Source organism: Salvelinus alpinus, chromosome 10, assembly GCF_045679555.1.
Source record: "Salvelinus alpinus chromosome 10, SLU_Salpinus.1, whole genome shotgun sequence".
NCBI lineage: Eukaryota > Metazoa > Chordata > Actinopteri > Salmoniformes > Salmonidae > Salvelinus > Salvelinus alpinus.
The window spans coordinates 51,396,550-51,457,497 of NC_092095.1; the positions used below are offsets into that span (position 1 = coordinate 51,396,550).

A 60,948-nucleotide genomic window follows, 5' to 3' on the forward strand; every position below is an offset into this window, starting at 1 on the left:
AACAAAGTGAAGGTATTGGAGTGGCCATCACAAAGCCCTGACCTCAATCCCATAGAAAATGTGTGGGCAGAACTGAAAAAGCACGTGCGAGCAAGGAGGCCTACTAACCTGACCCAGTTACACCAGCTCTGTCAGGAGAAATGGGCAAAAATTCACCCAACTTATTGTGGGAAGCTTGTGGAAGGCTACCCGAAACGTTTGACCCAAGTTAAACAATTAAAGGCAATGCTACCAAGTACTAATTGAGTGTATGTAAACTTCTGACCCACTGGGAATGTGATGAAAGAAATAAAAGCTGAAATAAATCATTCTCTCTACTATTATTCTGACATTTCACATTCTTAAAATAAAGTGGTGATCCTAACTGACCTAAGACAGGGAATTTGTTCTAGGATTAAATGTCAGGAATTGTGAAAAATTGAGTTTAAATGTATTTGGCTAAGGTATATGTAAACTTCCGACTTCAACTGTATTAACTTCTGTATTATGGGGGATAGTAGATTGACATAGGCTAGCACTTTTTCTGTTAGGACTACTTCGGCCTACTTATCTTGTTGGCTGACGAAAAGTCAATATGGGCCTTGGAATTCGATAAGAGGGACGGGTGTAGTTGCGTCCCCGATGTGTCTGTCTTCACTTGTAGCCTACCTCTTAGCTGAGATTCCTGTGAGAAGGACCCGATCACGTGACAGGCATTGGCTAATAAGAATTTAGATATCTGATAGAGTCGGTTGAATGAGAGGTGCTTCGGAAGCGTGGCAGCCGGGAGAAGGAAATCATAATTGTTATATTCAACCCAAGGGCACAACAGCCACTTTGGCCACAAAAGGCATGGATTTTTTAGGGGGGCATTATGGCTACACAAGGGGGATGCCGCAGGGAAATTTGAGACCTGGTGAGAATATTATCAAGTGCTTGTGAATGAGAGACTGATGAAGTGGGTGCAGCCTTCACAAGAAACAAATCAGAACTCATGCCTTTCATACAACTTTTTTCAAATCATCATCAGAGTTGCTTCATGCAGCCTTGGAATGTATTGAAAATCAAAACATATAGCCCAACATTTGTATCACGACTAAAGTTGCATAACTAACACTAAATTAAGCATATAGGAGGACCTGTTTCTTTGTTAACCGCTCAACACAAAATAGCCACGTGCACACTACCATGGAACTTGTCTGCTAAATGAAGTAGTGTAGCCCACAGCCATATGGCATAGCCAGATCAGGGCCTAACATTAGGACAACTCAGAGTATGCCATTCTGTTCATCTGAAATAGACTACATTTTCTTCACACTTGTCTAAAATAAATAATAGATTTATTGTGATGGTGTAGACTATATTAAATATATTTACTAGACAATTTAAAATGTAGATGTTCCAAAGGTCTGCATCAGTGGCTTGTAGGCTATTCGTGGAAGACAGGAGATGCTAAACGGTTTATGTTAATTAACGGTAAATTACCTAGAGACTAGCAGTTGTTTGCTTGACAATCACCGGCTGACAAATTTTCATGACCGCCACAGCCCTACACATGGATGTAAAATAAAAAGCAGCACCCACGGGGAAACCCACCCAGAAGACCCTCTCTGTAGGTTAGCTGTAGGATTCATATATTGTTCATTAATTGGCATGCTGTAATCACTGTTTAAATGTCCTGGACCACAGGCAATAGAAGTTCAGTGCTCAGAAATAATAGTAATATTGTTCCTTGTACCCAAACATGAGGGGTGTCCGTGTCATTGTCTTACGCTGAGGGTAGCGTCATAGCCTTAGGCATATCTGAATAATGTGCCATTCATGGGGTTGGGTTTGATGGGCTTATAGAATAAGTCTTTAGCTTCCTTGGCAGTGGGAAACGTGTGTGTTGTGATCTGGAAGGTAAAGATTGGTTTTGCCGGGTGGATGAAACCGCATCTCAGGTTTAGCGTAGCTGGGATCTCACCTCGTTGTAGGTCTCCCTCTGTTTTAGCAGTTCAGCACTCAGGTCTGGGTAGATGTTGATCCTCCTCCCTGCATAGGTCAGACCAGTGGTGGAAAAAGTCTCCAATTGTTATACTTGAGTAAAAGTAAAGATACCTTAAAAGACAATGACTCAAGTAAACGTGAAAGTCACCCAGTAAAATACTACTTGAGTAAAGCCTAAAAGTATTTGGCTTTAAGTAAATGTAATTGCTAGAATTAAGTATCAAAAGTAACAGTATAAATTATTTCAAAATCCTTATATTAAGCAAACCAGACAGCACCCCTTTCTAGTTTTTTAAATTGATTTACTGATAGCCAGGGGATAACTCCAACGCAGACATCATTTACAAATGAAGCATGTCTTTTCAGTCCGCCAGATCCGAGGCAGGAGAGATGCATCTTGATAATTGCATGAATTGGACCAATTTCCTGTCCTGCTAAGAATTCAAAATGTAACGAGTACTTTTCGGTGTCATGGAAATTGTATGGAGTAAAAAGTACATCATTTTCTTTGGGAATGTAGTAAAAAGTTAAAATTGTCAAAAATAGAAATAAAGTAAAGATACCCCCCAAAACTACTTCATTTACTGCAGTGGCCTAAATCAGGGCCACACAGAGTGATTATTTGTAGTCTTAAACAAATCTACTTTGAAACAAAAATATACGGTTATGGGCTTAAAAAAAAACACACCTGTACAATGTCAGATATATAGAGTTGGAAATTATTCCTGAGTACCCCTCCCCCCAAAAGGATGAGTCATGCATTATGGTGCCAGCCTCACAGAGGGTATTCAACCCTAAGAGCAAATCCAAGGTCATCTCAATATCTTTACAGTAGAAGCTAACGAAACACACCCAAACTCACATGGTGCACACTGATCAGTAAAGTATAGGGAGGCTAACATTCCAGAACGATACCTTTCTTCTGCACACTTCTCTCACAGTGAGAAACAATAGCATGTTACTCTTTCTTCATTTACTCCAATTCACTGTTACCACTTTCATAAAATGAGAATTAAACGATGAAGTGACTTTAATCTTAGCAGGTCAGAGAACTGATGATGCTTCTCTCCTGTGTGTATCTGTTGGTGTGTTTTTAAGCTGCTCTGTTGAGATAAACTCTTCCCATAGTCAGAGCAGTAGTGAGGCTTCTCTCCTGTGTGTATACTTGATGTGCTTTTAAATGGCTCAAGAGAAACTCTTTCCACAGTCAGAGCATTGGTAAGGCTTCTCTCCTGTGTGTGTTTTCTGATGAACTTTTAGCTCAGCTGATGTTGTGAAGCATTTTCCACAGTCAGAGCAGAAGTAAGGCTTCAATCCTGTGTGTATACTCTTGTGTTTTTTTAAGTCGCCCTGTTGAGAGAAACTCTTCCCACAGTCAGAGCAAGAGTATGGCTTTTCGCCTGTGCGCACTCTCTGATGAACTGTCAGAGCATTTGATGTTTTGAAGCTCTTCCCACAGTCAGTGCAGGAGTACGTCCTCTTTCCTGTGTGTATATGCTGGTATGTTTTAAAGTTGAAAGGTTTAGAGAAACTCTGCCCATAGTCAGAGCAGGGGTATGCTTTTTCTCCAGTGTGCATGCACTCTCTGATGAACTGTCAGAGATTGTGATGGTGTGAAGCTCTTCCCACAGTCAGTGCAGGAATACATATTCTCTTCTGTGTGTATTTTTAGGTGTATTTTTACATAGCTTTGATAGAAATGGGGGCAGTGGTGGGACCTCTTTGCTCTGTGATTTTCCTGCTGTTGATCTCTGGATTTTGAGTTTCAACACTGTGTGAAAAACAGAGGAAAAAGTAGGTTTGTGTGATATACATATATACATATACTTCATATTAGTAGGTTGTACAATACAACAGTGGAATAAAACGATTATAAAAAGTGAGTAAGGCAAAATAAGCATAAAAAACCATGAGCCCATACCAGGATTGTGGCCAATTCCATTTAAATTCCAGTAAAATATTTTTTTTACCCAATTCCAAATGTTCCTAGTTGAAAAGTATTGGGAGGAACTTTTCATGCACAGTGAGAAGTTGCAATGAACAACAAGCTTTGCTGTGCAGTCTGGAGTTCATCAAGGATATGCAATGTCAGAACTACAGATTTCATCCTAGCAATAGACTGGGTCATAACTTATGGAGGTCTAACTTGTGAAGATAACAGATAGATTGAAACATCTGTCAATCATGGTTCAATCTCCCCCTCCTCTTCTTCATCTTGAATGTTGACATTCAGCTCCAGTGTTTGACTGCGTTCTTCCAGCTTCACTGATGCCATCTCTGGATCCTACGGTGCAAACTGCACTCCACTGTCACAATCAGGACACAGTGACTTTAGGTTTGGACTCTGTGTGGAAGGATCCCACTCATTAATAGAATCTGAGATCAACCTCCTGGTCCACTTCTGTGCATGTTACACCCCCTCCCTTTGTCCTGAACACATTTTGAACAATGGCTGCCTTAAATGCTGTGGTGCTTACTAACACACTAGGAAAGGCTGTGGTAGACATGAGCCACCACAGGTGAGTTCACAGCTCTTTCACTCTGAGCATGCATATCAATGAGTCAACCTCAAATTGACCGTCAATACCAGTTCTACAAGACTATTAGCATAATCAACTGGGCATTTCAACAGGGTCTGTTGAAATGAATACTGTAGTGGTGTGAGAAAGGTTACACAAGCTTCCTCTCTGGTTCCATTCCCTATTGGTTAGTAGATCATTCCCGAATTACGGTGGTAATGCTGTCCCTGAACTTTGACACCATATAAAACCCTTTAAAAATGAGAAATAATATACATACAGTACCTGTCAAAAGTTAGGACACACCTACTCATTAGGGTTTTCTTTATTTGGACTATTTTCTACATTGTAGAATAATAGTGAAGACATCAAAACTATGAAATAACACATTTGTAATCATGTAGTTTACAACAAATTGTTTAGCAAATCAAAATATATTTTACATTTGAGATTCTTCAAAGTAGCCACCCTTTGCCTTGATGACAGCTTTGCACACTCATGGCATTCTCTCAACCAGTAGTCACCTGGAATTAATTTCAATTAACAGGTGTGCCTTGTTAAAAGTTAATTTGTGGAATTTCTTTCCTTCTTAATGTGTTTGAGACAATCAGTTGTGTTGTGACAAGGTAGGGTTGGTATACACAAGATAGCCCTATTTGGTACAATACCAAGTCCATATCATGGGAAGAACTGCTCAAATAATCAAAGAGAAACTACAGTACATTATTACTTTAAGACATGAAGGTCAGTCAATCCAGAAAATGTCAATAACTTTCAAAGTTTCTACAAGCGCAGTCGCAAAAACCATCAAGCGCTATGATGAAACCGGCTCTCACGAGGACCGCCACAGGGAAGGAAGACCCAGAGTTACCTCTGCTACAGAGGATTAGAGTTCATTAGAGTTACCAGCCTCAGAAGTTGCAGCCCAAATAAATGCTTCACAGAGTTCAAGTAACAGACACATCTCAACATCAGCTGTTCAGAGGAGACTGCGTCAATCAGGTCTTCATGGTCAAATTGCTGCAAAGAAACCACTACTAAAGGACACCAATGAGACGAATACTTGCTTGGGCCAAGAAACACAAGCAATGGACATTAGACCGGTGGAAATCTGTCCTTTGTCTGATGAGCCAAAATTCGAGATTATTGGTTCCAACCGCCGTGTCTTTGTGAGACGCAGAGCAGGTAAACGGATGATCTCCGCATGTCTGGTTCCCACCGTGAAGCATGGAGGAGGTGGTGTGATGGTGTGTGGGTGCTATGCTCGTGACACTGTCAGCGATTTATTTAGAATTCAAGGCACACTTAACCAGCATGGCTACCACAGCATTCTGCAGCGATACGCTATCCCATCTGGTTTGCGCTTAGTGGGACTATCATTTGTTTTTCAACAGGACAATGACCCAACACAGCTCCAGCCTGTGGAAGGGGTATTTGACCAAGGAGAGTGATGGAGTGCTGCATCAGATGACCTGGCCTCCACAATCACCCGACCTCAACCCAATTGAGGTGCTTCGGGATGAGTTTTTTTTCATTTAACCCTTATTTTACCAGGTAAGTGGACTGAGAACACATTCTCATTTACAGCAACGGCCTGGGGAATAGTTACAGAGGAGAGGAGGGGGATGAATGGGCCAATTGTAAGCTGGGGATGATTAGGTGACCGTGGTGGTATGAGGGCCAGATTTGGAATTTAGTCAGGACACCGGAGTTAATACTCCTACGATATGTGCCATGGGATCTTTAGTGCCCAGAGAGTCAGGACACACGTTTAATGTTCCATCCGAAATACAGAACCCGACCCACAGCAATGTCCCCAGTCACTGTCCCCTGGGGCATTGGGATATTTTTATTTTGACAAGAGGAAAGAGTGCCTCCTACCGGCCCGCCAACACCACTTCCAGCAGCATCTGGTCTCCCATTTAAGGACTGACCAGGAGCGCAGTGAAAGAAAAACAGCCAACAAGTGCTCAGCATATGTGGGAACTCCTTCAAGACTGTTGGAAAAGCATTCCAAGTGAAGCTGGTTGAGAGAATGCCAAGTGTGCAAAGCTGTCATCAAAGAAAAGGGTGGCTATATTGAAGAATCTCAAATATATTTTGATTTGCCCAGTTCCACCCAGGCAAGCATAATAGAACACCAGCTCACCAATTTGACGGCTCCAACGCAGTGCCAGTTCTGACACCACCAAAACATCCTCGATCTGATTGAATCTAAGCCTAAGACTGTCACACAGTCAACTCCTTACTGTGGACTTATTTACCAATGTTTCATCAAACATCAGAAACTGGTTGTTGATGGTGATTTATGAAGTAATTTATTAATCTAAGATTATCTTGCTGCACTGTAAAAGGTTTTGGCTTAAAAGTTATTTTTGTATTGTCATTAATTCACCCTCTGCCTCTTTAGCATTTTAGAAATGGGTCAAAGCTTAGAGGATTGTCAGCAGCAGTACAAATATTTACAAAACAGTCACCTTTGGCCTCTAATCTGACTGTTAAAAGTAAAGTATCTAACCCATTAAACCAAACAGGGAACATACGGACTTAAGGCAAACTTGTACAGAGGCAAATTTCATTTAAAGGGAACTTTGTCAGTTCGCTTTATTGCCATTTCTTTACATTAAGATGTACATTAGACAAAATGTTGACATCATTCCCCTAAAAAAGAAAAGAAAAGTGCCAACATACAGATCGCTCTCTGTCCAATTGAACACACCGTAACCTGGAAGTACAAGCAGTCACATCTTCCTTCATAGACCATAATGTATGTTATTCAAACACTTCATATATTTCCTATCATGCAGCACCTCATGTGTTTCAGGTGTAAACAAATATACAGGTAAATAACCAGTCCTTGCCAAAGGAATTATGGGGGAAAATGGAAGTAAATCTTGGAATGACCATACAAATTACAAACAAGCTGAATAAAGACAACCAAATACCAGGTTACAATCAAATGTTTAAAATAGCAATTCTTATGTACTGCATGTCCCATCAAACACTCAATTAATAGTTGTAACAAACTATATTCCCCAGACTAATAATTCTGCCCAGATTTGAGATATAAAAAAAGATTTTCAAAGAACATTGTGCCAATTTGCAACAGGGAAAATTACTTTTGGTAGACTTCAATGTCACTGTATAACCACTGTCTAACCATCACAATGCCACTACAACATGATCAGCCTCCAACTAGTTGAACAGCGACAGTTTCTTCAGGGTAGTGATTGCCTTGCAGGTAGTAACAAATACTGCATAATACTGTCATAAGTCTGTCTGCATGAAAGGAGCGCACCAAACAAACACATTAACAATATTGCTTCCTGGTAACAGCCATCATCTGATTTGAGGAACCCCAAACATGAATATTACATGAGCTATGTTGCAGGAAGAGATTTATAACAAAAAAGAAACAGTCTTCTACTGTGTGTTACCCATCAAATGTCAACATTTCATGTAGGTGGCCGAGTGTTCATTTGAATTACAGCTCTGGTGTAGAATAACAAAGTGACCTGAAAAAACCACCTTGTAGCATTATAAATACCATGCAAATAGAGTGGTTATAAATACAAATAACACCGTATGAATGGAAATGTTTTAAAAGGCTAGCAGATGAGGTGCACATTAGCTGGCTGTCATTTAACTGCATTACGTGAGAAACATTAGAGCGTCACCCAACCTCATATCGTCAAAAAAAGAAAGAAAAAGTAAACGAATACAGAGCTGTATATTTCAGATTTTTTCCCCAGAACAGTGAACACAACAATAACACCAAAACTGTACCGAATGTGCATTTTACATTTCAACTACAAAACAACTTCAACTGGTGTTGCTCCGAGTGAGCGCCGGCTAGCGCTCCGTACAAAGATCCTCAGATGTCACGGAGGTTCAATCCTTTTCGTGTTTTAAGTGGCATCAATGTGACGTGTTGCGTTGGTCCATTAAATAACATGTGCTTTTGAGGGCTGAGGTCCGATGGAAGCAACAGGTGGCCATCCGATGCGTACTCGTTGCCACCTCGTACTGTACATACCGGACGGTGTCTTGTTATTAGACAGGCTCCAAGTTCAGGGTGAGTCTCACTTGGATTGTAACGATTCAGTTTCTCTTCATAGACTTCCATTTCACTACCAGAGCTGGGTGACAAATGAGGCGGTTATCATCTCTGCCACTACTATAGTAGTGAATAGGAAATAGCCAGTCATATTCACAACAGTCCGCGATCAAGCTAAAACTCCACTGGCTCGGCGCACATCACAGTAAGCCCCTATTCCAGACGGCTCAAGGAGCAGGTTCCTTCATTCAGGGGCTAAAGAGTCACAAAGCCTATGGACAGATGCACTGGCCAAACTGCCAAAACAGTTTTACAGAGGTCAACCTGATCAATCAAGTAGGTGTACGAGCCTGATGACTTGGTCACCAAAAGGCAGTGGTTAGAGCGGGGAGCTGTGTAGTGTGTGTATTTACGTATGTGTGTGTAAGCGCATGCGTCAGTGTATGTGTGTATGTAAGGGGGAGGTGGTCCTGCTACGGGGGAACAGATGGACAGTCAGCAGCCTGTCTGTCAGTCATCGTGACCCTCCTGTGACGACCCTGACACAGCATCACTCCAAACCTCTCCAATCCCTGCCCTCTAATTGGCTGACTGCCACTTTACATAGAGCTGCTGCAGTGTACAGTACAGAGATTCTCTGTGGTTCTTATGTGGTCTTCTCATGCTGGATCTGATAGTAACACGCCTGACAGAGGGAAATAAAATGAATATATTACACAGAAAGTTAGATTCATTTATTCCCAATGAAGCAGTGTGTTTAAGCGTGCATCGATCACATTAATGTTATGAGTATCTGAAGAAGTTGAGTTTGAGTGCATGGTATCTGCCATAGAATGAATGCTGTGTGTGTGTGTGTGTGTGTATACCTTGAGTGTGGTGAACATGATGCCGTGTTCTCCGTGCTGTACACAGGGGTCCATCAGGTCCTCTATCAGACTCACCTCTGACCCCAGGTTCCTGATCCTGAAGAGAAACACAGCCTTGGTTACATAACACAACCAGTCAAAAGTTTGAACACCTACTCATTCAAGGGTTTTTCTTTATTTTTACTATTTTCTACATTGCAGAATAATAGTGAAGACATCAAATCTATGAAATAACACATATGGAATCATGTAGTAACCAACAAAGTGTTAAACAAATCAAAACATAAAATATGAGATTCTTCAAAGTAGCCACCCTTTGCCTTGATGACAGCTTTGCACACTCTTGGCATTCTCTCAACCAGCTTCACCTGGAATGTTTTTCCAACAGTCTTGAAGGACTTCTCACATAAGCTGAGCACTTGTTGGCTGCTTCTCCTTCACTCTGCCCTCCAATTCATCCCAAACCATCTCAATTGGGTTGAGGTTGGGTGATTGTGGAGGCCGGGTCATCTGATGCAGCATTCCATCACTCTCCTTCTTGGTCAAATACCCCTTACACAGCTGTGTTGGGTCATTGTCCTGTTGAAAAACAAATGATAATTCCACTAAGCCCCAACCAGATGGGATGGCGTATCGCTGCAAAATGCTGTGGTAGTCATGCTGGTTAAGTGTGCCTTGAATTCTAAATTATTCACAGACCGTGTCACCAGCAAAGCACCCTCACAACTCCTCCATGCTTCATAGTGGGAACCACACATGCGGAGATCATCCGTTCACCTACTCTGCGTCTCACAAAGACACGACGGTTGGAACCAAAAATCTCAAATTCGGACTCAGACCAAAGGACAGATTTCCACCAGTCTGATGTCCATTGCTTGTGTTTCTTGGCACAAGCAAGTCTCTTCTTATTGGTGTCCTTTAGTAGTGTTTTTTTCTTCAGCAATTCAACCATGAAGGCCTGATTCACACAGTCTCCTCTGAACAGTTGATATGTGTCTGTTACTTGAACTCTGTGAAGTATTTATTTGGGCTGAAATTTCTGAGGCTGGTTACTCTAATGAACTTGTCCTCTGCAGCAGAGGTAACTCTGGGTCTTCCTTTCCTGTGGTGGTCCTCATGAGAGCCAAGTGCGACTGCACTTGAAGAAACGTTCAAAGTGCTTTACATTTTCGGGATTGACTGACCATTATTTTAAGACATGAAGATGGACTGTCGTTTCTCTTTGCTTATTTGAGCTGTTCTTGCCATAATATGGACTTGGTATTGTACCAAATAGGGCTATCTTGCGTATACCAACCCTACCTTGTCACAACACAACGGATTGGCTCAAACGCATTAAGGAAAGAAATTCCACAAATTAACTTTTAACAAGGCACACCTGTTAATTGAAATGCATTCCAGGTGACTACCTCATGAAGCTGGTTGAGAGAATGCCAAGCATGTACAAAGCTGTCATCAAGGCAAAGGGTGGCTACTTTGAAGAATCTCAAGTATATTTTGATTTGTTTAACAATGTTTTGGTTACTACATGATTCCATGCGTGTTATTTCATAGTTTTGATGTCCTCACTATTATTCAACGATGTAGAAAATAGTAAAAATAAAGAAAAACCCTGGAATGAGTAGGTGTCCAAACTTTTGACTGGTACTGTAAATAGATTTGTAGTTCTGATTCTAATTGGATAAAAACCTGATTTCTCTGCATCTCTCAGGAACATAGTGTGGGCTGTGTGTTCTCATCGACTTACCGGGCGCGCAGCACCACGTAGAGGAACACAGGAAACAGGTCGTCCATGGACCACAGGAAGTTATCCTCCAGAGATGACATCACTTCCTTTGTGATCTCCTCGAATGTCAGCTGGATCACCTGCAGCTTGTCGGATGGGGTGAACGTTGTGCTGGGAAAAAAAATTGCGAAAACCCCCCCAGTCTTAACCAGGTTGAACTACAATATCATAAGAGTGCATGAGACTCATTAATTCATGATGATATAGTACGGCTCTGGATAAAGCGTACCTGATCTGCTGTAAGGTCTCCGTTGCTGAGGCAAAACAGGCGTCTTTTGTGCTGGACACAACCTAAAAAGAGGAGAGAGACTGTCAGTAAGGACAATCTAACATGTACTTGATGTAATGTGTTAATTCCCCCACAGGAGGGCAGTGTGATTCAGAATGTACTTAGTGTCATACCTCGGTCTTCTCCCCCAGCACTGGAACTGAAACCGAGTGAAACCGACTGAAACCGAAAAAAGAGATGCATTTTAACATGCTATAATTACAGTTTTTTCCAGGTCAGGACCGTCAGGTTACATGATAGAAAAAAATTAAAATGGGGTCCTTTTCATTTAGCCTCGTACGACTATCCTGACCTCGCAAGCTTACATTCTGTTTCGCTACACGGATTCAACAGAACGTAAGGTGGCGAGATCAGTAGAGGCTACTATTTATTCCCAACCTCATTGGTCAGTCCGAGAGACTCACTGTTGCACTCCGAGGAAGGCGAGCAGGGCCACGTCTGGCTGTTTGTTGAGGCGGAGGACACACTCCCAGTACACGTCGTCCTCCCTCTCCTTCTCCAGGGCGTACAGGGTGAAGAGAGGGGGGTAGAGACGAGGCAGCAACACCGGCAGGAGTAGAGCAGAGCTACTCACCACACGCCTGGGGAAACCACAAACACAGGACATCATTCAACACACATTCAGGGGCTTAAATACTTCAATTTTTCTTCTGGAAGGAAACAGTATTTAAAGAACAGTGACATGTGGTCTTTTACATAAGACATACTGTAACGTAATCTTCTATAGTTTTGTACATAATCCTCCATAGGTAGCTCCCATTGGACCCTCCACTGCAAAACAGATCCATGATATAGACGTGTTCTCAACCAAATTTACACCAATACATAGCCTACATATTTATCTAGAAGTCATCTAAGACAATGCATTCAGTATGCGACTGCCGTGTAGCCACACCACTGAAGACTGCACTGGCTCCAACCAGGGAGGGTGGATATGCTATGGTCGTACCCAGGTTTGGGGGATTCTAGCTGGGTGTCTGCGCAGTTGGAGTCCTTCTTGTCCTGGGGGTCAGAGGATGGTTCAGGGATCGCTCCACCCTCCTCAGGCAGATCTGGGAACAGGAACCTGAAAGACACAAACATTACATGGCTTAAACAGGCTAGCCTAGGGCCAAACTGAATGGAAAAATAGTATCTAACTGTTTTAGGCAATACACACACCTGACGAGCTGGAAGATGCGGGCCAGGTAGGACATGATCTCGTTGACAGCCTGCAGCAGGAGGCGGCGGTTGGCCCCCACCCCCACGTAGGTCATCCTGTAGACAGCCACCAGGGTCTCCATCAGCCAGCCCAGGGGGTGCAGGGGCGTGTCACACGCCTGTGGGGGGGGGCACAAAATGGAGGACAGTGAAGGTTAATGTGTGAGTTTCAGGATATTCATATTTTGGTGTTAAGTCAGAGGTTAGAACTAAAGAGTAAATCAGTATGAACAAGGACACCTCAGGACGACAGTTCAGACATCTCTTCATGATTATTAGAAAAACAACTTAACCCACACTGAAGGATATTGCTTGTCAGACACTTTGGTGCGTGGGTCCATTGGCTGAGGTGGGTTAGTAAGTCACCTGGGGGTCGTTGGCTCACCTTGATGAGGTAACGCCGGATACTGTCATACTTCTCCATGGTAACAGGACCAACATGCTGCTGAGGGATGAACTCCAGACTCTCCAGCGTTCTGTTTTGAGTCCGACTCAGGTTCATCTCCGGGCTGCAACACACACACCAATATCACTTAGACTACTGTACTCTGTGTATGTGTGTGTGAGAAAGAAATAGCGAGTGAGTGTGAGATGGAAGTACTGTGTGTGGACTCTGTTCTCTCTACCTGTCTCTGTGCCGTCTCCTGCTGGTGGTCAAGGCTACAGCGATGTTCTCCCAGGCTCGCTGGTTCTCTCCCTGGCCAGGGGCCTCACAGCCCAGCCTCATCCAACACTCCTCAAACACCACCCTCCACTTCTCCTCCGGACGCACTGCCAGGCGCCCCAGCTTACTGGAGACGCACATACAAGGAATTAATACACTATTTATATATGTTCACATACACTTTCACATTCACCGGGTTCATTTCAAAACCTTTTTTCAAGGCATAGATGCAAAAACATGTCCTGCGGACAGACAGCCTTGCAATTTATTTGTACATATATAATTATTATTATTTGTATTTTTTTTAAAACACTCAACATCAAAATCTTTGAATATGCTAATCCTCCACCATACTAAAACCAACGGCACAGAGACGTACACAGCGCGGCCCTTGTCCCCATCTGAGTCGTAGAGGTTGGGTTTGAAGAAGGATCCGGTGACCTTCAGGCCAGAGCCCCACTCCCCGGTGAAGGAGCCCTCAAAGTAGTCCCCATTAGGCATGGTCAGCACACCCTGAGAGATAGGGACAGCAATGTGCTGTATTATACATGTGTCTGCACAAATGTATGTGGCTAAGCGAAAATGTGTACAAGTGCAAGCTGTGTGTGTGAGAGACAGTGTTCAGGCTTGTTTGTGCGTCGCTCTTCTTTCACTGACCTTTCCGTTGAGAGTCCAGTCCTCCGAGAACTCTCCTTCATATGTGGTGTTGTCCTCAGACAGCAGCACCCCTGTGCCCTGAGACAGCGAGAGAGAAAAAAGAAGAGCAAAATGGAGAGGTGATTATCTTCCTCTCCTCTAACACCTTGACGCTAACGTTCAGCTAGCGTCAGGAGGAAGAACCCACTGCCCAGGACTCACCTGCATCTTGTTGTTGTTGAAGGCTCCCTCGTAGTACAGGCCAAACTGGGTTACTATGACGCCCGTGCCCTGCCGCTGGTCATCCTGCCACATGCCCATGTACTTCTCTCCTCTGACGGAACAAAACAGGTCACCACGTAACATCATCAGCACTTCAGATACACTAATACCCTTTTCACACTATCAATCCAACCCCGATCGTACTGAGCTAGCTGGATGCGTAACCGGGCCAGTTCACCGCGGTAGTATGAAAAGGGCGGGCTGGAGCGGTCCACTACCTGGTGATGTCATCAAAGACGCCGTAGCCAGTCTTCTTGTCGTGCACCCATTGGCCGATGAAGACGCTGGGGGAGGAGGAGTTCAGCGTGCCGCTGCGCAGCATCCCGTGACCGTGGCGCATGTTGTCCTGGAACGAGCCCTCGTACAACTCACCTGTAGCATACCTGCATAGACGACAGTCACATTGGTAGGATACACAGCGGAAACCCTACAGCCGATGTACACATAGACATGCCTGCAAACTCCAGGTCACGCAAAAAAAAAGAAAAGAAAAAAAAGTGATTTTTTACCTTAAGGGCCTTTGTTAAATAACGTTGAACTCCTCACAAAGCCAAACAGACTCACTTGTATGTTCCGATGCCGTGCATCTTCCCTTCTTTCCAGTGGCCTTGATAGTGGTCGTTCAGGTTCAACGTCTTGCTGGGCATAACGTAATCTCCAAAACTACGACCCATAAACAAATAGCAGAACAATGAGAAATGCCTTTATTTCTGACTACGGTGATTGACACATTGATTTATTGATCGATTTACACTGACTGACCCATCCTCCAGTCCGTTCTTGAACGTCCCCGTGTAAATTCTCCCATCAAGCCACTTCACCATACCCCTGGAAACAAGGACACATACACAACAAGTCAGCGCTTTCCTACAACTCCTCAATTTTCAACTCATTGTGACCGTACGGAAGTGGAACCAGAAGTACCAGGTCCTGATTCCCTCCTTCCCCAGCCAGACCCACCTCCCATTGGGCTTGCCGGCCAGCCAGCGGCCCTCGTAGATGGCCTCCTTCAGACGGCTGTCCTTGTAGAAGGTGTAGGAGGCGGTCCGGGAGATGGGAGGCTCCGCTCTCTGCCCTGCCCCTGAGCCTGACTGCCCCGCCCCACTCATGGCCTGGTCCACCGCCTGGTTGATGGAGCGAAGCCACTTGGCCTGGAGAACACAGGTCGGTTAATAGTCATATTGAAGTGAATTTAGTTGAACTGAATGGGTCGTTACACTTCCTGTCACCACATGCTCCACAAACAGAACCCAACTAGGCAGCTTTACAAGAACCTACAAAGACACAACCACTACATACTTGTAACCTGAGCAGGTGAGTAGTGAAGCCTGGCTATTGGCTAGTGGCCTACCTTCTCCATGGAAGAACAGGCCAACAGGGTGAAGGTCTCCTCAGGTGAGATCACCTTCAGTCCATGCCTGGATGGAACATAGCACAGCTCAGCTGAGGCAGCGTTTCCCCAAACTCGGTCCTGGGGACCCCAAGGGGTGCACGTTTTGGTTTTTGCCCTATCACTACACAGCTGATTCAAATGATCAAAGCTTGATGATTAGTTGAATCAGCTGTGCAGTGCTTGGGGAAGAAAAAAACATGCACCCTTTGGGGTCCCCAGGCCCAAGTTTGTGAAACCCTGAGCTAAGGGGTCTATAACACACCAGTTAAACACTGATTGGGCAGATAGGGTGATTGACAGACAGACTCACAGGCCAGTGTTCTCCTCCGGGATGGGCTCGACCCACAGTGTGGCCAATGGGAAGACGTGGTGGGTGGAGAACTGCAGAAGAGGGAGAGAAGAGAGAGACATCAATTTGCCGATATACTCAGCTACATATAGAGTACACTGGTTCAACAGTCAGGGAAGTAGTCAGGGCACTGGAGCTAACACAGTCACATGACCTAGGAGATGCCAATATGCATGGCACACGGAGAGGCAAGGGCGACAGGGCACGAGGCAGGCCGACAGACAGCACACAAGGTGGAACCGACGGGGACTAAAAACGCTCACTACGTCGTCAAAAAAAAACAAAAGAAAATGTTCTCCTTGGAATTAAACATAAATCAAAAAGGAACAGAAACTGTTTGAGAGAAGTGAACCTGAGACGGCTGATCCTCACGTGTTGTGTCACATGGTTTCAGAGTAATGATAACTAAGGCTCCAAATAGCAAAAACAAAAAATGGGCATCTTAGTTAGATAACCAAGACACACACGTTGGGAAGACCCGATAACGTCAGTCTTAACTTTTTTAGATTTGTGTTTATATTGACGTCTGTAAGCAGAGTCAACGTGTTGCTATGACTACAACGAGGTCATAGAAGTAGGCAATATACTACAGAGAGCCTTAGTTATTAAAGGTATCAGCTCAGCTTTAAAAACACAGTATCCTGAGGCTAGCATCAGAGGGCAGGGGGCACTGGGCTCGGCTGAGGAGAAGCTGCACACTGTAGAGTGGTGTACAGAACCAGCTCTGGGGCTCCTGATGCTCAGGAGCAGTTGTATTAGTTAAAGCCTGAGCTCACTCTTTACTGTGAGCTTCAAGAAATCAAGGCTTATTCCAGCCAGGTGTTAGTACACCATATGTGCATGAAGAAGATCAGAAAAACTGTCTGTCTGTGTGGGTGTTATTTTAAGCTGTGAAGCCGGTGTTTGTGGTTTAGGACAGGCAGAAGGTGCCTAAAGAGCTGCTACATCAAACCTACGTCCTAAGCCAAGCCCTGGCCACACAGGGGCGCTGCATTGACTAGGGGTCAGTACACTGGCTGCTGCTGCATACTTACAAGGCTTTTATAGGGAACCACGCCCTGATAGGACAAAGACAAACACACAACTTGATAGGAGTAAGTCAACACACCAGATATATTCATATCAAATGCTCTGAGGGTGTTAAAAACTAATAAAAGAAAAAAAATAGTGAATGAAAGAACGAACGAACTGAAAGGACATTGGCACCTTTGTAAGAGCCAGCTGTAAGAGCTGTGAAAAGCTGCGTTTACCTGAGCGTGGACGAGTGCATCGTTGAAGAGGATGAACCAGTTGACAGAGAACCTTCCAGAGTTCTGTAGCGTCAGGGCCTTATTACTGCTCTCACAGATCAGCCTCCGGCGGGGATTACGCAGGGAATCCTAGAACAGGATCGCCAGGTGAAATGGGATAAGAGGTTGGTAAACTGGAGATTTTGGGCTGAATAAAAGCTCTTATACCCATTTCACACTACGGAGCCAAACCGAACCAAGCTGTACTGTGGTGGCCTGGTTATAAATCCACCATAGTTGCTGGAACCATGCTTGAAAGGACAATGTGAAAAGAAAATAACTGAGCGAGCACAGTATGGTTGGCATTGGCTCAATAGTGTGAATCTGGCACTGATTACTGTGGTCAAACCAACTGACCAGGCCACTGACCGTCATCTTGCCAGGGAAGCTCTTCCAGAAGTGGTATGTGTACTCTGCCTCCTTCCTCCTCCTCTTCAGATGAAGAGCCAGGGCCTCAAACTTAGAGCAGCCATCCTGCAGCTTCTGGTAGTCCACTGAGCTCTAGAGAGAGAGAGAGAGACACACACAAGAAAGTGAGAGTATGTATGAAGGTGTGTGAGCATGCGTGTGTGTGTGTGTGTGCGTGTGTGTGTGCGCACGCCCCGGTCCTAGTTCCTCCACGTACCACCTCGAAGCAGGTTCCCAGTTTGAGCAGCAGCCTGCCATACTCGTGAAGGTGTCTCATGGGCAGGTAGAAGAGAGTCACCAACAGGTCACTCAGAGGAATGTTCTCCTCGCTGGACTCTGCCAGCCGCTGCAACAGCTCTGGACACTTCCCAAAGAATTCTCTGAGCAGAAGAACAGAAGATGGTGGAGGGGATGGAGGGAGGAGGGGATGGAGGGAGGAGGATGGGGAGGAGAGGAGAGATGGAAAAGGAAATAAGAGATTTCCTGTTTTAATTCAGTTAAAAGTATGAGAAGGGTAATTCAGTCGCTCTTAGTTGAAGCCTTGATGAAGAAACACATTGGTTTATGATTAAGCAATATGGCACCTCGGGGGTTTGTGGTATATGGCCAATATACCACGGCTAAGGGCTGTTCTTATGCATGACGCAACACGGAGTCCCTGGATACAGCCCATATACCACAAACCCCCGAGGTGCCTTATTGCTATTATAAACTGGTTACCAACGTAATTAGAACAGTATATATATATATGTGGTATTGTCAGCCAATCAGCATTAAGGACTCGAACCACCCGTTTCATAATTAAAAACAATCCATAAGAATTAATCCTTTGACTTTTCCCTTTCCAATTAAAGCTGCATGAGCTTCCTGAGTCTCGTGTGCAGAATTACGAGGCATCAAACAGCTGTCCTCTGACACAGGCCTAGGTCAATGTTAAGGATAATGAGCACACAGGCCTAGGTCAATGTTAAGGATAATGAACATATAGTATAATGGGCACGCAAATGGTAAGGATAATAAGCTAGGGCTGCTAGATGTCCTAGTGTGTGTACACTCACAGCGAGGGCTTGGCCAGAGCCTGGAAGCCCCCCATCACCAGGAAGTTACCCACAGAGCAGCAGTACCTGGCAGGGAGCGATGAGGGGGAAGGAACGGAAAGAGATCATTATACGCGCAGAACTGCATGTAAAACAACCTATTAAAACCAGTGGGAGTGTCAGACATTGTGCGTTTTTGTACACAACTGTACATACTCATTGTATGTGTCCAGGAAGATGCTGGCATGCTCCAGCATAACCAGGCTTTTAAACTCCCGGCGGCGGCGCAGGTTGGCGGTGAGGGAGGCAGAGTGCTGGCCAGTCAGGTGACATAGGTGGCTATAACACCTCGCCAGGCTCCGTAGCAGCACTGTGGACGCCAGGCCTAGAGCTGTACTCAACGACTCTGAGGGGTAGACGGAGAACACATCCCACACACACACACACCTGTTAACAAACACATCCAACAGAATCCAACCTAATACTTACTAATTTACTCTATTCCAGCACACGGTTAACCAAAAGTTACAGGTATAACATTTAACAAAATGTAAGCTTTATGCCAGATCTTTTTGAACGCAGACCGTTCACTTCTTTGTTTTTGATTGGATAATGGTTTCCATTATAATAAAACTCATCCTTCCTTCTCTCTCTCCCTAACCTCTGACCCATGGCCTCTGTCCAGCGGAGCTGTAGCGGCAGCAGTAGTCCTCACCCAGGTCCAACAGAGGGCGCAGTATGTGGTTCTTCACAGAGCTCAGCTTGCAGTAGAACTTCCTCTCGGCAGCAGCCAGCTCGTGGAGGCTGGCGCTGAAACCCATGACGCTGCGGTCGGCTAGCGCCACGCAGCTCTGGCCCCCCGCAAACACGCCGCTCACGTAGCCCAACTAAAACACGGATACACAAACCCACACACACCACCGTCAGGCCAAATGTCAGTTGAAATCACAAAGCAGATGCTGACTACACTAAAAACGTTCAGTACAGTGTGTGTGTGTGTGAGACCCACTACTCACGTTCATGCAGAAGGGGAGCAGCACTGGTTGCTGGGTGTAGCTGTACCCTTCTGTCTGGTCCTGGGGTGCGTCCTGCGCCCCCTCTCTGACCTGCTGTCCGCTATAGTAAAGGATGGGCTGGTAACAGTCCCCATCGGCCAGGAGGAGGGTGTGCTGCGCCCCCGCACCCACGTCCCATACACGGATCCCCTCAGACAGCTACAGGGTCACACCAGGGACAAACAGAGCAGATCAGATCACCGTACATACAGCCTTTTGTGTTGCGCTAGGCTTCTACAACTCGGTGGCCTTGTGGTTAGAGTGTCCACCCCGAGATTGGAAGGTTGGGAGCTCGATCCCCGGCCGAGTCATACCAAAGACTGTAAAAATGGGACCTGACGCGTGCGTCTCTTCTTGGCAATCAGCTTTAAGGAGATAGATTGAAAGGAAGGCTCTGCGATAAGACTAGTGTTCTGTCCAGGGGGTGTATCTGTACATCAAGCTGCAGATAAAGGAGATATGAACAGTTGCGTCTTGCACACACCAAGGCTACTCACGCTTATACAAACAGTCCTGCACAAATGAAATAGCTATATATATATAAAAGTATATATATAAATATAAAAATATAAATATATCCTATGATTTGCGACCACTGTAAGCAGTGGAGGGTGCTTTCCATTGAGACCCACACCAGGGTGTCTCCTGTGTTTTATGTTAAGGTAGTCTTATTGTTTCCATCAGGAGACTTGTGGCGAGCAGAATCAACAACCTCCGCTTCATTCAAGACCGGTTGCTTCGTGAGAAGGTGTTCAAGTTCACAGTTAGCCATTGTTAGTTAAATTAAAATCCCAAAAGAACCCAGGGCCTTGCCTTGGCGCCAAGTCAGAGCAGGGCCGCTGGAGCCATGGCCCAGTGAGACGCGGGAGCCGGCGAGCGTAGATGGAAACAGAAAAGTCTCAGCCTTTCGGGGTAAAACACTGGGATAAATCCCCAGTGGAAATGTGGCGTTATTGTTCTACGACGGAGAGTGCTTTAAATCGCTGTTGCAGAGTTTATTCATGTGGGTATATAGGTTAGTAGTGTTTCTCCTAAGATTGTTTTCAGCAGCGGTGGCAAAGGTAGCGGGGAGCCAAAGAACACCCCTCGCATGCATTGCCCAGCGGTGGGGCGTCGCTGCTGAATGAATAAAGGAGGAACACTGGGTTAGTGTGTGGTAAAGATAACTGTATGAGCAACATTTTCCTCAATTAAAGAAACACACTCTTACCGTGGCAAGGCGAGGGATAGTAGTAGGTGACGCCATGTGTCCCAGCTGGCCAGAGCTGTTACTACCCCAGGAGAAGACCTTGAACACACACAAACAAATGTTCACACAGTTGGGAGGAATCCCTCAGACTCAGATTCCCATGAGGAGTGATAATGTAGTTCCTGACCTGGGACTGTGCAGTCAGGGCCAGGGAGTGATGTGCCCCAGCAGCCACAAGCACCACCTCCTTACTGCTCAGACACTTGATGCACAGTGGCTGCAGCCTGCAGGTCAGAAACACCTCTCAGTCAACAACCAGGGCCAAAGCATTTCAGAGTAGGAGTGCTGATCTAGGATCAGGTCCGACCTGTCCATGTAATCTTATTTATCTCAAAACCAAACAGATCCTAGATCAGATTCAGTGCTCATACTCTGATGCTTTACTGGTCTACACAACTGTCAATCATGGTTCTCATCCCCCAGCCCTCGGTGATTGATGTAGAGTGGACACTGACCTGGGGAGGTTGTCCCCATGGCCTAGCTGGCCCTCCTCGCCCCGCCCCCAGCTCCACACCTCGGTCTGCAGGGAGGGGAGCAGCTCCCCCGCCTCTGGGAGCCCTCCCACAGGGGTGAGGGGCACCGCTCGCACCCTGGGCCGGCTGGCCCTCCGCAGCAACCTGGGAGACACTACAGATGGAGACAGACCCATATTAAAAATGTTACATTTTCTACGCTTCCTCTCAAACCATGTTCAGTTACAGCGGTCAACTGCAGTTAATGTTACGGATGAAGTCCTCTCTGTTCCACAGGTGAGTGTAAACAACTGTAAAGAAATGCTCAGGATGACTGGTTTAGTCATGGAGTGATCTTCATCTACTCTGGAAATACAAAACATTTCTAAGCCCCTGCAATAAACCAGAAACACAGCATCCTCCAGACGACGAGGCAGCGAGCCCAGCCGGAGCCAGGTCCCGTACCACAGTAAGAGTATGAGAGGGACTGTTGATGAGGACAGACAGACCGAGACGTCACTGGGGAGGCGTGGGTTAGTTGCTCCCATAGAGAGAGCCATCTGCCAGCCCACAGAGAGAGCCATCTGCCAGCCCACAGAGAGAGCCATCTGCCAGCCCACAGAGAGAGCCATCTGCCAGCCCACAGAGAGAGCCATCTGCCAGCCCACAGAGAGAGCCATCTGCCAGCCCACAGAGAGAGCCATCTGCCAGCCCACAGAGAGAGCCATCTGCCAGCCCACAGAGAGAGCCATCTGCCAGCCTAGAGGGGAGCGGTGAGCTGTCTGTCCCCTTCTTGGCTGCAGCAGGGAGCTAATAATAATCATTTGGTGGGTGTTTTCATTTGTCCTGTTTCACAGGACATGTACAAGCATGTATTATACCCATGTGTCAAATTATTTTCTTGCATATCCAAAATCCCCTTTAGACACCCTCGGAGAGCTAGGGACAAATCCTACCTTTCAGCTGTCACCCTACCAAAGTGACAATAGAAGATTCCTCCGTTACTGCAGACCTGTGACTGTTTCTCAAGCGATTATTAGGCCATCTTGCCCTCTCCACCCCCCCCCCCCTTCTCCCTCACCCTCTCTCCCGCACACACAGATTAAAAAAATTCACACCGACTTCCTCAGCTCTCTCCTTCACTCACAGACTTTCGCTCCCTTCTTCTCCATCTTATTCTCTCACCCTCCCCGCTCCTTCTTATTCTCTAACCCTCCCCTCTCCTTCCATCCCTCCCTCCCTCTCTCCTTCCTTCCTGCAACCCTTCTAGTTAAGTCCTCACATTAATATGGGCTCACATTCCTCTATGGCAGAGTGCTTTAATCTCAGAACAATAACCACCGTTCACTGACTGTAACCCACATAATGTTACACACACAACGTTACACACACAAGAGCCATGAAACACCACACCGAGACAAATGGTGAGCCTTCACAGCAATCCCAAACATACTGCATAGTACTGTAGTTCAGATGGACGTTCGATATGTTCGCAGGCTGGATAAGTGGGGACACACACACGCATACTTACACATCAGAGTATAGGAGGAAGATAAGAAGGATAAGAGGCGATGAGCAGAGGAGGAGGATAAGAGACGAACAGCGTATCTACCCTGAGAGAGGAGTCCAGGCAGAGAGAGACGTCGACTCAGGCCCTCGGCTTCCTCCTCACGGATATCCCCCGTGCTGCAGCTCTTCTTCCCCTGCATGGACTCTTCCAGACGCACCCGCTCCTCCGCGGGTCCCCCTGGAAACCCCCCGGGTACTCCACCGGGTATTCCACCGGGTACTCCTGCTACACCCACAACCCCAGGGTAGTAGTAGTTAATCATCTTCTTCAGGGACAGAGCCTCGTAGGTGGAGACCACTCTCTCGCCCACGGCGGAGGCACAGGATGAGACCAGGCTGTTGAGGGCAGAGCTGGTGGTCACTGGCATGACCCTGGGGATGAGGTCAGAGGTCAGGAGGTCAAGGCTATCTGCTGGGGGCTGAAACAAACACAGGGTGCATTAGGCAACACACAAAAGAAAACTGACAGAAACAGGAAGACTTCCTGGACCTATAAGAAAGGCACATTTTAGTTTTCCTTAATAAAAATGTTTTACCTTTGCGTGCCTTAATGAACACGACCCAGGAAACACAGCGTGACAGCTCATTGTCACTTTTCAAAGACCTCAAACTACAAGAAAGTCAGTTTGTCACCCACCAAGTGTGAAAAAATGGGTAGCTTCAGGCTTAAAGCATCAACTCATCACTACTAACCTGAAAACTTGCTCCTGCTATGGTCATCTTGGCAGTCTCCTCAGCCAAAGAGGTGTCAGACAGTTTCTTGAGATATTCTTTCACTGCCTGATCATCAGGGTAGGGGGAGTTCCGGGACCCTGCACCCCCCACACCAACAGCTCGATCAGAGTCTGTCCCAGCAGCAGAGATGTCAGTGTCTGTGGTGGTTAAGACTTCCCCATTCTGTGCCACTGTCCTCCCCCTCTCATAGTCTGTATGTTCTGTTATGGAGGGATGGGGACCTGGCGCTGAGTCCGAGGTATGAGAGGAGAGGGGCTCTGAAGGGGAGCTCTGAAGCCCTAGTGGAGGGGACCTTCCAGGCCCCAGCCTGGCTTCTCCCTCAGCCAGCAACTCCACCCCTAGGGGGCAGTAATGACTATCGGAGATAATGACATGGTCCTCCTTGTCCGTCATGGTGTAGAGCAGCTGGTTGCACTGGCCACACTTGTCTGGCAGGGGCCGCCGGGACTCCTGAGGGGGTAGGCAACGCACCAAGGCAAGGCTGTGGAAGGCCCCACAGGCCACCTGAAGGACGTGTCTGCCCACCAGGTGCTCCACCTTTTGGGGCTTCCAAACGGGGAAGACGGTGGTGACCAGGCCCAGCTGGCAGCCGCTGCCCCAGGCCCACACCTCGTGCTGGGCAGAGAGAGCAAGGGAGTGCTGCTCCCCGCAGGCCAGCTCCAGGACCCGGATGGTATGGGGGGGGCTGGTGTCGGGGTCCATGACAGCCACTGGAGTAGGGTTGGGGACTACAGTGAGGCTGGACAGGCCACACTGGCCGAAGGAGTTCTCCCCCCACATGTGGACCCCGCCGTCCTCGGTAAGCGCCCCGCTATGGAAGCTGCCCGCTGCCACGGCGACCACTCGCTGGCCACTGAGAGCGCTCTCTAGGACAGGCTTCAGGGGGCCCACCTCCGACACCTGGCTCTGTTTCCATGGGAACTCACCGAAGCTGTACACCTGCCCACCTAAATACATCACAACACAACATTCCAGTCATTAGACAAGAGGATCTGTTAGAAATGATTGCCAGTAGTATGTGTACATCAGTAAACAAACCCAATGCAAAATAAATTAATATTTTAATTATAGATCAAGCAGGCAAATCATAAATGTCAGAGTTTTGCCATTATATCAAAGTCTGTCCATTGACTCTCACCCTCCACCAGTAGAACCCCATGGCGTGTCCCCAGGGCAGCCTGCAGCACAGGCCTGGACAGGAGCACTCTCTCTGGGGTGACACTATAGGAGTAGCCCTTCCAGGTGTGGAGCAACCCTCGCTCCCCTGAACTGTCCTCCTCACCAGAGCTGGAGAACACATGCAGAAGTAGACAGTCAGTCAGACATTGACAAGTCATGTCTCAAGGATTCTGAACAACCACACTTATAAAGCATACATTGCTTTTGAATTACCAAGACAAAACATGCCCTGGAACAGAAGTTATAGTAGCTAGCTAGAGAAACAACAAGAGCTTTGTGAGGGCATTGACTTACATGCAGAATATTATGAGTTGTCATACGATGATCACATAACATTTATTGACAACACCCTACCTAGGGGTTACACACCTTTTCCTCTGGGACTCCATCACTGAGATTTATCCATGGCAATGCTGATGCAGAGACTGGTGAAATTCAACTTGAAAAACTCCAAATCCGTTTCTAAATTCAGCCCTGTATCGAATACGGTAAACAACATTGGACACAAGACAACTTACAGAAATGACTAGCTAATGGTAACACTGCCTAACTGAATTGCATACAGACCCTACAGGTAGCTTCAAAATAACCAGCACGAGTGACGGTACGAGAAAGCTTGTGTTGTTGTTGACAGGAGAGAGAGAGAGAGAGAGAGAGAGAGAGATTTTCTTTTCAAGGTTTACATAGCTAGCTGTCAATCATGTGGGAGTGACGTAAACTAGCTAACACTGAACCTCCCTATTTGAGTAGCCAGCTTAACTAACGTTAGCTAGATACTGTTAGCTATTTATTTGATGAAATATTATTTTCAGCCCATTAGCTAATGCGTTTGCTTGAAATGACGCAACTAGTTAGGAGGATTACGTCATGCCTTAATTACTAGATGCCTACAAGAGCCTTTGACAGTCTCAGTACTGTATTGACTTTGTTATAGTCTCCGTTTAACTAACGTTAAATAGCAACTCGGAGCTGACATGTATCCTTCCACTTGCTCCATGTACTGTAGCTAATAACCATGTATTATGTACAATCTGAGATACAATTGTCTTTCACTTACCGGTCCCCCGACCATGTCCATTTCTTCATAAACCTGTGAAATGTACAGCGACTGAGTCATGCAAGGGATTAGCTGGCTAGCTAATTGCTATCCTTTTTATTTTCGCTTTGTCGTTGTGACCACAAGTGGAACGGAAGCCGAGAGTCCTCAAAGCGTGCCTATTTTCTTGCCTTTAAAAAAAATGATGATTACATCGATTCTGTCAAGTAGCTTAGCTTTGTTAGCTATCTATTTTGAAATACACCAGATATGGAATTCTGCTGTTTTACTCTGTGATTTCCTATTTGATTAATGTGTGTCAATGTCAAGGTGAAAAACGGGTGCAGGTACAAGGTGCAGGTAGGTGATAAATCATTGAAAGTTTTTTTTCTCCAATTTGTACATTTTGGAAAAAATATAGTTGCGAGCAGCAATGATTGGGGTCCACAGGATGAGAAAGAACAATATCAGTTGGATAACAAAGCAAGCACTCTATCATGTAAGAACTATCTTTCTTTATGTGCAATCAGTGAAAACATTATGATAAGTATTTTTAGATTTAGAATATGTGCTAACTTGCATCTATAGGTACAGTGCAGTCATATTTGAATGACTAAATACAAAATCTGGAGTGACATACAGTGGGAAGAAAAAGTATGTGAACCCTTTAGAATTACCTGGATTTCTGCATAAATTGGTCATAAAATTTGATCTGATTTTCATCTAAGTCACAACAATTGACAAACAGTCTGCTTAAACTAATAACACATAAACAATTATAATTTTTCATGTCTTTATTGAACACACCGTGTAAACATTCACAGTGCAGGTTGGAAAAAGTATATGAACCCTTGAATTTAATAACAGGTTGACCTTCCTTTGGCAGTAATAACCTCAACCAAATGTTTTCTGTTGTTGCGGATCAGACCTGCACAATGGTCAGGAGAAATTTTGGACCATTCCTCTTTACAAAACTGTTTCAGATCCACAATATTCTTGGGATGTCTGGTGTGAACCGCTCTCTTGAGGTCATGCCACAGCATCTCAATCGGGTTGAGGTCAGTACTGACTGGGCCACTCCAGAAGGCACATTTTCTTCTGTTCAAGCCATTCTGTTGTTGATTTACTTCTGTCTTTTGTGTTGTTGTCCTGTTCCATCACCTAACTTATTTTGCGCTTCAATTGGCAGACAGATAGCCTTACATTCTCCTGCAAAATGTCTTGATAAAGTTGGGAATTCATTTTTCCGTCGATGATAGCAAGCTGTCCTGGCCCTGAGGCAGCAAAGCATCCCCAAACCATGATGCTCCCTCATAACACACTGTGTGCCCTCAGGCCCCTACTCCACCACTACCACCTATCTACAGTACTAAATCCATGTGTATGTATAGTGGATATGTTATCGTGCGTGCGTGTGTGTGTGTGTGTGTGTGTGTGTGTGTGTGCGTGTGTCTGTGCCAATGTTTATGTTGCTTCACAGTCCCTGCTGTTCCATAAGGTGTTTTTTATCTGCTTTTTAAATCAAATTTTACTGCTTGCGTCAGTTTCTTGATGTGGAATAGTTCCATGTAGTCATGGCTCTATGTAGTTGTCACGACTCCCGCCGAAGTCGGTCCCTCTCCTTGTTCGGGCGGCGTTCGGCGGTTGACGTCACCGGTCTTCTAGCCATCGCCGCTCCACCTTTCATTTTCCATTTGTTTTGTCTTGTTTTTCCGCACACCTGGTTTACATCCCCTCATTACTCTACGTGTATATTATCCTCTGTTCCTCCCATGTCTGTGTGTGGCATTGTTCGTTTTGTTACGTGTGTGACGCTTCAGGCTGGTTTTGCGCCGGGTATGGTTGTACCCGTGGTTTTGTATTTTGTACCATTTTGTGTAATTTACATTTAAGTCATTTAGCAGACACTCTTATCCAGAGCGACTTACAAATTAATAATTTGTGCGCATTCGCTTTTTTCCCTTGGGCCGGAGGGTTGTGACGCAGTTGCGTCCGGCTGTTTTCCTCTGCCTGAATAAAGTGTCCCTGTTCACTCATCTCTGCTCTCCTGCACCTGACTTCCTTCGACCAGTTGCGCACACTCTGACAGTAGTACTGTGTGCCTCCCATAGTCTGTTCTGGACTTGAGGACTGTGAAGAGACCTCTTGTGGCATGTCTTGTCGGGTATGCATGAGTGTCTGAGCTGTGTGCCAGTAGTTTAGACAGACAGCTCGGTGCATTCAACATTTCAATACCTCTCATAAATAAAAGTAGTAATGAAGTCATTCTCTCCTCCACTTTCAGCCAGGTGAGATTGACATGCATATTATTCATATTAGCTCTCTGTGTACATCCAAGGGCCAGCCATGCTGCTCTGTTCTGAGCCAATTGCCATTTTCCTAAGTCCTTTTTTGTGGCACCTGACCACACGAGTGAACAGTAGTCAAGGTGTGACAAAACTAGGGCCTGTAGGACCTGCCTTGTTGATAGTGTTGTTAAGAAGGCAGAGCATCGCTTTATTATAAACAGACTTCTCCCCATCTTAGCTACTACTGCATCAACATGTTTTGACCATGACAGTTTACAATATAGTGTTACTCCAAGCAGTTAGTTTAGTCATCTCAACTTCCCCAATCTCCACATGATTTATTACAAGATTTAGTTGAGGTTTAGGGTTTAGGGTTTAGTGAGTGTTTTGTTCCAAATACAATGCTTTTAGTTTTAGAAATATTTAGGACTAACTTATTCCTTGCCACTCACACTGAAACTAACTGCAGCGCTTTGTTGAGTGTTGTAGTAATTTCAGTCGCTGTAGTAGCTGACGTGTATAGTGTTGAGTCATCTGCATACATAGAAACTCTGGTTTTACTCAAAGTCAGTGGCATGTCGTTAGTAAAAATTGAAAAAAGCAAGGGGCCTAAACAGCTACCCTCGGGAATTCCGGATTCTAACTGGATTATGTTTGATAGGCTTCCATTAAAGAACCCCTTCTGTGTTGTTAGATGAGTAACTCTTTATCCACATTATAGCAGGGGGTGTAAAGCCATAACACATACGTTTTTCCAGCAACAGACGATGATCAATAATGTCAAAAGCTGCACTGAAGTCTAACAAGACAGCCCCCACAATCGTTTTATCATCAATTTCTCTCAGCCAATCATCAGTCATTTGTGTAAGTGCTGTGCTTGTTGAGTGTCCTTTCCTATGAGCATGCTGAAATTCTGTTGTCAGTTTCTTTACTTTAAAATAGCATTGTATCTGGTCAAACACAATTCTTTCCAGAAGTTTACTACGGGTTGGTAACAGGCTGATTAGTCGGCTATTTGAGCAAGGGGGCTTTACTATTCTTGGGTAGTGGAATGACTTTAGCTTCCCTCCAGGCCTGAGAGCACACGCTCTCTAGTAGGCTTAAATTGAAGATGTGGCAAACAGGAGTGGCATATCGTCTGCTATTATCCTCAGTAATTTTCCATCTAGATTGTCAGACCCTGGTGGCTTGTCATTGTTGATAGAGAACAATATTTTTTTTCACCTCTTCCACACTGACTTTACGTAATTCAAAAGTACAATTCTTGTCTTTCATAATTTGGTCCGATATACTTGGATGTGTAGTGTCAGCGTTTGTTGCTGGCATGTCATCCCTAAGTTTTCTTATCTTGCCAATGAAAAAGTAATTAAAGTAGTTTGCAATATCAGTGGACTTTGTGATTAATGAGCCATCTGATTCAATGAATGAAGGAGCCGAGTTGGCTTTTTTCCCCTAAATTTTATTTAAGTAGCCCCAAAGCTTTTTACTATCATTCTTTATATAATTTTTCTTTGTTTCATAGTGTAGTTTATTTTTATTTAGTTTAGTCACATGATTTCTTAATTTGCAGTACGTTTGCCAATCAGTTGGGCTGCCAGACTTAATTGTCATACCTTTTGCCTCATCCCTCTCAACCATACAATTTTTAAATTCCTCATCAATCCAAGGGGATTTTAACAGTTTTTACAGTCATTTTCATAATGGGTGTGTGCTTATTAGTAACTGGAATAAGTAGTTTCATAAATGCGTCAAGTGCAGCGTCTGGTTGCTCCTCATTACACACCACAGACCAGCAAATATTCTTTACATCATCAACATATGAATCACTACAAAACTTCTTCTATGACCTCTCAAACACTATATTAGGCCCAGCCTTTGGAACTTTGGTTTTCCTAGATATGGCTATTATATTGTGATCACTACATCCTATGGATTTGGATACTGCTTTAAAGCAAATATCTGCAGTGTCAGTAAAAATGTGATCAATACATGATTTAATTCCTGTGCTGTTTGTAACTACCCTGGTAGGTTGACTGATAAACCTGATCCAGGTTGCAGGCACTGGTTACAGTTTGAAGTTTTTTCCTGAGTGGGCAGCTTGATGATAGCCAGTGAATATTTAAATCACCCAGAAAATATACTTCTCTGTTGATATCACATACATTATCAAGCATTTCACACATATTATCCAGATACTGACTGTTAGCACTCGGTGGTCTATAGCAGCTTCCCACAAGAATGGGCTTTAGGTGAGGCAGATGAACCTGTAGCGATATTACTTCAACAGTATTTAACATTAGATCGTCTCTAAGCTTTACAGGAATGTGGTTCTGAATATAGACCGCAACACCGCCTCCGTTGGCGTTTCTGTCTTTTCGGTAGATGTTATAACCATGTATTGCTACCACTATATCACAAAAGGTCATATCAGAGATAGTCAGAATCAGTGGCTTCTTCCATGGTGTCCTCCCATGAACACCATTGTTGTTTAGTGTTTTACGCATTGTAGACTCGTCAACAGAGATGTTAGCATCTTCCAGAGATTTCTGTAAGTCTTTAGCTGCCACTCTAGGATTCTTCTTAACCCCATTGAGCATTCTGTGCTGTGCTCTTGCAGTCATCTTTGCAGGACGGCCACTACTTGGGAGAGTAGCAACAGTGCTGAAATTTCTCAATTCATAGACAATTTGTCTTACCGTGGACTGACTTTTAGAGATACTTTTGTAACCCCTTTCCAGCTTTATGCAAGGCAACAATTCTTAGTCTTAGGTCTTCTGAGATCTCTTTTGTTTGAGGCATGGTTCACATCAGTCAATGCTTCTTGTGAATAGCAAACTCAAATTTTGTGAGTGTATTTTATGGGTCAGGGCAGCTCTAACCAAAATCTCCAATCTCGTCTCATTGATTCGACTCCAGGTTAGTTGACTCCTGACTCCAATTAGCTTTTGGAGTCATTAGCCTAGGGGTTCACATACTTTTTCCAAACTACACTGTGAATGTTTAAATTATGTATTCAATATAGACAAGAAAAATACAATAATTTGTGTGTTATTAGTTTAAGCACACTGAGTTTGTCTATTGTTGTGACTTAGATGAAGATCAGATCAAATTTTATGTCAAATTTATGCAGAAATCCAGATAATTCCAAAGGGTTCATGAGGAGAAGATGTTTGCAGATCATTTTGAGCATTAGCGTTACATATGCAAAGAATAAGTTGTTAATAGTTTCCTTGTTTTTTCAGATATCAAAACCGAATTCAGTACGGTTCATCTTAGGGACGTCCATGATAGTGATGACACATTTCAAGTCGATAGGCCACTGTGGAGTAGATTTACAGTGGTTTAAATGGACACATAAAATCTGATTTTGGATTTGTTAATAACTCATGTGATTTGTCATTTGGTCCTATGGTTCATGAGAATAAGTTTTTCAATTGTGTAAAAATATATATATATTTGGCATATTTTAGCATAGATGCTAATATGCATCTACTGTTATAGTGCGGCCATCTTTGAATGGGTCAATGTTCTTTTCTCATACTCTTTAGCGACTAATTTGGAGTGAATCTGACCTTTAGTTAATGAGAAGATTTTTGATGATTATTCGAAGCATTATCATTACATAATCTTAACATGGTTCACCGTGGTAATGTCTGTGATGACCCTACAATGTTTCAAGTTGATAGACCATTGTGAAGGGGATTTACAAAGGATTTATTTTAAATGGACATGTAAAATCTGATTTCCTGATTTATCAATAACTCAGACATCTCCTAACCAATCAAGCGTTTCTCAAACTAAGTTAAGTGATGTACCAAACGTGATGTTCTTTGGACTTATGGTTCATGAGAATATGTTTTTCAGGTTTTCCAAAATGTCCAAGATGGAGGAAAATCTATCCTAATGGACCTTACGGGTCCTTGAGGCAAATTTGTTCAGCATGAGGAAAGACGCCTTTATTTCAAGTCTCGAGGTCAAACGGGTCGGCGAATATGAGGGTTTAAGTGAGACTACTGGCCAATCGGTGCCATTCTTTTTGACCAAGTTACTCACGGCCTCTAGTTTCTGTGTGCCGAATTAGATGGTTTTTTAACCAATCTATGCTTGAGTTAATGGAATGAAGATGATCAAAAGCGTGGCTCACTTCTGCCCACAGCACACACACACATTAGTGACTCCCTGAACACAATGCTCAAGCTCCAACCTTTCAAAACACACCAGCAGCCCCTGCTCTCTCCTCCACTGAGAGCTCATTGGGCAGTGCCTCCTATCTGACGCCGCTGATTGGCTATTGAATGTTGTCTCCCAGGCAGCAGAGGAACTGGCAGCAGGAGGAGACAGGGAGAAAGGAGGGAAAGAGAGAGTGGGAGGATACAGTGCAATATTGTGAGAGGGAGAGAGCAAAACAGAGAGAGCAATAGAGGAGGCAAGAGCACCTTCAGGCAAAAGGAGAAAGGAGGAAAAGGGAAAAATAGGAAAATCCTGTCTGTGTTGCTAAAGCTGTTTACGTCCTAGGTTGCTGAAGACAAGGAGGGGCTGTGACTGAGATGAGAGCGCTGCTGTAGCTGGGTCCAGTTCTAAGGATGCCGGGGTGGAAGTGAGGTTCTATAGCGGTTCCACAGCAGTTCCACAGCACCACCAGGCAGGAACCAACGCTGGGATGCAGAACCTACGACAAGCAGCCACTGAGGCTTTCCATCGCCTGGGTGAGTATCAGTCAAACCTACCCTCCCTAGAAACAGTACCACACTGGCTCCAGTCGGGTTAGTGGATCGAGCAGTGCTTGTTCAAGCTTCCTCATACCCACAAACAGTATTTACAGTTCTCGTTGGTAGCCTGCTATGCTTATTGTGTTCCATCTTTGTACTATGCCAGATTCCAGGATACACTGCATGGGGAATGTACTGTATGTTACCTAGGGAACACAATACCTAACTTGTTGGCATGACAACTATCCTTACACACTCTACAGGTAATGACAGGCAGCAGCTTGTTAACAGGGTCGGGTGTTGTAGCGTGGTATGTTGCCGTGTTCCAGGGATGAGGGCACCACTAGGGACTGGCCTGTTCCAAGTGTCAGTAGCTTGGCACGGACTGGCAAGTTCTACTGCTGATCTGCAGATGCAGCTAGGAAACCCACAGCTTATTGAATAAAGCATAAAAATGCTGATGAGCAAAGGGGCTGTTTTGCTCCCAAAGTGGGAGAGAAGACACGCGAGGGGTGATGTGATCACGAGGGGAGAGAGGAGAAGAGAGGTTGAGGGGAGGCAGGAGCAGAGGGGTGTTTTGCTCGCTAAGTGGGAGAGGAAAGGGGTGAGGAGAGAGGTGAAGGATGAGGTAAGAAGCAGAACGTGTTTTTCTCACTCAGTGGGAGACAAGACGGGAGAGGAGTGAGATGGTAACCCACATCTCCCCCAGGGTGGGTGCAGGTTGTCAGGGGGAGGGAAGGTAGACAGCTAAGGCATCAAGGTGCAGGCGGTTCCAGTTCCTAGGGGGGAGGTTGGTTGTCAGGGGGGATGGGTACTGGGTAGTTATAGTGCTGTTATACACTCAGGGTAGTTATAGTGCTGTTATACACTCAGGGTAGTTATAGTGCTGTTATACACTCAGGGTAGTTATAGTGCTGTTATACACTCAGGGTAGTTATAGTGCTGTTATACACTCAGCGTAGTTATAGTGCTGTTATACACTCAGGGTAGTTATAGTGCTGTTACACTCAGGGTAGTTATAGTGCTGTTATACACTCAGGGTAGTTATAGTGCTGTTATTCACTCAGGGTAGTTATAGTGCTGTTATACACTCAGGGTAGTTATAGTGCTGTTATACACTCAGGGTAGTTATAGTGCTGTTATACACTCAGGGTAGTTATAGTGCTGTTATACACTCAGGGTAGTTATAGTGCTGTTATACACTCAGGGTAGTTATAGTGCTGTTATACACTCAGGGTAGTTATAGTGCTGTTATACACTCAGGGTAGTTATAGTGCTGTTATACACTCAGGGTAGTTATAGTGCTGTTATACAGTCAGGGTAGTTATAGTGCTGTTATACACTCAGGGTAGTTATAGTGCTGTTATACAGTCAGGGTAGTTATAGTGCTGTTATACACTCAGGGTAGTTATAGTGCTGTTATACACTCAGGGTAGTTATAGTGCTGTTATACAGTCAGCGTAGTTATAGTGCTGTTATACAGTCAGGGTAGTTATAGTGCTGTTATACAGTCAGCGTAGTTATAGTGCTGTTATACACTCAGGGTAGTTATAGTGCTGTTATACAGTCAGGGTAGTTATAGTGCTGTTATACAGTCAGCGTAGTTATAGTGCTGTTATACAGTCAGGGTAGTTATAGTGCTGTTATACAGTCAGCGTAGTTATAGTGCTGTTATACAGTCAGGGTAGTTATAGTGCTGTTATACAGTCAGCGTAGTTATAGTGCTGTTATACAGTCAGGGTAGTTATAGTGCTGTTATACAGTCAGGGTAGTTATAGTGCTGTTATACACTCAGGGTAGTTATAGTGCTGTTATACACTCAGGGTAGTTATAGTGCTGTTATACAGTCAGCGTAGTTATAGTGCTGTTATACACTCAGGGTAGTTATAGTGCTGTTATACAGTCAGGGTAGTTATAGTGCTGTTATACAGTCAGCGTAGTTATAGTGCTGTTATACAGTCAGGGTAGTTATAGTGCTGTTATACAGTCAGCGTAGTTATAGTGCTGTTATACAGTCAGGGTAGTTATAGTGCTGTTATACAGTCAGCGTAGTTATAGTGCTGTTATACAGTCAGGGTAGTTATAGTGCTGTTATACAGTCAGGGTAGTTATAGTGCTGTTATACACTCAGGGTAGTTATAGTGCTGTTATACACTCAGGGTAGTTATAGTGCTGTTATACAGTCAGGGTAGTTATAGTGCTGTTATACACTCAGGGTAGTTATAGTGCTGTTATACACTCAGGGTAGTTATAGTGCTGTTATACACTCAGGGTAGTTATAGTGCTGTTATACAGTCAGGGTAGTTATAGTGCTGTTATACACTCAGGGTAGTTATAGTGCTGTTATACACTCAGGGTAGTTATAGTGCTGTTATACACTCAGGGTAGTTATAGTGCTGTTATACACTCAGGGTAGTTATAGTGCTGTTATACACTCAGGGTAGTTATAGTGCTGTTATACAGTCAGGGTAGTTATAGTGCTGTTATACAGTCAGCGTAGTTATAGTGCTGTTATACAGTCAGGGTAGTTATAGTGCTGTTATACAGTCAGGGTAGTTATAGTGCTGTTATACAGTCAGGGTAGTTATAGTGCTGTTATACAGTCAGGGTAGTTATAGTGCTGTTATACAGTCAGGGTAGTTATAGTGCTGTTATACACTCAGGGTAGTTATAGTGCTGTTATACACTCAGGGTAGTTATAGTGCTGTTATACACTCAGGGTAGTTATAGTGCTGTTATACAGTCAGGGTAGTTATAGTGCTGTTATACACTCAGGGTAGTTATAGTGCTGTTATACACTCAGGGTAGTTATAGTGCTGTTATACACTCAGGGTAGTTATAGTGCTGTTATACACTCAGGGTAGTTATAGTGCTGTTATACACTCAGGGTAGTTATAGTGCTGTTATACAGTCAGGGTAGTTATAGTGCTGTTATACAGTCAGCGTAGTTATAGTGCTGTTATACAGTCAGGGTAGTTATAGTGCTGTTATACAGTCAGGGTAGTTATAGTGCTGTTATACAGTCAGGGTAGTTATAGTGCTGTTATACAGTCAGCGTAGTTATAGTGCTGTTATACACTCAGGGTAGTTATAGTGCTGTTATACACTCAGGGTAGTTATAGTGCTGTTATACACTCAGGGTAGTTATAGTGCTGTTATACAGTCAGGGTAGTTATAATGTTATAAAGCTGGGGAAGCAGGATGCTGGTGGTTCTGTAGACAGAGATGAATAATGCATCACTCTCACAGCTGCAGTGTAAACAAAATAAAGTAAGTGCTCTGTAGTCCTCTAAAAGACTCAGGGCAAATATGTTAGGGGTCACTGCCAATTCAAATGCAATGGCACGTCCACTAACCAGTTTCCGCCACATTGGTTGTGTGTTGTTCGAATCAGAACTGTGCTAAGTGATTTTGTTATCGTACACAGGCAGGACAGCCGATGTTCCTCCTCTCTATTGTCCTGTCAGTTTGAACAAGGAAACGGTTGTTTTCTGTGATCTGAAGAGACTCGGATGAGCTTTGCACATTTCTATCAGAGAGAGAGAGATCTGGTATCAGGATGATGTACTGCTCAGCTGCTTGGCCTGGGAGCATAACTCACAGGATGTCCAAACGAGCGCCTATCTCTACGCTATTCAGAGACGCTGATAGTATGTCTGTACACTAGGCTGCTCGTACACCGCTTCTACACATGATTGCATGTTTACTCACGTCTTGAATCATTACCTACTTGTGCTATTTTCCATGTATCCCACACAACACAGTATGATAGTATGCCAGAGGTAAGATTATAGAGGACAGGACTGGCTACGAGGGGGACACACCACAGGGTATTTCAATTCCAATAGAGCTCAGAGGAAATAGTATAAGAGCATCAATGACACATCGACTCCCCCCCAAAATGCCTCAACCTCAATTCATTGAGGAGTGGGTACTTGAAGAATCCAATCTGTGTGTATGTGTGCTTTTTCAGCTTCGCTCGCTCTCTCTGACACATCTCATCCCCTCCTCAATACCCCCACTCCCCCCTGGGTGAGTTGGACAATAGACAAAGTTGCACTTTTTTTGACACCCCTCAAGCTGTACCTGTGTGGTGCCCATCTGTGAGATGTATATCTGTGTGTGACTGTCTGGTAGACCTGGCTGGAAGGCTATAGCGGCTCGGTCCGGTCAACATATGCCTGCCTGGCTCTGAGCCCCCCAGGCTGCTCAGTGGGTAGTGGGTAGTGGATTAACAAGCTGCCTGGAAGCTGCCTGCCTTCCTGTGACAAGTGTCCACCTCCAACAGCTACGGCCCACTTTGCTCTGCTCTGTTCTGCCTCAGGAATACTGATGAGAGCTATCTGTATGTACGGGTCTGTATGAGGGCGAGATGGAGGGATAGGAATGGAGGGAGTGTAGGTGGTGAATGGTGGGCTCGGCTCGGCGTGTGATGGAGCATGAGTGACTGTCTCTCCGTGCCTCCATCTCTCCTCCATAAATAACCCTGACTGCATTGACGTGCTGTACCAAGGCAGAGCTAGTGGCTATAATATAATATCCTAATATCCTAACCTACTTTTTCCCCTTTTTCTCCCCAATTGGTAGTTACAGTCTTGTCCCAACGCTGCAACTCCCGTTCGGACTCGGGTCAGGTGAAGGTCGAGAGCCATGCGTCTTCCGAAACACGACCCTGCCAAGCCGCACTGCTTCTTGACACACTGCTCGCTTAACCCAGAAGCCAGCCGCACCAATGTGTCGGAGGAAACGCCAAACTGGCAACCGTGGTCAGCGTGCAGGCGCCCGGCCCGCCACAAGGAGTCGCTAGAGCGCGATGGGACAAGGACATCCCGGCCGGCCAAACCTTCCCCTTACCTGAACGACGCTGGGACAATTGTGTGCTGCCTCATGGATCTCCCGGTCACGGCCGGGATCGAACCCGGGTCTGTAGTGACTCCTCAAGAACTGCGATGCAGTACCTTAGACCGCTGCACCACTCGGGAGGCCTCCGTTCTAGGGATTCTATTTCTATGGTAGCTACTTTACCTCACCTTAGTCCAATGCCCTTCAGTCAGAGTCATACCAGAACGTCCCTACCCCAGGATGTCTGCACATACTGCAGAGATCATGACCTCCATTTCCTGGTTGGCGTTCCTAGTTTCTACCCAATCTAATTATAACTTGACTTTGTCGATGGCTGCACATGCTGAGCCAAGAGGAATTTTAGTTATTTGGAAAAAGCAATGTGCCAGCTGTACTGTATTCTTCCAAGACAAATATATTTAGACTGGAACATGTTTGTATGGGTTTAATTATCCAATGTGTCAATTTATAGATGTGGCTTTTATATGAACAACAACATACATTTATACCCTCAATTTCCTATATAAAATGTATTATTGACAAACAATTATAGTATTATATTACAGTATCTTTTTCTGTTTAAATACTATATGTGTTGCTATACAGGGAATAAGGCTTTCTGTAAAGCCTATTGTTATTAAAGTCAAGCAGCCCTAAAGGTAATGTCTTGTCTGGATGGGTAGAGCGATGCCTTCCCATTTAGAAGATAAGGAGCAGTCATGTTCCTGCAAACTTTGACTGTCACTTATGAGAAAGAGCTACTGACCCAGACTCCTCTCCAAGTTCTCTCTCTCTGTCTTTGTATCTCTTTCTTTCTGTCTCTCTCCCCATCTGGCTGTGTCTCTGTCTATGTCTCTGTCTCTCTCTGTCTCTCTCCAAGTCTCTCTGTGTCTCTGTCTCTCCAAGTCTCTCTGTGTCTCTGTCTCTCTCTGTGTCTCTGTGTCGCTGTCTCTCTGTCTCTCTGTGTCTCTCTCTGTCTCTCTATGTCTCTCTGTGTCTTTCTCCAAGTCTCTCTGTGTCTCTGTCTCTCTCTGTCTCGCCGTCTCACTGTCTCTCTCAGTCTCTCTGTGTCTCTGTCTCTCTCTCTCTCTGTCTGTCTGTCTCTCTCTCCTTGTCTCTCTCTGTCTCTCTGTCTGTCTGTGTCTCTCTCCAAGTCTGTGTATCTCTCTCACTGTCTCACACTCCCCAACTTATATCATCATCATCACTCACATGTCACACGCACACATTTTCATCTCTTCCTCCTGTCACTCATCCTCTTCCTCTCCCTCCTCCTCCTCTCCTTCCTTCCCTGCTCCACTCCTCTCTCATTTGACATCCCTGCTCCACTTTTCACATTCCATTAGAATCTCCCAGCTACAGAATTTTACCACAGTGGACTTAACGTTAAATCTCTTAAATCTTCAGCTGAATTCTTATAAAGCAACGATAAAAGGAGTAGACAATGTAGCATCCTTGTAACACAGGAACTTAAAGTTTAGGATTTGGTCCAAATGGTTTGGTCCAAATGTTGTTTCCAAGTGTTCTATCCAAGTGTTCTATCCAAGTGTTCTATCATAGTGTTCTAACCATGTGTTTTATCCAAGTGTTCTATCATAGTGTTCTATCATAGTGTTCTAACCAGTGTTCTATCATAGTGTTCTATCATAGTGTTCTAACCAGTGTTCTATCCAATTGTTCTTAGCAAGTGTTCACTCTTTCTGTCTTTTGTTCCTGGCAGGTCTGAAGCAAAGACAGCTGGGATATGAGGAGGTAAGATAGCCTGTGTTATTGTCCGTGACTGAAACACTTACGAAATACTATTTTTAAGGGTCAGATTCGACTATGTATCACAAGAGTTTTAGACAGTTAGACGTACTTTGTTGTTCCCTCTCTCTGTTTCTCTCTGGCGTCCTCCTCCGTCCCTCCTGGGGAGAGAGAAGATGAACAGAATAGTCAACACTGCCCCCTGCTGAGAAGAGTGGGTGGAGGAAATGGAGCATGAGAGGGAGGGAGGGGCTGTAGACACACACACACACACACACACACACACACACACACACACACACACACACACACACACACACACACACACACACACACACACACACACACACACACACACACACTCCACCACCACCACTCAGCGTTGCTCCCGCTGTCGTGTTGAAGTTGGAGAGGCATTTCATTTCAAGGGCCATTAAGTCCTGTCTCCTCCCCATAGCGGAAAGAGCGCCATCAGATTTGACATTCTACGTCTCTGAAAAGAAAGCGAGACAGAAATAGCCTTGCCTCCCCTCTGAGCTCTACATCCTAGCCTGCCCTGCCCTCGACTACTAAAACAGTAATTACACTCTTTATGGAGCTAATTCCCATTTGCTGCTGCCCTACGTGGACCACTCAGCACTCCCAAAAAGCATCATTATGTGGTGGTACTAACTGCCCCGTGTCCTCCAAAACCTGCGCGGAAATGTTTTGTATGCAGTTCAGAACATGTTTGAGGGGATGGAAACCTGTTTTAGGAAAATGGGGAAAGTGAACCACAAACAGTAAAAGCTGCTAGTGGTTCAGATTGGGAGGTTATGGCAGCTCTGTGGGAGACCGTTTTCACCCGCTGATCTCTCCTCTCACACGCAATCCTCCTCAGTCCTCACACCTCGCCCTCATACAGGCTGGATTGGATCTGGAGCTAGCTGGTGTTAGGCCTCAAACTGTGTTTTCGGCACGCCAAGACTTTCTGGAGGGGTGGATGAGCAATAGCGGTTGTGTCACGTTCTGACCATAGTTCTTTTGTGTTTTCTTTGTTTTAGTGTTGGTCAGGACGTGAGCTGAGTGGGCATTCTATGTTTTGTGTTTCTATGTTGGGTTTGTTGTTTGGCCTGATATGGTTCTCAAACAGAGGCAGGTGTTTGTCATTGTCTCTGATTGGGAACCATATTTAGGTAGCCTGTTTTGTGTTGGGTTTTGTGGGTGGTTCTCTTCTGTCTTTGTGTTCTATGCACCAGATAGGACTGTTTCGGTTAGATTCACTTTTGTTATTTTGTATTGTGTCTTGTTCAGTCGATTATTCTTAAAACATGTACACTAACTACGCTGCGTCTTGGTCCGATCCCTGCTACATCTGCCGTTGCAGGTTGAGGGATAATGGAGGAATTCTATCAATCACTCACTGTATTATATTCGGAATGCCCCATGCAAATATTTGGGATTCCATTAAAATAAATACCAGAGAAGAAGACAGGAGAGAAGCCTCCGGTGGTGTGTAGAGGAAATGAGACAGAACCCCTTCCCCCCCCTCCACCAACCCCTAAATGGAACAGAAATAGAATGTTAATTCGTATAAAACACTCAAATGAGATTTCCCTCCATGAGTTCCTCTCTGTCCCCTTCCTTTTGTGTCTCTCTTCACACACACACACACACACACACACTCTTGTACACTCTTGTTCAAATTAGGTCGAGTTCCATGGTGTTTCCGTTTATCTGCTACTGGGATAGGGAGGGGGTCATGGGACTGTAGCCAGACTCATGCTTGTCATATGAGCTTTAGGGCCAGGGCCACAGCTACTCTGTGTGCCCGGAGTTGCTGCTGGTTATGTGGTCGAAGAAGATGGAGAAAGAGGGGAGGAGGAGAAGGAGGAGGGGAGGGGAGGGGAGGGAGGAGGAGGGAATGGAGGAGCGCCCATCTCCCAAGAGCAGGAGTGTCGCGTTCTTCCCATCTGCTGAGGTAGCAGTGAGCATGTGTGTGTGTGTGTGTGTCTGTGTCTGATTCTGCAGGCTTGGTTAGGGTGGTGGCTGGTGCCACTGTGTTATTACTGTCAGTGTCCTTGGATTATCACACTAACACTGAGTGTCACATGATGTCAACGGTGTCGTGTCTTTAGTGATGTCTCTCTGTCTGTCAGTGTGCCCTGTGCACACATCAATTAGGTTCAATGAAATGCTCCTGACGGGGAATTCTCTCTCGGGGAAAACACTCCTGCCTCTGCGTTGACAGTAACCTTTTCTCTCGGGGTAGCCAGCGATTCTTTCAGCTAGCTTGTGAGTTTTTGTTTTTATGCGAAAGTTGTAAACAAAGCTGGTGGGTAATGTATTCAAGCTGACTAGCTGCAAGATGGCCAGTTACAATAATAGATGTGTCATCACAACAGCAGGCTGCCTGTCTCTCTTGGCCCTTTCTTCGCCCACGCCTGTCCACAACATTCAGAGAATCCACAACACACATTCTGCCGCGTCTAACGAATGTATTTTTGGAAAAAGACGCCGTCGACAGGAACAGAGGAAAGCAATTCCATTGAGTAGCGTAGGGCCCTGGCGGTGGTGAGGGGATGTATAATGTTCCCATGGGACATCACAGGCCTCTGTATCAGCACAGCTCACATTGAAACATCCTGTACTGTACTTTACACTGAGTACACCAAACATTAGGAACCCCCCCTCTTTACCCTCTGAACAGCCTCGATTCGTCGGGGCATGAACTCTACAAGGTGTCAGAAGTGTTCCACAGGGATGCTGGCCCATGTTGACTCCAGTGCTTCCCACAGTTGTCAAGTTGGCTGGATGTCCTTTCGGTGGTGGGCCATTCTTGATACACACGGGAACCTGCAGTTCTCGACACTGCGCCTGGCACCTACTACCATATCCCCGTTCAAAGGCACTTAAATATTTTGTATTGCACTCTCTGAATCGTACACATACACAATCCATGTCTCAATTGTGTCAAGGCTTAAAAATCCTTCTTTAACCTGTCTACTCTCCTTCTCATCTACACTGTTTGAAGTGGATTTAACAGGTGACATCAATAAGGGATCATAGCTTTCACCTGGATTCACCTGGTCAGTCTATGTCATGGAAAGAGCAGGTGTTCTTAATGTTTTGTACACTCAGCGTTCTCTGTGTCTTTCATGTTGTTAGCCACAGTTGGTGGGGAGGCTGAGAAAGAACAGTCTCCTCATATTGCCTCTTGTGTCTGTCTATCTGTGTCTCTCTCTAGTTCTCTTTATCCTCTGTCTCTCCCTATCTCTCTCTCTCTCTCTCTGTCTCCCACTCTCTCTCTCTCTCTCTGTCTCTCCCTATCTCTCTCTCTGTCTCTCTCTCTCTGTCTCTCTCTCTCTCTCTCTTTCTCTCTCTCTCTCTCTGTCTCTCTCTCTCTATCTCTCTCTCTTTCTCTCTCTATCTCTCTCTCTTTCTCTCTCTCTCTATCTCTCTCTCTCTCTCTCTCTCTCTCTCTGTCTCTCTCTCTCTCTCTCTGTCTCTCTCTCTCTCTCTCTCTGTCTCTCTCTCTCTCGTCTGCCGTGTGTTTATTTGCATCCACCACCCTCTCTCTCTCCTGCCTCTCTCTATTCTCTCTCATTCACCTGGCCAGTTGGATGAGACAGACCCGTCCTACTCCAAGCCCCAGCCTCACTGGTTCCACCCGCTGCAGGTCCGCAGGCTGACGGTCCAGAGAGGACGCAGCAACAGTGACCCTATGGGAGGAAAGAGTTTCGATCAGGACTTCCAATGGGTGAGCACTGGGAAGTTTAGCCTGATCCCAGATCTGTTATCAAATCAAATGTTATTCGTCACATACACATGGATAGCAGATGTTATTGCGAGTGTAGCGAAATGCTTGTGCTTCTAGTTCCGACAGTGTAGCAATATCAACAAGTAATCTAACAATTACACAACAACTACCTAATACACACAAATCTAGGTAAAGGGATGAAATAAGAATATGTACATATAAATATATGGATGAGCAATGACCGAGTGACATAGGCAAGATGCAATAGATGGTATAAAATACAGTATATATTTACATATGGGATGAGTAATGCAAGATATTTAAACATCATTATTAAAGTGCCATTAATAAAGTGACTAGTGATCCATTTGTTAAAGTGGCCAATGATTTCAAGTCTGTATGTAGGCAGCAGCCTCTCTGTGTTAGTGATGGCTGTTTAACAGCCTGATGGCCAAGAGATAGAAGCCATTTTTCAGTCACTCGGTCCCAGCTTTGATGCACCTGTATGATTACTATGGTGTGTGACAATGACGTTAGGATTTGGCAAGATAGTACAAACAGATCTGGGATCAGGCTTGGTGAGATAGGTGGCACCTGGTTATATCTGGAATGTACCTGCAGTTACCTCACTCTGTCAATATGAAGATGTACTGTAAATGTTTGAGGTCGGCACCTTGCCCCACCTAACACGCGCGTGTCCGTCCTCACAGAAAACAGGCCTAGAGTTTGGCACAGCTAACTCCTACCTGAACCTGGAGAAGATAGGGGAGGGGACATACGCTACAGTCTACAAGGGAATCAGCCGGTCAGTATCAATCTATCAATCAATCAATCAATCAATCAATCAGTTGTCATCAAGTGCTTATGCAGTAACCCGACCTTGACCCCAAAGAGCAAGCGGAATCTGAAGTCAGACATTACCACAACTCAACACTGATGAACAGCTCAATAACTACGTCACCCACCCTGACAGCGTCCAATAGGTCAGTGTAGTCATTCGTATATGACCCATCTTTTATATTATCCCTACAAACTAAACCTCTATGTCAGCTGGTGTTGATTTAACTGATCTTATTTGTCCCCTGTGCTGTTTGTTTGACGAAGGACAAGGTTATTTTGTGAACGTCTATTGGACGGTTCTACGCTAACGAGCACAGAGCATATAAAGGCTTTCACAGTGGTTTCACTTTATACGGTCAAACAGCACACAGTCGAGGCTGCCAGAGGTCACGTCACAGATAGAACAGATATTTCACCGGATGTTTAAATGCGAAGCATCCGCTTGGCGTTTCCACTCACTACCAAATATGGTAGTGAGAGGAAGCCCAGTGGCCGGCAGTGGGAGAAGATGGAACAAGATGGATTTTGGCCGACAATTAAACATTTGATCTCAATACAGTTTATGGTTCCCAAAAGTATAATCTCTTACGAATAGAGTGGACTAAGTTTTGTAGACTTTACCCTTGTTTAGTTATTGCACACGCACACTTCACAGAGTAGGCTTTCCCTAACGGAGATATGCAAATGTGTGCTAGAACGTGACAATAGGATCTCGCTAGCTTGTGCTTGGCTCTGCCCACCTCCTTGCTCTGCCCACTATTACTCATTGGTTTCCATTTGAAACGACAGGCTGTGGTCTGTCTTGCTTTAGTTATACAAATCTTTGGTGACGTTATGCTAGTGTTCAGGACAGAGAGCTTTATTAACACATCAAGTCAGACTCCAGAAGACCAGACAGAGAGCTTTATTAACACATCAAGTCAGACTCCAGAAGACCAGGCAGAGAGCTTTATTAACTCATCAAGTCAGACTCCAGAAGACCAGACAGAGAGCTTTATTAACACATCAAGTCAGACTCCAGAAGAGCAGGCAGAGAGCTTTATTAACACATCAAGTCAGACTCCAGAAGACCAGACAGAGAGCTTTATTAACTCATCAAGTCAGACTCCAGAAGACCAGGCAGAGAGCTTTATTAACACATCAAGTCAGACTCCAGAAGACCAGGCAGAGAGCTTTATTAACACATCAAGTCAGACTCCAGAAGACCAGGCAGAGAGCTTTATTAACACATCAAGTCAGACTTCAGAAGACCAGGCAGAGAGCTTTATTAACTCATCAAGTCAGACTTCAGAAGACCAGGCAGAGAGCTTTATTAACTCATCAAGTCAGACTCCAGAAGAGCAGGCAGAGAGCTTTATTAACACATCAAGTCAGACTCCAGAAGACCAGGCAGAGAGCTTTATTAACACACCAAGTCAGACTTCAGAAGACCAGGCAGAGAGCTTTATTAACTCATCAAGTCAGACTTCAGAAGACCAGGCAGAGAGCTTTATTAACACATCAAGTCAGACTTCAGAAGACCAGGCAGAGAGCTTTATTAACTCATCAAGTCAGACTCCAGAAGACCAGGCAGAGAGCTTTATTAACTCATCAAGTCAGACTTCAGAAGAGCAGGCAGAGAGCTTTATTAACACATCAAGTCAGACTTCAGAAGACCAGGCAGATAGCTTTATTAACTCATCAAGTCAGACTCCAGAAGACCAGGCAGAGAGCTTTATTAACACATCAAGTCAGACTTCAGAAGACCAGGCAGAGAGCTTTATTAACTCATCAAGTCAGACTTCAGAAGACCAGGCAGAGAGCTTTATTAACACATCAAGTCAGACTTCAGAAGACCAGGCAGAGAGCTTTATTAACTCATCAAGTCAGACTTCAGAAGACCAGGCAGAGAGCTTTATTAACTCATCAAGTCAGACTCCAGAAGAGCAGGCAGAGAGCTTTATTAACTCATCAAGTCAGACTTCAGAAGAGCAGGCAGAGAGCTTTATTAACACATCAAGTCAGACTTCAGAAGACCAGGCAGATAGCTTTATTAACTCATCAAGTCAGACTCCAGAAGACCAGGCAGAGAGCTTTATTAACACATCAAGTCAGACTTCAGAAGACCAGGCAGAGAGCTTTATTAACTCATCAAGTCAGACTTCAGAAGACCAGGCAGAGAGCTTTATTAACACATCAAGTCAGACTTCAGAAGACCAGGCAGAGAGCTTTATTAACTCATCAAGTCAGACTTCAGAAGACCAGGCAGAGAGCTTTATTAACTCATCAAGTCAGACTCCAGAAGAGCAGGCAGAGAGCTGCCAAAAGCCACAGCTGCACTAAGATAAGAGTTTTTCGGTTAGGTAGGAGATGTGATTTAATTGGTTGGCAGCAATGCAGAAATGGAGGGTGAGGTTCGATTTGTGTTTTTATTGACATTTTTATGAGGTCATGAATTGTATCTCTCCGTTATAAATTATAATAGATTACTGTATTTGCCTGTATTACTGTATTTGCCTATATCCTCTCTCACCATAACTGAGCCGTGGGATGTTCACTCTCTCTGTTACTCTCCTCTACTCTGCCCTCAGGATAAACGGGCACCTGGTGGCCTTGAAGGTGATCCGTATGAAGACTGAAGAAGGCGTGCCATTCACTGCCATCCGAGAGGGTGAGAGCTTTTCCAGTAGGCCCATGCTGTACATGCGAAACAGGATTGATACTTCGACGTCTCAGAGTACCCCCCCAGGAAATTAACTGAAGTGAAGTCATGTTAGCTTTAGCATGTTTAGGAGAAATTCATGTGCTTATCATATTCCATTTCCACTGTGAACAAAGTGAATTGGTATTAGCTCTGTGTCTGTCTGTCCAGCTTCACTCCTGAAAGGCCTGAAACACGCCAACATTGTCCTGCTCCATGACATCATCCACACCAAAGAGGCACTCACATTTGTCTTTGAGTACGTACAAACAGACTTGGCTGAGTATATGAAGCAGCACCCAGGGGGCCTGCATTCCTACAATGTCAGGGTAAGTTCAATATTTTGATCAACAGAACCTCAACAAATACCATACCTTTTTCCCTCTCACCCTAAAATCTGTCCTCTGCTCTTTCAGTTGTTTTAATTGTTCACCATTGACCATACTCTTCCTGCATGTCTGTCTGTCTGTGTGTCCATCAGATCTTCATGTTCCAGCTGCTGCGGGGTCTGTCCTACATCCACGGTCGGAGGATCCTGCACCGGGACCTCAAACCCCAGAACCTGCTCATCAGCTACCTGGGGGAGCTCAAACTGGCCGACTTCGGTAAACCAAACACTAGCTTCATGTCCACATTCTGGTTCAACCCTAACCTCAACCCTAACCCTAATCCTAGTTTCATGTCAACACCCCGACTCAACACTAACCCTCAACCACAACCCTAACCCAAGCTTCATGTCCACATCCCGGTTCAAACCTAACCCTAGCCTCAACCACAACCCTAACCCTAGCTTCATATCCACATCCCGGTTCAAACCTAACCCTAGCCTCAACCACAACCCTAACCCTAGCTTCATATCCACATCCCGGTTCAAACCTAACCCTAGCCTCAACCACAACCCTAACCCTAGCTTCATATCCACATCCCGGTTCAAACCTAACCCTAGCCTCAACCACAATCCTAACCCTAGCCAACCCCTCCACAGCCTCTTAAGTTCTGGCTTGTCCATTGTCTATCCTCTGTAGAAGCCTATGGTATAACTCTCTCTTTATAATGTGTTATGTGTTATTTGGTCATGTATACAGGTGGTATCATAACTTAATCTTACAGCTTCTATCTCAAGGCCATCAGACTGCTAAACAGCAATCACTAACTCAGAGAGGCTGCTGCCTACATTGAGACTGGCCACTTTAATAAATGGATCACTAGTCACTTTATACAATGCCACTCTAAATAATGCCACTTTAATAATGTTTACATATCTTACATTACACATATCATATGTACAGTTGAAGTTTACATACACTTAGGTTGGAGTCATTAAAACTAGTTTTTCAACCACTCATTTTTCCAACAATTGTTTACAGACAGATTATTTTACTTATAATTCACTGTATCACAATTCCAGTGGGTCAGAAGTTTACATACACTAAGTTGACTGTGCCTTTAAACAGCTTGGAAAATTCCAGACAATGATGTCATGGCTGTAGAAGCTTTTGATAGGCTAATTGACATAATTTGAGTCAATTGGAGGTGTACCTGTGGATGTATTTCAAGGCCTACCTTCAAACTCAGTGCCTCTTTGCTTGACATCACTGGAAAATCAAAAGAAATCAGCCAAGACCTCAGAAAAAAATTGTAGACCTCCACAAGTCTGGTTCCTCCATGGGAGCAATTTCCAAACGCCTGAAGGTACCACGTTCATCTGTACAAACAACAATAGCAAGTATAAACACCGTGGGACCACGCAGCCATCATACCGCTCAGGAAGGAGTTCTGTCTCCTAGAGATGAACGTACTTTGGTGCGAAAAGTGCAAATCAATCCCAGAACAACAGCAAAGGACCTTGCGAAGATGCTGGCGGAAACAGGTACAAAAGTATCTATATCCACAGTAAAACGAGTCCTATATCGACATAACCTGAAAGGCCGCTCAGCAAGGAAGAAGCCACTGCTCCAAAACCGCCATAAAAAAGCCAGACTATGGTTTGCAACTGCACATGGGGACAAAGATCGTACTTTTTGGAGAAATGTCCTCTGGTCTGATGAAACAAAAATAGAACTGTTTGGCCATAATGACCATTGTTATGTTTGGAGGAAAAAGGGGGAGGCTTGCAAGCCGCAGAACACCATCCCAACCGTGAAGCACGGGGGTGGCAGCATCATGTTGTGGGAGTGCTTTGCTGCAGGAGGGACTGGTGCACTTCACAAAATAGATGCCATCATGAGGAAAGAAAATTCTGTGGATATATTGAAGCAACATCTCAAGACATCAGTCAGGAAGTTGAAGCTTGGTCGCAAATGGGTCTTCCAAATGGACAATGACCCCAAGCATACTTCCAAAGTTGTGGCAAAATGGCTTAAGGACAACAAAGTCAAGGTATTGGTGTGGCCATCACAAAGCCCTGCCTCAATCATATAGAAAATGTGTGGGCAGAACTGAAAATGCGTGTGCGAGCAAGGAGGCCTACAAACCTGACTCAGTTACACCAACTCTGTCAGGAGGAATGGGCCAAAATTCATCCAACTTATTGTGGGAAGCTTATGGAAGGCTACCCGAAACGTTTGACCCAAGTTAAACAATTAAAGGCAATGCTACCAAATACTAATTGAGTGTATGCAAACTTCTGACCCACTGGGAATGTGATGAAAGAAATAAAAGCTGAAATAAATAATTCTCTCTACTATTATTCTGACATTTCACATTCTTAAAATAAAGTGGTGTTCCTAACTGACCTAAGACAGGGAATTGTTACTCGGATTAAATGTCAGGATTTGTGAAAATCTGAGTTTAAATGTATTTGGCTAAGGTGTATGTAAACTTCCGACTTCGGCTGTACATATGAGATGAGAAATGGAGGGTATGTAAACATGACATAAAGTGGCATTGCTTAAAGTGACTAGTGATACATTTATTACATCCAATTTTTTATTATTAAAGTGGCTAGAGATTTGAGTCAGTATGTTGGCAGCAGCCACTCAATGTGGTGACAAAGCAGCCACACAATGTGGTGATGGCTGTTTAACAGTCTGATGGCCTTGAGATAGAAGCTGTTTTTCCCTAAGACAGGGAATTTTTACTAGGATTAAATGTCAGGAATTGTGAAAAACTGAGTTTAAATGTATCGGAACTAGAAGCACAAGCATTTCGCTACACTCACATTAACATCTGCTAGCCATGTGTATGTGACAAATAAAATTTGATGTGATATGTGTGTTATATGTGGTATTGTATTCCTGTTATAACTATATGGTTCCGTCTGTGTCCACTAGGGCTGGCCCGGTCCAAGTCCATCCCGTGCCAGACCTATTCATCTGAGGTGGTGACTCTGTGGTATCGACCTCCTGATGTCCTCCTGGGTTCCACTGATTACTCCACTGCTCTGGACATCTGGTGAGTGGACTGGACATATTTGGACATATCTGGACAGGGTCTGAACATCCTCCATAACCAACGACCCTGCAGGCAAGGTTACAATAACGTCATTTCAATCAGCTTTTTCCCACTGGACAGCCAGATCTGAACCCATCAAATCAAATGTATTTATAAAGCCCTTCTTACATCAGCTGATATCTCAAAGTGCTGTACAGAAACCCAGCCTAAAACCCCAAACAGCAAGCAATGCAGGTGTAGAAGCACGGTGGCTAGGATAGGCTCCCTAGAAAGGCCAGAACCTAGGAAGAAACCTAGAGAGGAACCAGGCTATGAGGGGTGGCCAGTCCTCTTCTGGCTGTGCCAGCATTTAACCAGAATAACACCAGAATACCACTGGACCGTGCCCATACTGTTCTAGAGACTGCATAACTACTTAGACCACTGTGTCATGGTGCTTTCAAGACAACTGGGAACTCTGGGGGAAAAAACTAGGTCAAATCATCATTTTTCCTAGTCTGAGCTGGGTTTTTTTCAGAGTTCCCAGTTGTCTTGAACGCACTGAAGTCGGAGATTTCCTAGTTCCCAGTTGTCTTGAACGCACTGAAGTCGGAGATTTCCTAGTTCCAAGTTGTCTTGAACGCACTGAAGTCGGAGATTTCCTAGTTCTCAGTTGTTTTGAACGTGGCGTCAGTGGTGGTTTAAGAGTAGCTGCCATTAGTGTTGCCATTTGTACTCTCCTACAGAGTGAGTTACCTCAGGTTGGCTCAGAGAATGTTGCGTGTTCAGAAGAGTTTAACCTCTTGGCCTTTGTCTAACGATGTTTTGGTGCCGTACTGAGAAACAAATGTTTTAGTTGCTCTCCTAAGCAAAATATTATTTCCCCCCAGAGTTAAAATAATTTTGTACTAATGAATAGCATAAGCGTTGGTATAAACCATCCTGTGCATTAATGTTAATGATATCTGGGCATGTTTCTATTTGACCTTTCCAAATAGAAAAGATTGGGACCACATGTTGTTTAAGGTCTTTGAATACAAAGAGAAATGTATCAAAAGGGTTAGTATTTTAACAGCGATAATCAAATGGGTTGGCCCTAACCTAGGTATTTGCTTCGTGTTGTATATTTCGGAAGGTTTTAATATTTTACCAAGGATACGTTTTTGAATTCATCCCCTTTTTCTATGCTATGTTTTGCCCTCTATAAATAGACTGCTTAGGATACAAAACCTACCTTTTAGTTTTTACCAAATTAGTTCACTTATTGTGCCGATTATGAAGTACTGAAGAAAGATGTGCCGTCCATCTCTCTTTTTTCACTGATTATTAAATGACTCCCTCAAACCTGTGTTGTCTTCCAGGGGAGCTGGTTGCATCTTCATTGAGATGCTCCAGGGGACGCCAGCCTTTCCAGGGGTGGCAGACGTCTTTGAGCAGCTGCAGAAAATATGGGCTGTGAGTAGGATCCCCCCTTTCGCTCTTTTCAATGGCATCATCCTCTCTACACTCTTAGAAAAAAAGGTGATATCTAGAAGCTTAACGGGTTCTTTGGCTGTTCCCGTTGGAGAACCGTTTGGAGAACCCTTTTTGGTTCCAGGTAGAACCTTTCTACAGCGGGTTCTTCATTGAACCCCAAAAAGGTTCTACCTGGAACCCAAAGAGTGCTGTGGGCCTGCTACCTGGAACCCTAAATTTTTTTCCTATGGGGACAGACGAAGAACCCCTTTGGAAGCCTTTTTTCTAAGAGTGTAGATCCATAAAAACTAGTAGAGATGGCGGTTGATGGCTCACTCTGGACCCTTTCTGTCTGTCTCCAGGTCGTAGGGGTCCCGACTGAGGAGTCGTGGCCAGGAGTAAACGAGCTGCCCAACTTCAGACCAGGTCAGAACCTCTTCCTCCCTTTCATCCTCCTCCTCCTCCCTCATGACCATTACAATAATCCAATCCATGTGCTGCTGAGAAAATACAGTCATTCCCATTGGGTCAGAGAAAGGTCAGGGAGGGATTAGTTTGGGATTAGTCTGGGTAATCTACACACTTCATAAAGCTCGACATAAACCACAGCAGACTAGACTCGTGGTTTGCTGTGTGGCTCATCCCTAACCACTAGGGGGTAGAAGAAGTCAACGAGATACATTTTCACTGGGGTTGTATGGGACTGTGGGCCTGTTGGTCTATAGTGCTACTTTTGCTTTCCAGACTCGTGGCATTTAAGACGGCTGTGGGAAGAGAGTATTTTAGCTCTTTCTAATGCACTGTGGTTTAAGAGAGTTGAGACGCATGGCGTGTGGCTGACAAACACACCTGCGAGAGGAGTCCGTGCGAAGGCTATGTGTGGGAGTTAACTCTTTGGTCTGAGAGAGAATGATGTCAGGAACGAGGAAGACCTTCAAATGGACCTCCAGACTGTGTGGTTTTGGACAGAGCTCTACTCCTCTGACTCGCCTATGCTGATCTCTCACTTTCACCTTGTAAACCATGCTCAACGACACCATACCCAGATGTGTGTACTTGTCAGTCTTTTATACTCTTCCATCCAAGCCTGAGATTTAAACCTCATGCTGAGTTGAACCTGAGTCAGCTTGTCTTCCCACTCTTCCAGTAATGGGCTACAAAGGGAGTTCGAGGGTGACATGTTTCCCAGCTGACTGTGTGTGTGTGTGTGTGTGTGTTTAACTATACTATACTATACAAGAATAGTAAACAAACAAACATTTGTCCAACTGGGGACATTTTGTTAGTCCCCACAAGTTAAAATGCTATTCCTATGGGGTTTAAGGTTAAGGTTAGAATTAGTGTTAGGGTTAGAATTAGGGTTAGGAGCTAGGGTTATGGTTAAGGTTACATTTTGGGGTTAAGATTAGGTTTTGGCATTAAGGTTTGGGAAATTTGGCATTAGGGTTAGGGAAAATAGCATTTTGAAGGACTGAATTGTGTGTCCCCACAAGGTTAGTTATACAAGACTGTGTGTGTGTGTGTGTGCTGCGCTGCAGAAAATATGGGTTACTCTCTGTCTCTGCTAATTCCTCCCCTACAAGACCCATAGGAATTCAAAACCTCAGACTGTTAAAGTCTTAAAGTTCCTCAGCAAACATGAATAAATAAACATAAGATTCATAAATGCTGAATAAATGCATAGATGAATCTCCAAACTACACAGTGGGTCCTGTCTGCGCTGCCCCATGCAGTTCAATAAGGGCTCTGACATTGGTTGGGGGCGATGAGATGCTGAGAGAAGATGGGCTAGTAGAAAGGTCCGGAAGTGAAAAAGAGAGAACGTTTTGTATAAAATATGTGTAAAGCAAACAGAGCAGTGAGGTTGGGAGATGAGAAGACAGACAAGACAGGCAGATGCTTGTACACACTAGAGTATGTGAGCGGAGTGGAGCTGGATTGGAGCGAGGAGCAGAGCGTGCCCAATTTGACTGGAGCATAGAGTAAGATTTTTAAAGGCTGGAGCGTCGCTCTTCTCGCCCGCTCCAATTTTGCTCCAATAGCACTCACTTCGTGAGCTCAAGGCATGCCCGTCCCAGCATGCATTTGTAGTCTGCGTGTGTGCTGCTATAGTCCCTTGCTTTTTCTACTGTCAAGTTCCCTAAATATGTTCATAAAGAAACTGATAAAACACACAGCTGCTAAATCAAGGTGACTTACAAAGATGAGGACCAAGAGCAAGAGAGGGAGTGCGATGATTTAGTGTCCACAACTAAAGAATCCTTGTGGAATCTGAAAAGACACGTATCCCAAAAGCAAAAAGCAAAAGCACCTGCTAAAAGAAAGGAAATAGGTGGGTAGATAACTAAGTGTGTCATTGTAGCAAAGTATTTCTAAACTTAAATGTTTTGTTCATTTTCTTTCTATTATCTATACAATAGGCCATAATTGATTTTGGCCCAACGGGCCTGGCATATTCCCACGTTCAAGGAGCTTCCGTTTTCATTTTGTTATTTTGCCTAAAAAACCTTTAGGCCGACCTATAGAAAAATAGAAAAATATAACACAACTCAGCGTCTCTGCCCAACGTGGCAAGAAGGGCCAAAATGGTGTTTAGCATCCCCAACTGTTCTGCAAGTGTGGGGAGGATATTCTCTGCTGCTGGCCGGCTCTCCAGGCACCATCACATGAGCCTGAAACCACAGACTGGCCAAACTCATGTTTCTAAAAATGTATTCTAAAAAAGCTTTCATTTTTTGGTTTAATTTGTATTTCATTCTAATTAAGTCACAGCACAATATATAGATTAGAATGATTTAAAACAATGAAATGTGGTTTAAATACTGAGCCCTTTATGTCCCTACTAGCCTATTGTGTCGCACTCACAAATGCTTCACAATGTATTTCTTTGTAGGCTATAGCATTGAAATAATAGAAATAATATAGCCTGAGTAATTCATTTCCGTTCCTTCTTACGCTTCCTGTCTGTCTCCTGACCTATTTAGAGTGTTTATATGCTGTTTAATATGACATTCTTACATTCACCTTTTCATGTTTATTCAAAATAGTTTTCATTCAAACCCATATGGTTTGGTTTCAATACTTAAAAAAACAATTGGTAGGTCCAGGTAGCCACGAAAATAGATGGGTGTTGGTTAAATTGGGATTTGAATGAATGGAGCGAATTTGGCGTGTCAGTTTGTTTTCCCCTGTGAGCCCGGAGCAGTTTTTAGCTGAGCAGTATGAAAGCACATGGAGCGCCGGGACTGTGTGCAAGCACCAACTCCAGCGATGAGCGGGATTTTCAACCGCTCAACTCCGCTCACATGCTCTGGTGTACACGCACGCACGCACGCACGCACACACACACACGCAGGAGGGTGAGCCAGACAGCTTTCTCTGCCTTGTCTGTGTGGGGGTGGGGGGGGAGGGGCAATCTGGGCATGAAGAATGTCTGGACTTGGAACCTCTGTGTCTGACAGCTATAGACTCCGACATATTGTACCAATCCGCTGTGTTTGGGGTGGAGAATGAGCTGATATAAGGGGAAAACAGCAGTGGGGGGGGGTGGTGTGTGTGTGCAGGCGTGTGCACATGCATGTTACTGTGGTGTTTTAGGACACCCATGTTGGTTGTCCTTGTGTGGGCATGACCCTAGGTATCTCCTCCTCTCCCCCTCTCTCCCTCCTGGCTAGCTCCCTACCTGGCCCCCTGACTGCTGCTGGCACCGCTGGGCCTCTCCAGATGTGGGAGCTGAATGGACCAATAGATAAAGGCCTGGGCAGCTTTCAGCAGGGCAGAGCGGGTGGCCAGCACAGAACAGGGAGAGGCCAAGAAGGGAAGAGGGAAAATATAGGGAAAATATTCCTTCAGTGACCTGACTGGCCAGGGGAAAGTGATAGCTAGCCCGTACTATATAGAATGCTTGTCTAAAAATGTGTGTTTGTTTATGCTCCGTTGCGCCCTGCAGGAGAGACTGAGTGCATAATTTATTTTTATTTTTATTTCAAACAGTTCAATCTCCACGGTTCACTATTAATTCATCACGGAGCATCGGGGCTGTCCAAAGCACCGGCTATCCAACCGTTAAAACACTCTCATTAAAACTCTACGCCAGGGCTCAGAAACCACAAATTGGGATCAGTAGTGCCAAAGCATGTTTCACTTAGTCTGGCCGCCAGGATACCCTAGCTGTAGCATTAATCATCAAAGAGAACAAGGCCTACTTTACCGTAAGTTTACACAGATATTTTTTTTTTTTTTGTGTCCTGTGGGCTGACCCACCTCACTGTTCCATCTTGCATGCCTTTGCAGCCATAGTTGCAGGCCAAACATTTCCTAACTAACCTGCTTGTGCTGTTCTCCTCTTCCTACAGAATGGTTTCAACCATGTGAGCCCCAGCCATTCAGGAATGTTTGGAAAAGGTACTGTGAAATCAGTTTGCTCAGTGTTCTGCCAGCACTATGAGTTTGTGAACGTGTTACATATGTCTTGCAGGTCTGTTTAACTCGTGCACGTTTGTCTAATGTATCTCAGCAACCTGCAAATGTGAACATTTGATACAAATAGTATTCCGCTCCAGCATATAAGTGACTGTAGAGGTAGAGTTTGGATACATGTGTACATAGTGTAGGGTATGGAACTACTCCGTTTTGGACGGCCGTGTGTGTTTGCCCATTCCATTGCCTCCGGCTGGGGGGGGGGGGGGGGCGGCAGAGGTGGCCAGTTAGCCCTGTGGTAACAGGAGATTCTTTGTCTGGCCAGGCGTGTCTCCTCCCCTCCTCCCGCCTTCCTCCCCCTTCCAACCATCATGGTGACATCTGACCCAACACAGCTCTGCTCCTGTACCAGCCCACAGGGGGGGCCAGACACACACACACACACACACACACACACACACACACACACACACACACACACACACACACACACACACACACACACAGTCGGGTTATGGGAGAGAGGGGATGTCTGGGGTAGTCTCTGACTCGCTGTCATAACAAATATGAGACCCACTCAACAGTCTGTAGCACACTAATGCAGTCTTGTCTGAAGAAAATCACTCTGAAATAGGGAAACACATTACTAGGAATATGGATCTAATGGATTTAAATGAGAGACAGTGAGGAAGGGAGAGAAAGAGAGAGAGAGAGAACGGGAGATAAGAAAGAGAGAGTCCTCATGGTCATCAAAGTCAGTCCTGCTGCACAGCACGAGAGAGAGAGAGAGAGAGAGAGAGAGAGGGGCTCAGAGAGAGGCTCAGAGAGAGAGAGGCTCAGAGAGAGAGAGAGAGGCTCAGAGAGAGAGAGAGAGGCTCAGAGAGAGAGAGCGAGAGAGAGAGAGAGAGAGAGCGAGATAGAGAGAGAGGCTCAGAGAGAGAAAAAAGGAAAACGGGTGTTTGAGCGAGACTCAGGGGAGTTATGGTGTGATTTTTAATGCAGGTCTTTTCAAGACGGATGAATGGGAGTCGGTCTCTCCCCCACCCATCCCCTCTCCAACTCTCCCCCACCCATCTCCCCCTCTCTCTCTTGTTCTAGCCATGGATTTAATTAACTAGACCCCCTGTTGGGACCAAACGCTCTTTTCTCTAAATACATGGACACTGTCAGAAAAACACACACAGAAATAGCAGATAATTACATTTTGAGATAAAAGTTGCTTCAGTAGGACAGCGAGGAGGCACACAAAGCGGGGGGGGGGGGGGGTACAGAGCTATGCACGCCAGTAGGGAAAATTTACTTGAATTAATGCAAATGACTGAGAAGTGTGGCTGGGTTGTTGTTATATGTCTAATGGTTATGGATGTAAAATCATTTACATAAAGTATGTGTATCTATTGGGGGTTGTCCGTCTGTGTGTGTGTGTGTGTATCTCTTATAGTCCCCTCTGCTTCCCCCTCAGACTGTCCAAGTTGCCCTACAAGACAGAGGACCTGGCCCAGCAGATTCTGATCACCATCCCACGAGACCGCATCTCGGCCCAGGATGCACTGCAGCACCCCTATTTCAACACGCTACCGCCCCCCATCATGCAGCTACGAGACAGTGAGTGTATGTGTGTGTCACTCCACCTCAATGAAACACATAACATATCAATCTATCTATGCAACAAGAATATGTGTGTTTTGTCACAGCATTGACAGTAAAGTGATGCATAATGTGGTGTGTGTGTGTGTTTGTCTCTCTGTGTGTGTGTACACATGTTGGAGACTAAGCATGTGCTTGTACGTGTGCGTGCGTATTCATGCGCATATATTTTCCTCCTCTGACCCCCCCCCCCATCAATATTCTCTGTTTCTCCCTGCCGGTGAGAGAGATTGACACTCCGTTGCACTAAACTCCAGTGCTGTTTGTCACTTAAACAGTCTACCCATCCGACGCATGATTAAAGACACGAGCTTCCTACTGTGAGCACAGATGGCTCCTTTGAAGAGATCAGACTGTCTCCACAGCTCTCGGGTGGCTAAACAGATATACATCAGGAAAGTGGATGTATAAGTAAGCAAAGTTGCATTTGAAGTCTCTCTCCACCTGTCTGTCTATCGCGCTGACAGTCTGCCTGGTTCGGTTTGAACATAGATGTGTTTTTCCAGGCCGTAGAAATAATATTCAGTGAACAGAAGAAGAGTACAGGGAGTACTAGGATAGATATTAGTGAAATGGAGGAATGTATTAGATAGGAACAACACCTCAGGGGATACAGTGTCTGATATGGTCAAGCAGTAGGCTTCCAGCTGAATGTGTACTACACACACATGCTGGCAGATGCATGCGCGGGAGCGTACACACACACACACACACACACACACACACACACACACACACACACACACACACACACACACACACACACACACACACACAGTCTTGCGCAACTAACCTTGTGGGGACATACAATTCAGTCCCATTCGAAATCCTATTTTCCTTAACCCCTAACCCGTACCCTTACCCTAACCTTAACCCCAAAACCTAACCTTAACCCTAAACCTAACCCTAGCTCCTAACCCTAACCCAAAACCGAACACATTTGACCTCCCACCAACAAAATTTCCCCAGTTTATCAAATTTTTGTTTGTTTACTATCCCCACAAGTATAGTTAAACACACACACACACACACACACACACACACACACACACACACACACACACACACACACACACACACACACACACACACACACACACACACTCTCTGCTCTTTCGATAATGAGCCATCATTACTACTAGTCCTCTGCATGGCATCCCAGACAGGGAGAATAGACCGTAGGGGAGAGACATCAATGAACAGAGCGGAGAAGGAGAATAGGGAGCGAGAGAGAGCGAGAGAGAGAGAGCAACTAAGAAGCGAAAGAGCGTGGGGAGAGAAGGTTCTCTCCAGGATGAACAAACTTCTTTTAATGATGCCAAGGTCTCGGCAGGGCAGAAGGGAGAAGGCCTAGAAACAGACCAGTAGTAATGAGTCGCCCTTTTACCTTCACACAATGTATCACAATATAACTGGAACAGTGGCGAGCAGCATCAAGTGTTGGGAAGAGAAGTCATTGTAGTTGTTAGGGATGGGGCTCTAGCTGGACTGTACACGACCACACCCAACACCAGGTGCCTATGAGAGGCTCCTTTGATCGCGTCCCAGCTAGTAGCCAGTAAGTCTGTAAGGGAGGCGTGGTGGCGTTTAGGCTCTAAGCTGTCTGAGCTGCCATGATCGGTATCTGTCAGACCAACTGCCCTATAAGGCTTCTCCGGGAGTTAGTGTGGGAGATGTTTATCTTTTTGTTACTGTTGGTGAGCTGGCCGAGGAACTTTTTCACCTGACTTTATAATGATGTGAAGCCGTAAGAGTTGCCTGACTCTCTCTCTCTCTCTCTCTCTCTCTCTCTCTCTCTCTCTCTCTCTCTCTCTCTCTCCCCTCCCTCTTTCTCTGTCTCTCTCTCTCTCTCTCTCTCCCCCTCTATATCTGTCTCTCTCTCTCTACCCCCTCTCCCTCTCTCTACCCCCCCCCCCCCCCCCTTTCTCAGCTGTATCAGTCTTCAAGGTCCCCGGAGTGAGGCTGGAGACCGAGGTGAAGGATATCTTCAGTCCCAGTCGAAGGATCAGACCGTCTCAGCTGGTGCCCTTGGCTAAGTGCTGGTGATAATGGACCTCTAACCCCCTAACCCCAGGCCCCTAGCCCTGCCTGCAGGCTAGACCACCATCTGATCAAGATGGAGAGGCGTGAGGCTTCACGCACACACACACACAACACTTACCTACACCACCAGCGTCCTCCACCAACCTCTGCTCTTGACTCCACCCAGCATTCCTCAGTCAGAGTTCCCATGTTGTAAGAAGACAGGAGAGAAGAGGGAGAGGTTGAATGGTACCTGGTATATCACATATTAGATGACGTCAGAAGTACTGTATATACTCTCTATCTGAGACCCGGCGTCTGTTGTTGGTGGCAACGGAAAGCTACGCAACGTCTACGAGAACTGTCAGGAAGCTCAGAACTCCTTAACATCTTCCTCCTGCTAAACCACCTCCTCCTGCTTCCTCCCTCCTCCCTCTCCTTCTCAGAGCGTCTCCCTGGACTCACTATGCTCTCTCTGCCTCCTCCTAAATGTACACTGAGATTCAATGATGACGATGGGTTTGTTTTGCAGATGAGCGTTTTATTTTGTACTGCCAAAACATGCATATATTATATACCTCTTATATTAATCAGGTCCTTGTGAACCATGATTGTTCTTTTGCACAGCATGCAGGTGGGTATCCCTGCAACAGAATGACTGTGACGGTTGTGTGTACACTGTTGCGTTGCGTGTACACTGTAATTCATGTTGTATTGTACCGTGAAACCTCCTCCTTAACACCCCATATAGCGTATTTTTCAGCAATCTTGTGATGTCCACTCTTCAATTGTCCTACACTTGGGTGCAGCTTGCCTTTAAAATGTGTGTGTGTGTTTTTCGGGAGAATAAGTGAAGGAGTGTGTGAGTCAATAAATGTTGCAGTATTGTGTGTTATTTTCTGATATATACATTTAGAACTGCCTGCAGGTCTACATATCATATTTCGTTTATTGTCTTCTCTAACAAGCTACACTATATATACAAAAGTATGTGGACACCCCTTCAAATGAGTGGATTTGGCTATTTCAGGTGTCTAAAATCGAGCACAAAGCCATGCAATCTCCAAAGACAAACATTGGCAGCAGAATGGCCTTACTGAAGAGCTCAGTGACTTTCAACGTGGCACCGTCATAGGATGCCACCTTTCCAACAAGTCAGTTAGTCAAATTT

General features: G+C 45.0%; 2 protein-coding genes across 10 annotated transcripts; one reads left to right on the top strand and one right to left on the bottom strand.

Annotated features, from left to right (window-relative positions):
• Window positions 1-7,060: 7,060 nt before the first annotated feature.
• Window positions 7,061-26,183, bottom strand: LOC139532177 (alsin-like). Of its 8 annotated transcripts, none has more exons than XM_071329431.1 (35): window positions 26,040-26,182; window positions 25,352-25,456; window positions 24,942-25,090; window positions 23,762-24,750; window positions 23,112-23,487; window positions 21,503-21,674; window positions 21,175-21,271; window positions 21,009-21,086; window positions 19,760-19,957; window positions 19,459-19,630; window positions 18,960-19,149; window positions 18,765-18,830; window positions 17,924-18,086; window positions 17,656-17,799; window positions 17,260-17,388; window positions 17,044-17,067; window positions 15,971-16,041; window positions 15,619-15,685; window positions 15,228-15,418; window positions 15,030-15,095; window positions 14,832-14,930; window positions 14,486-14,650; window positions 14,208-14,319; window positions 14,007-14,084; window positions 13,729-13,862; window positions 13,312-13,476; window positions 13,071-13,194; window positions 12,647-12,804; window positions 12,435-12,551; window positions 11,890-12,066; window positions 11,599-11,644; window positions 11,426-11,487; window positions 11,158-11,307; window positions 9,411-9,507; window positions 7,061-9,229 (listed from the first exon to the last, which is right to left on the bottom strand). In XM_071329431.1, the coding sequence occupies exons 2-35, from the start codon at window positions 25,369-25,371 to the stop codon at window positions 9,191-9,193; spliced, it is 5,085 nt and encodes a 1,694-aa protein (XP_071185532.1). In that variant the 5' UTR covers window positions 25,372-25,456; window positions 26,040-26,182; the 3' UTR covers window positions 7,061-9,190. The 8 variants fall into 8 exon arrangements, 7 of the variants coding, with proteins under 7 accessions (XP_071185532.1, XP_071185528.1, XP_071185527.1 ...); XM_071329427.1 differs by having other exon boundaries at window positions 17,668-17,799; window positions 19,405-19,630; XM_071329426.1 differs by having other exon boundaries at window positions 19,405-19,630.
• A 60-nt stretch (window positions 26,184-26,243) lies between these two features.
• On the top strand, window positions 26,244-60,672 carry LOC139532178 (cyclin-dependent kinase 15-like). Of its 2 annotated transcripts, none has more exons than XM_071329434.1 (14): window positions 26,244-26,378; window positions 32,822-33,012; window positions 39,578-39,609; window positions 43,202-43,342; window positions 44,053-44,147; window positions 46,753-46,832; window positions 47,034-47,191; window positions 47,344-47,467; window positions 50,135-50,255; window positions 51,596-51,689; window positions 52,052-52,115; window positions 56,045-56,093; window positions 57,571-57,713; window positions 59,686-60,672. In XM_071329434.1, the coding sequence occupies exons 2-14, from the start codon at window positions 32,967-32,969 to the stop codon at window positions 59,799-59,801; spliced, it is 1,263 nt and encodes a 420-aa protein (XP_071185535.1). In that variant the 5' UTR covers window positions 26,244-26,378; window positions 32,822-32,966; the 3' UTR covers window positions 59,802-60,672. The 2 variants fall into 2 exon arrangements, 1 of the variants encoding a protein (XP_071185535.1); XR_011666518.1 differs by lacking the exon at window positions 26,244-26,378 and adding an exon at window positions 58,034-58,166 and having other exon boundaries at window positions 31,439-33,012.
• Window positions 60,673-60,948: the final 276 nt, after the last annotated feature.

What these genes read in the sequence shown, in the direction of transcription:
- LOC139532177 (XM_071329426.1), bottom strand. Translation starts at nt 25,371, where the DNA reads ATGGAGTCCCAGAGGAAAAG. An exon ending in GCCGGCAAGCCCAATGGGAG is followed by an intron (nt 15,096 to 15,227) that starts GTGGGTCTGGCT and finishes CCTTGTTTCCAG; the next exon opens with GGGTATGGTGAAGTGGCTTG. An exon ending in CACGGCATCGGAACATACAA is followed by an intron (nt 14,651 to 14,831) that starts GTGAGTCTGTTT and finishes TCGTCTATGCAG; the next exon opens with GTATGCTACAGGTGAGTTGT.
- LOC139532178 (XM_071329434.1), top strand. Translation starts at nt 32,967, where the DNA reads ATGCAGAACCTACGACAAGCAGCCACTGAGGCTTTCCATCGCCTGG. An exon ending in TCCACTGCTCTGGACATCTG is followed by an intron (nt 50,256 to 51,595) that starts GTGAGTGGACTG and finishes GTTGTCTTCCAG; the next exon opens with GGGAGCTGGTTGCATCTTCA. An exon ending in CATCATGCAGCTACGAGACA is followed by an intron (nt 57,714 to 59,685) that starts GTGAGTGTATGT and finishes CCCCTTTCTCAG; the next exon opens with CTGTATCAGTCTTCAAGGTC.